Raw genomic sequence first — 72,089 nt, 5'->3', positions numbered from 1 at the left:
TTTGACTCTGTTTCTGAAAGACAGCTAGTGAGAAAATAAACGAAGCATTTTCCAAAATTTTAAGAAGGTGGACATCAGAAAGCTCAGTAGAAAGATAGCTAAGTTTTTAAGGCTGCTGCTATATTCAAAACGTTGAAGAGTATGGGAAGATCAAAACTAGTCATGCCAGGCTCAGTTTTCAAAAGTTCTGGAACAGCTTCCAGTTCCAATCCGACTGTTGGCCTACATTTAGTATCAAGCAAAAGCTAAACGACCATTTTTCAAAGATTTTGAGGAGACCTGGGTATTTGGTGTGTCATTCAGGAAGTGTGGCCAAGGCACTTGCCTTCTCCTTTACTCAAAATAAATTCCGAAGTTAAAGCAGAGCTTTGAGTCAGACTTTCCAAAATGAAGAGGTGACACTGGAAAAGCAAACAAACAAATTCACCCCCACATGGGGCAAGAAAATCCACTGCAGCTAACAATACCGATTCGTTTAGGCCTTTCTTTGTACAAAATAAATGTGTGAAGGTTTGCTATCTGAAGAAAACCCACAGCACAAATGAGAATTGCTGTAATGACCGAAAGAACAGACACAGGAAAGAGCCAAACACAGATGAAAGGAAATTTAAAATAAAATATTTAAATTCATACTATCAGCAAGATGAGGATTTTAGAAGTTAAAATATAGATGAATTAAAAAATCAAAAATAAGTCCCAGAAAATAAAATTGAGACAGCTTCCAGATTATAGATTAATAAGAAAAGAAATTGAAAAATATGAGAAGTGGCAGTTTAGAGGCATAGAGGGTAAATTCAGAAAGTCTAACATCTTTCAAAAGAGTATAACAAGAAGACAGTGGATCTAATAGTGGTTTAGCAATAATCAAGGATTTATAATAAGAAAAACTTTCAAGAGCTGTGCAGAAAAACTAGTATTGAAATTACATGGGCTCTCAAATTCTAAGCAGGATTTCTTTCTGCTTTTATTCAACAAAATTTATATTACATGAACTATGTCAAAGTTTTCTAGGAACTGGGGATATTATCCATACATGAAATAGACCCTAACCTAAGAAAAGTCGTTTTGAAATTTCAGAACAAGAAAAATAAGTTCTTTAAAATGTCTGGTGGGGAAAAGCAGTCATCTACGAAGACACAAGCATCCATAGTGACATTAGACTTTTCATCGGCACAGTGGGTGTCAGAAAAAATATATCAGTGAAGATTTTAGAGTTCTGAGAACACAAGGAGATCTGGGAATCCAGAGATGGAGATGCCAGAAGCCAGAGCTGACAGTAAGAGCTCATTTCACATCTGATAATAAAACAAGTAGGTAGAAGCCAAACATTTGTCACACTGATTTGAATTCTGCCAGGTTGTGTATTAGCTTTGTCTGGGCTAAGTGCATGAAGATTCTCACTGTGTTTTCCTTCATAAGGGGCTAACAAGTAAGACTTCCAAAACACATTAAAGTCCTTTTTTCAGTATATGAGAAGCAAAAAGACTCTATAGCTGAAATACAGAGTCCGCCATGATTTAACCTCTATTTATCATTCCAAACTGTTAAGTTTTTAAAACAATATTCAGTTTCCAAAGTGTGTCACACACTCTCACTCCTCCATATCCTTGGGCATTATATTCCCTTTCCTTTCTACTCCTTGACCACTTCTCATAGTTTAACATTCATTTAAAATGCCATCTACCCTAAAAAGACTTCTGTGATGAGGCTGGTTTAAGTTAGATGCTCTCCTCTCTGCTTCCACTGATGTGTATTTCCAACCCAGGGCACGAAACACTGTTTTGGGTCATTTGAGGGCAGTATGTGCCTTACACATCTCTGCAATTATATTCATTATCAAATTCGTTGGACCTAGAAGGTTCTAAATAAGTGCTTAGTGAGTAAATGGATAAGGAAGGGGCTGAACCAGTATTTGGTGCTGATGGATACTTGAGAAAATGTATGGAAACATCAGATCATGAGCTAGTTTGCTTCAGGTTCATATTTTTCTATATTCTACGATGTTTGAAAGGAGTTTTAAACTGGGGGAGGGGAAGATAAAAAACAGATTTTTAAAAAGAGTGATTGAGCCCACTTTACATAACTTAAGCATAAAAGTGTAAGATGACTAATGGGCACTATTCTTTGGGTTCTGATACTAACACCCTGGTTTGCCACAACCAGGAACTACTGAGGACACTTAGTTGGTGTCTCTGTTCTATTGGATTTGGACTCTCCTTTCAGGTTTGATTGATCCTTTACTATCTGAAGTGCATTTTTTTTCTGTTCCACCAGATCATCACTGGTAGTTTCAAGGCTCTTATTTTTTATCTGCAGACCATTCTCCCCCTTTAACAACCCAATTGCTTGAAGTTTGCTTTAATTATTTGGCTTAAAATTAATTGAGTTCTACAAAGGTTAGCATCTTCCAATAATGCAAATTTATAACTGGGAATCTAGGCTTAATTGCAGCAATTTGCATCTCTGTGTTTTCTGTGTTCTGAGGTCTTTCCAGGACAGGTGAGCCATTTGGCCCAGGTCTTACATTCACTGGGCCTCCAAATTAAACACTCAATTTTATCTTTAATACAAACCTTCTAATTATCTAGTGGATAACAAAATTCCATTGCACTCTGTCTTGTTTGTATATATTAAATGCATGATTACATTAAATGTAAACATTTAAAATAGTCTATGCATTTTACATTCTTGTTTTGTTATTTATTTTTTAAGCTACCAGGACATTCTAAAAATTGAGCATGTTCATGTTTTCTCTACTGCAAAGAGGCTTTCCATGGTCCTATATTTTGTGCTTTCTGCCCAAAGCTATGTGATCTGCTACTTTGAAAAGAAGGAGAAAGTTATATTCTGCTCATTTGATTGGGAAAGATGACTTCCCATTGGGATTTGACTTGAAAAAGCTTTGTTGTTGGATAATGTTGCTATATGTTCTGTATAATTTCCTGAAACTATCTCATTTCAGGAATAATGAAGATATGTTGCTTAATGAATTTATACTCACAACATATGGGCATCAAAAGTAGAATTGTTCATAGCCCTTTTGGTTTATTTCTTGTCTGTCATAGAAAATTAACTGTAGCCCAGCCAGAGTTGCTCAGTGGTTGAGCGTTGACCTATGAACCAGGAGGTCACAGTTCAATTCCTTGTCAGGGCACATGCCCGAGTTGTGGGCTCCATCCCCAATAGGGGGCATACAGGAGGCAACAGATCGATGACACTCTCTCATCATTGATGTTTCAATCTCTCTCTCCCTCTCCTTTCTTCTCTCTGAAATAAATAAAAACATAAAATAAAAAAATAAAAAAGATTTAATGGCATCTTTTAAAAAAATAAAATTAACTGTATGTTGAAAAACAGAAGATAAATATTGATATAGAATTAATGGAGCTAAACATAGAGATGGTTTAATTGTTCCATTTGGAGTTTATAATATATAATATAAATTATATATACAATATAAATTATATAACATATAATTTAATACAGAAAATTCAGAATATGAACTAAGTGAAAAGAAAACTCACACCTATACCCCCAATTTTAATCCAGTACCACTGGATTCATTCTAGTCTTCCCCTTTCCATAGTGTACCTTTCTTCTCTGCTCCATCCTGTATAACCAAGGTCCTGACCACAGGTCCTTCTCTTTGGTTTTGCCACCATTTGGGTCAAGTTCTTTCCAGCCCCCAACTCACTTCTGCTTGAAAATGCTTGATTGTTGCCTTTTAATCAAAGGAATTTAAATGGGTGGGAATTTTTTATTTTGAGGAAGAAGGTTTTTTGCCTTAAAACTTTTTAAACAGTAGTCTAGTAAATGCATGTTTCTTGCTTTTTACTGTTTCTTGTTGGATTACTCATAGAGTTTCTTATTTCTGAAGTTTAGTTAATTTTACTAATATGTGTTTTAATATTTGATTACTATGTGTATCTTTTTGCCCTCTAAATTTAACTTTTTATTTTAGGAAAATTTTCCTCTATTACATTTTGACTACATATTTTATTGTTTTATTCTTCTTTTTCAGAACACAATTATGCATGTGTTAGAATTTATGAAGAGAAATTAGACTTGTTCTGTCTAGATGTACTCAAAATGCAAACTATTTTGAAAGGGTCAAAACTATCACTTCATATAAACAAAGACTTCCTAAAACTAAGTGCTGTCTGCCCAGGAAGTCTTTTCCTTGGATAAAAATGTTTTTTAAGGTATAGATAAAAATTTACAGAATGTGAGGAAAACAGGATTTTGGTGAACACAAGTGACTGTTTTCTTATGCTAACATGTGCTTTCCTTATTTGTGTTTCAGGTGAGGAAGAGATTTAACATCTCTTTTCTTCTTTATGTTTACAGGCTGCGTGAGGCCTGCCCTGAAGAACTCATGGAAGGCAGTTATAATTTAAGATTCCAGTATAATGAAAAAGGGAGAAATCAGAATTAAGAAAATCACTTCAAGTCACTATAGACCCTATTACTAATGACTATATAACTGGTGTAACCTCTGCATTTCTTGTTCAGTGTTTCAGGTTACTGCAGGAGGTCTGCAGCATCATACAAACCCATACCTGAGTGAAACTGCTGAGTCAGTTATGCTGTTTAATAGCATATCTAGTGACTTTAACAACTGCTAGAACACTTTCGTTCAGAAGAAAACCCATAAATATTCATCTTACAGTTGAGTCTTTGCATGCAAACTAAATTGGAGGACTTGGGTCATTACCTGACATTTCAGACCAGGAAACAAAATAAAATAGATTTTTTCCACCTGAGGCATTCAGATAATATAAAGCAAGAGAAATATTGGCTCTTGAATTAATCTGCTATTGTCTTTCATCCTCTATTTCAGGTTCGGGTCAATTTGACAAATATCTGTCTTGTATAAAAAACATTCAACTAAACATTTTTTAGCTGTGGAGATAAATAAGATTGAATCGTTGCCCGGGAAAATATGGGAGCAAGGATGGAGTGGAAATTTGTTGGGCATATACTATATATCTGTAGCTGAATCAGCCACCTTTTTATCTGCTTTTACCAATTTCTACCACCTCCTTAAAATCTTTATTATTTTCCCTATTATATAGAGCATAAGTCTGAGAACTGAGAATCTATGTAACTGAGCTAAGAAACTGCCATATCTTGTAACTGACTAAGCTTAAATTAAAATTCAGATCATCCAGATTCCAGAACTGCCATTGGACAGTTAATATCCATTGGTGGGCAAGTCAATTGAATGTGGATACATCTTTAAGAATGAACAATCATTGCACAGATTTCAAATAGAATTCATCATATCAACTCTCCTAAATCGTACGTCTTATAAGCAATGTGGGTAATATACAATTATTTTATGATAGTATTGTTATTTATATTTCAATGATATGCTTCCTATACAAGTAAAGTACAGTCCCAGAGTAACTCCCTGGCCATGGTACACATTCTGTCTACATTCCCATTTTATTTACATGCCATATGGACACTAAACCCTGTACAAATGAAATCTGTTATTTCAGTTAAGTAAATTTTAGAGAATTTACTAAATGTGCCAAATGACAAATTCTGGAGACTCCCATCTGAGTTATGCACAAAAATGTTTTGCCTTACTAATGAATACATATGAAGGAGTGGTCCAAATGGATCTAAGCACATCTTATCCTCTGCCATGGTGAAACTGTCTGCAGCTGTTGTGCTAGCAGTTTTAGATCAATTAATTACGGTTGTAGAAGCCAAATGCAAATAACAATCTGATTTTGAACACGTTAAATTTAATTCTCGTTAGATTTTATAATAAAATTAAAGCATTATGAAGAATCACTGCTATAAAGGAATAAAGGTATAAATAAGGCAGCCTTCTGATTTTGATTCATAATGGTCTTACCCCAAGTATGGATAGTTTACTTCACCATGGTTACCAATAAAATTATTCATGCAACCCACACATATAAGAATGCTTCTTCTATGACTCAAAGACTTAGATGTCTCAAACACTGATACATACAACTCCTCAATGTCTTTATTATCTTTCTCATCTCCAAAAAGTTTCAAGTATGTTTTAAGCATGTGTTCATTGTTTGTATGTGTGCATCTTTATTACACTAAAAAAATATCAACCACAAAATGACTTCCTACAAAAGCAACTGTCCTGAGGATGTAAAGCACCTTTGACAGTGATTTTATTCTCAAATACTTCAGTAGGAAGTATTCAGTAGAGAACAAATGACACCAACACAACTATATAGAATATGAGAAAATAATACTGAATCAATACACTGTAAAACATTAGCATTACATGGTTATTCAACATAAAGTGGCATAAATTATGATTCTGGCTGTATAGCTCTTTCATCTTTATTTTCTATGTGGCCCAGTGGGGCATCAAGGTGTTCATCAAAGCCCAGCCTCCCTGTGTGCAGAGCGCTCAAATTGTCTTTAGGTACATAGCTGTCCACCTAGAAGGCATTCTCTGTTCTCACTTGATGTTAGGTGTGACTGAGTAACTAAACTCACCAGTAGACTATGAGTAGATGTGCCATGTGCCTCTTTGATTCTGGGCCTTTAGACACAGCATTTTAGTGACATACTCTCTTTTCCCTGCCTGTTGGTAGGTGTATTTGAGGCAGCACTGAATCTTCCACCATGCAGAAAGTGAAATACTAGAGGAGAAATTGAGGCAACAAGGGCAGGAACCTGGCTCTCTGAAAAAGTGCAACAGCGATTCCCTGACAATCTAGGCTATTCACATTGGGCTTCCACAGAAAAGAGAAAAAGAGCTTTTATATAATTCCCATCTTTATGGATCTCTGTGGCAGCAAATTATCTGTCACCCTTACTAAGGTACATGGAAAAGACCACTTTTTAAGCCCTGGTTGTCTCACTGACAAAATAAGTGTACTAGACTAGATTTCTCTCAAGTCTCATCTAAATCTAATATTCTATGAAACTGGCAGTTTTATTCTATGATAAATTGTTAAGTTAGAAAATAAAACCCGGAAAAGATTCATATTAATGAAGCAATTGCTATATAAATATAATGGGAAGCAATTACAAATTTTAAAAAACCAATGTAGATAAACATTTATATGTTGTTGACAGACTCGAGTCTATTTACATTTCTTTAATGGAACAGAAACAATCCTGTAGAGATTGCAAATGGAGACAGGCTTCAAATTAATATTAATCACCAGCTTTCTTCTTAGTACTACAGGAAATGGGACATGTGATCCTGGGTAGACTGATCAGAGAGAGGCACAGAAATAAGAAGGAAGAGTTTATGCAGTAATTTAAGAATAAGACACTCTGAGTCTTAGGAAGATAAAAGTGGATCAGAAGGAATGCTCTCAGGCCAAACAACCCCTACAAGTACACCAATGACGACACTTACTGGTAATTCTATGACCTTGAGCAGATTTGTGATTACTCCACATTTCTAAATCTCAGTTTTCTCCTTGGTAAATGGATGTGAAAATAGAATTCACCTCAGAGTATTGTAAAAATGAAAAAATACAATGCATGTTAAGCACTAAAGTGCCTGGCAATAGTAAGAGCTTAGTAAATGCTAGGTATTTTTGTTATGATGATAAATATTATTTGTCATCACAGAAATATTATAATTCATCAAGTACATTTTGTGCCCAAATATTGTAGAATTCCAACACCAAGTAAAGCAAACTGGTAATCTTCAAGGGGTTTGCAACAGCCTTAATAAAACAAGACTAAAATAGAGAAAATTAGTTCATGATTAAGTAACAGAATATATGCTACTTTACAGAAATTCCGTAAGTATTCTAAAGAAGGTGGGGATAGTGTGAAATGGTATAGACTTGGTGAGGGGAAAAATTGAAAGCCAGTGCTAGGGATAATAAAGGCTTGAGCTTACTATGTGTCAAATATTATTCTAAGTGTATTGGCGACTTGGCTTGCTTAATCCTCACAAAAATCTTAAGAATGCATACTTTTATTACCTTTACTTTAGAGATAAGCACATTGAGAGATAGAGAACTCAAGTGACTTACTTGTCCAAAGTTACAGGCACCACATGATGGAGGATGCATTGTAACTGGTGAATTGAAACCGGGGCCAGGTCACCAAAGGGCCTGTGACACTGAGGTCTTAGAAAGCATACATTCATGAGTGAAAAGGACATGTCATTTCAAGCAGGGAGAAAATAAAGAAAATCAAGAAAGAAGAGATTGAGTATGACTTATATCTTAATCAAAGAGGAAACAGATCTTATTGAAGTAGTGGCTGAAGAAATTACAGGTATCCACTTCTTAAACCTCATGAATTTAAGAATAGAAAATAGTATTTTAATATAAAGAAATGTAATTTTATACCAGTCTCAATGTTTTATTGTATCAAAGGAGTGTTGCTTATTAGTTTATGTAATCACATTAACTTAAGACTAATTTTTGTCAGGGCTGATGATAAGGAAAATGTAAAACTCTCTTCAGAATTCTGAGATTTTCTCAATGTGTAAAGAATCAGGCCAGAAAACTGATATGCAAGCTTTCCACACTTTAATGAAAATGACATTAAATTAAAATATTTCCCTCTTTTCAGCCCATTTTAAAAGAAATTTTCTATGTGAATATCATAAACTGGATAATGCAAGAATTTTATTTGAAGAATTGGTAAGCACACAAAAACGTTGTACAAGTTTGATGTGAAATATATGCTTGTATAGTGAAATCCAGGCCAAAAAAAAAAAAAAAGCCTTACTTTTAACTCAAGTTAATTTTATAAATCAAACACATTCTCAAGAGAAGGAAAATAGCAACTGTATAAATTTTTGGCAATAGTTTTGCAGATAAATATTTAAAGAGTGATTCTTGGCACCCATAAAAGCATTTAAACATCAACACTCTTCTTTAAAAAGCTGCCCAAATGACAGGTGAGCTATGGCAATTCTGCTGACTTTCCATATAAGAAATACCCCAACTGAAAAGAGTTTGTGTTGCTTCATGTCCTTTATATGCTACATTAATAATTTGAAAATTATGTCTTGTTTAAAAGCTTTCTCAAAGAATGAATCTCTTTAATGGAAAAATGTAAATTGGTACTTGGTAACAAGATTAAAAATATAGTCATTTGAAAAGTAATTTTAGTTAGTCTTCCTTTATTTTACAAACAAACCAGATTACTCAATCATACTTTCAGAGAACTTATTACATATTAGCAAACCTCTATTAAAATAAAATATTGAAGATGTCAAAACTAACCATTCATTTTTTTTTTTAAATCCTCACCAAGGATATGTGGGGCTATTTTTATTATTGATTTTTAGAAAGGAAGGGAGAGAGGAGCAGAAACATCTATGTGAGAGAGAAACATCAATCGGTTGACTTCAGTACCCGCCCAGATGGGAGATCAAACCAGCAACCTAGTTATGTGACTTAATCAGGAATTGAACTTGCAACCTTTTGTGTACAGGATGACACTCCAACCAATTGAGCCACCTGGCCAGGGCCAATGTTCCTATTCTTGCTGAATTAGTTTTCATCACTCTTAAACTGAGACATCAGCATTCATCAGTTTCTCGTGATTCAAATGAATGAAATATCTTTAGTTTATCTTTACTCTTGGTAATGTGTTTAAATCATCATACAAACCTTGTTACTGTTATTCTGTTATTTGCAAATACACCTGTATTTTCAGTGGAAATAGATATGTTCATTCAGAAGTTGGTTAGGCTGTAAGCCATGGAGCTGAACAAGACAGCTACGATCCCCCTCCCAGAAATGAAGCTTCCAATCTACTGTGAGGGTTCTTTTAACAATAGTAATTTTAAAAATCAGTAATTAAAGGACTGAATATGACATAATAGTGTATTTTTAAAAGACCTTCACAGAAATTTCCTAAGTTAGTTTTATATCTATACTTTCAAAGGTTTAATAAGGAGCTATGATTAGGATATCTATGTCCTTATAGTTATTTATTATTTTAATTTTTGGATCAGAAAATTAAGATTTGAATCTCCTATTTTGATTTCCTCTTATGTAAAATACCTGAATACGAAGTTTCCTAGAGAGACAGATGTGTTTGGAGGAGGCTCTATCTGAGTTTAGAGCAGAATCATTTAGTCTTATTGAGATATGTGAATGTCCACATGCATGCTGAATTCCCATAACTTAGAATAAGAGCTGAAAAGTCCTGAGCACTTGCAGAAGACATCAGGCATGTGTTTCACTGCTTCTAGGAGTGCTTCTATTACATTTTCCCAAGTAATGGAGACACATAGACAAACTACACTTGAGCGGTGAGTAAAGCTCAATAACACTAAGTTGTTCTATTCTGAACTGTATGTGCCTTTCTTTAACAAGTTTTTAAAATTTAATCCAGATGTTTGGTATTTCAAAAAATACTCTATTTTTCTCTCCCAGATACTATTTAAGAGGATTTACTTTATTCATGGAAAAATTTGATTGACTTGTTTGTTGTCTGCAGAAAAGAGGAGACAGTCGATGACACACACAACACATACAAATGTAGAGAAGGTTTCAAGAGTGGGGATGAAAAGTACTCGCCTTGGGCTCCCCTTGCTTACTTACACAGTATTGGCATCCTTCTTTCCTTTTCCCAAGCAAATTACTGTTTCACCTTTTCTTGTTGCCCTGAATTTCTATCACTCTGTTATCCCTATAGCCATCCAGAAATTTAATGACCTTTATCATTCTCCAATTAAGTTATGTGAGGTGAGACTCTAACTCAATTAACATATATCATGTGGAGAGCACTTTATGTATTTCAAACACTTCTAACACTCTCCTGTTCCAAGTTGATTCATAGCAGAGCAGTCAGCCAGTCTTAAAAAACTATTCTCCTGAGATCTATCTTTTTCTTTTTATCCAAGATGCTACAGTTTTTTCACTCACCTACTCAAAACATGAAAACTATAATATATTTACTTCTAAAGAATGATTTCCTATAAAGAAACAGGGGTTTAGTGGCTATTAGATAGTCTTTCTGAATTTGGGTAAGATGTGTAAATTTTTTAAAAATTTAATAAAATTTTCTCCTTAACCTGGCTATAAACTTTCTTAATTGCTAGAATGAGTAAATGTACTTCATATATAAGTCAAAATGTCAAATTTCAAATACCCTCAAATGAATGATACAGTGAAAATAAATACTAAATAATAAGACAAATACTAAGCATGTACTTAAAGATAAAAATATAGAGACAAAAGCCCAATTCTAGTAGCATTGGATTCCTCAGTTGTTAGATAATCATGACAAAAAGTCACTCTCATCAAAGGGTTTATGTTCTATAGTCACACACAAAAAATTAAATGTCCTACAGCACAGGCACACCTCAAAGATATTGCAGGTTCAATTCCAGGCCACCACAATAAGTAATTAACACAATAATGTGACTCACATTTTTTTTGGTTTCCCTGTACATATAAAAGTTATGTTGACACTATTCTGTAGTCTTACTAAGTGTTCAATAACATTATGTCTAAAAAAAATGCATATACTTTAATTAAATTATACTTTACTGCTAAAAATGCTAAGCATCATCTGAAGCTTCAGCAAGTTGTAATCTTTTTGCTGGTGGAGAGTCTTGCCTCAATGTGATGACTGTTGACTGATCAGGGTGATGGTTGCTGAAGGTTGAGGTAGCTATGGAAAATTTTCAAAAACAGACAACAGTGAAGTGTGAAACACCTATTGACTCTTTGTTTCATGAATGATTTCTCTACAGCATGTGATGCTCTTTAATAACATTTTATCCACAGCAGAACTTCTTTCAAAATTAGAGTCAATCTTCTCAAACCCTGATGCTGCTTTATCACATAAGCTTATGCAATATTCTAAATCTTTTGTTGGCATTGCAACAATCTTTACAACATCTTCACCAGGTGTCAATTCCATCTCAAAACACCAGTTTCTTTGTGTACCCATAAGAAGCAACTCTGCATCCATAAAAGTTTTATCATATTATTGCAGCAACTCAGTCACATCTTCAGGCTCTACTTTTAATTCTAGTTTTCTTGCTATTTCCACAGCAACTGCAGTTACTTCCTCTACTGAAGTAATGAACCTCTCAAAGTCATCCATGAGGGTTGGAATCAACTTCTTCCTAAAGCCTGTTAATGTCAATATTTTTACCTCATCCCACAAATCAAGAATATTCTTAATGACCTATAAAATTGTCAGTATTTTCCAGAAGGATTTTTAAAAAATATATCTTTATTGATTTCAGAGAGAGAAGGGAGAGGGAGAGAGCTAGAAACATCAATGATGAGAGAGTCATTGATCGGCTGCTTCCCGCACGCCCCCGACTGGGGACTGAGCCCACAACCTGGGCATGTGCTCTGACCTGGAATTGAACCGCATCCTCCTGGATCCTGGGTCAATGCTCAACCACTGAGCCACGCCTGGCCAGGCAAGAGGCCTAGCTTTTGAACATGCCTTTCTCACTAAGCATAATCATTTTTAGCTTTTGATTTAAAGTGAGAGACATGAGACTCTTCCTTTTATTTGAGCACTTAGGAGTCATTGTGGGGTAATTAATTGGTTTAATTTCAGTATTGTTGTGTCTTAGGAAATAGGAAGACACAAAGAGAGGGAGAGAAATAGGGGAGCCACTGGTGGGTGGAGCAGTCAGAACACACACATTTATGGATTAAGTTTGCTATCTCATACTGGCATGGTTTGTGGTGACCCAAACAACTACAATAGTAACATCAAGGATCACTAATTATATATCATCATAGAAAATATGATAATAATAATAATGAAGTTTGAAATAGTCAAGAATTACTATAATGTGACAAAGATGTAAAGTAAGCAAATGCTGGAAAAATGTCACCAAAAGATTTACTTCATGCACAGCTGTCACAGACCTTCAATTTGTAAAAAACACAGTCTCTGCCTAAAAGAAATTTGTTAATCAAGTAAAACCAAATGCAGCACTCACTTATTAAAAGAATCTTGAAATGGACATATGTGAGAGCAAAAAAATTTTTTTTATATTTAGAACTATTATTCCAAAGTTGTTTTTATTGGTAAGGATCCTTTCCTGTAACTGGATCTTAGTACTGTGCATTATACGACTCTAGGGCGTGCCATTCAAGTGCCATTCATACAAAGTATTACGTGAAATGTAACCTCATGGTTGAACACCATGAAGGCCCTGCTATCTATGCCTGGTCCTTGTGAAATTGATGGACGCTATATCACACAGGATGACTTTTGGTGTTTATTAGATAATGACCACCAGGGTCAGCTACATAATTTCTAGAATTCACTACAAAATGAAAATGTAGTTCTTCTTGTTCAAAGAACAAGAAAAAAGTTTTTCCTTAGTTTCATGGTTTCTCTATTTACCTTTCATGGTGTTTTTAAATTTTTCTATTTAATGTCACTCCACCCCCACCTCCCTTGGCACAGAGAAACTCACAACAGTGCAGACCCACATAGACCCTTCGGGCTCAGCCATGACATTTGTTGCACCAGACTTGAACTCATCCTGTCTCTGCACCCAATCCTCTGCCAGGAGTGGAAGGTGGCAATGACTGCTGGGTGCGAGCAAGGAAAAGTGCCCAAGGACCCACCCTGGGGAAGTGGTCAGAGGTGCAAATGCACGTGAGCTCCAAGTCCCTGACTCATGCTCCATTATATCACTGGGCTTCACATGAAAACCACAAATTCAAAGATAAAATTATGAAGAATGTTAAGATGCAAACTCTAAGCATTAAACTTCAAAAAGAGAGCCCTCTGAGTGCAAGCGCCTGTGCTATCATATGGGTTGGACACCCATGAAGCATGCCCTGGTGACTACATAATTTATCATCCAAATCTGGACAACTTTGATAATAAAGGGGCACAATTGTAATCTCACTGAGACAAGAGGCATAAACCATCCTGATTTTAGACAAATTGTGATGAATAGTCACCTGACAGAAAATAGAACTCAAATTGACCTTTAAAAATTATAAATTCCTAAGCACCCATGAGTGAAGGTCCAGAGGTGGAGTTGGGTTGAATCCTGTTGCAGTCTGTATCATTCGCTTCTCTCTGCTCCTCTTCATGTCCTTTTGTCTGAGGCAGTTACAGTTAATGATAGTTATAGTAGTTCTAGATCTTATATCTGGTTAAAATATAAACCAAGAAGAATAACAAAGCTCTCTACTCCCCCCACCCTAGGTGCTTATGAACAGAAAGGCCTTTCGAGAAGCCTCAGAAAATCTCTCCTTGAGTTTCATTGACCTCAATTGAATTGCATGCCCATTTCTGAACCAATTACTGTCAAAAGAGACTAAATTAATTTCAACATATCAGAACCACTCTGGAGATGAGTCAGGCCAGTACCTGGTCTTCAATGAAGAGTGTGCATCTCAAAGAAAATCAGGTTTCATTTAAAAAAATTTATACTAGGAAACTGGAAATAATGCAGATGTAGAATTGTCAGCTAAGAAAGCTGAATATATGTAAATTTTTTCCTGGGTGAACAGAAGATGCTCAGTGATATGAGCCTGATCACATCTGCACTGACAAATATATAGGCTTAGCCAGAACAGACAGACACAGTGTTCAGACTATTTTGTTGGCCTTCTTAAGGCTCTAAGGGCCCCTTATACTTTTTATTTCTGCTAATATCTCTCATTACTGTAAGGGAGACAAACTTTACCCTTACTCTCAGTGGTTTTGTTTTTGTTTTTGGTTTTATGTGTGTGTGTGTTTTCTTTTGGTGGGGCTTGAAAATTAGGAACTTCTATTTACTACTGAAAACCTCCATAAAGAAAATAGGAATATGTTTTCAATAAAGAATTATTACCTAGAATGGATAAAAGAGTTTTACAAACATGAAGAAGACAATAGGAAAAGAGGGGTAATACATCAATATACATTTTTGCCAAAAAGTAAACATAAATGGCAAATAAGCATAAAAATAATGTTCAACCTCACAAAATAAAAATTGAAATGAGATAAGACATTATTTTTCAACCATTAGACTGAAAGACTGGCAACGCCAACATTCGGAGAGGATGTTGATCAACATATATTACTGATTAGAGTGAACACTGGATTAACCACATATAGAAGATATTTAATATTAATAAAACACTAATATTTTATAGTATCCTATAAATTAGTATATCTGGATGTCGTATGAGAAATGGTTCCATATGTATGACATATAAGAATGCTCACCCTCACTAGGATATAAACTCCATGAAGACTGGAACATTTTTTATGTGTGTGGTTCTTTTTTTCCATTAAAACAGAGTTCAGAAGCTAGTAGATTTTAATATTATATTAAATTATATAATAATGTGCACAATAAAATACTAAATATCTGGTAAATGAAAGAATGAGAAAAATCACCATAGTATAAGTTCTCTGAATAAAGTATATGTTCAAAATTGGAATAATTATCAAAATAAAATTTAATAGATTATAGCTAAAAAGTGTGGTGCTCAAAAAACTTTTTGAGTAACATAAGTCCCAGAAAATTACAAATAGTATGTTACTTTTATGGAACAAAAAAAGCAACAAGAAATAACTTATCTTTTAGGGATATAAACATATATAATACAATTATTTTAAAACCTCAACAGAATGATAAACATGGAGAAGGTAGGGCAAAGGGAGGAAGATAAACATGTGTAAATGTACAATCTCTAGAAATGATCTAGCTATTAAGTTGGGGGTATTCAAGGTAATTATTATTATTATGAATTTTAATTTTTACATGTTATATATTCCTCTGCATTAATTATAACATAATTATCAATACAATTTTTAAAAGCAAATTAAGAAAACACTAAAAATATATAGATAATTCTGCACTTGGAACATTTAGTTAAAACCTATAAAATGTGTTTGAAATTGTATAGCGAGCCAAATATAGATCTGGCACAGTGGCAAAGTTTCCCACTAGCTAATTTGATACATTTTCCAAAAGAATATACCTTCCAATTGGCTGGATTAATAATTAGAACTTTGCAGATTTATTAGTTTTTAAACTAGAATTAAGTACTTTAAGAACTTAGAGCCCACTAATTTGGATTTGGCAATAATTCAGAGCGAATTAAGCTAACATTTACCTTTGCACTGTTTAAAATGAATCCGTACTTTAAGAAAATTAATTGTGTTAAGATCGAAAGTTTAAAAAAGACTTTTTAATTGTTCAAAATTTTCATGGATTAAAAAAACTACTGACTTAACTAAACAATCACTCTTCTAATCACACATTAAGTGTATCCATTTGTTTGAGCTGTACCTAAGAACTTGGTCTTCAGGACATTTAAATGTATGAAACCCTAATTGTTATAAAATAATCGCAAGCCTTATTTTCTAATAATTCTAGTAACTTTTCCTCAGAGTTGGAAAATGAGTGCTCTTTATGTGCAATTTCTCTTTTAAGAGATTAATTTAGGATTAAAAAAAATATATTGGTTACTCAGAAGACAAGCATGAAACATTCCCTTATCTTAAATTCTACCAACCAGAATGATTGGGATTCAAGATGGTGTGTATTGACCTAATCCAAAAATAGCCACAGAAAAGATGCTGGAAATGTTCCAGAAGAATAAAGTGATAGTAAAGAGGAGAGTAATTAGGCTAATATGTTTAATGTTCTGAGAAGAAAACACATGGAGAAGGATTCCTCCCTTTACCAGGAACATAAGTAGTCTCAATGTTAAAAAATTACTCATAGAAATGTGGGATCATCTAACTCAGTGGGGGGAAAAATAATTTAACTAACTTAAGGGACAGAGTGCTTAACAAAGTATATTTAAAATTTATATTAATTACATAAATTTATATACATAAACTTATATGCTTCTTGTGTACATAAATATGTTACCATGATCCTTTCAAAATTACCATTTTAGATGGTATTTCTCTGTATAGAATGCTGGCAAACTAGAGTGAAGCTGATTTTAAGAGAATTATTCATTTAATTTCCACCATTTAGTATTTATGTTCCCTTTCCATTCATTTATTCATTTCATTTTTATTCATTTATTCATTTATCAAATATTCATTTAAATGAGTTTCATTATAAGTACAGGAAGGAACTACTGGGCAAGATTTGCAGGAAATTTATTCTTTTAATAGGTTTATTCTTGCAAAAATCCTCTGAGCAGATAAAGGCTGCTTGACCCATTATGTTCACGTCTCTTTACAATTTTTACAACTTTTTCTCTCTCCATTTCCTTTCTTAATTTAGATGCTCTCCTTGAATCACTGAATTGCCTGTAATCAACCTTAGTAATTATTTAATATCTGACATACCAAATATATATTTATGCAATGAATGTATTATATGGGATGTTGTAGATTTTATATAGTAGTCATTGAGGAAAATTTACCATTCAACAGTCAAACAAGTTATTTCACACTGGACAATAAAATAATTTCAGGTTTTTTGTTTGTTTAAAACTATTCACACATCACTCACATTATCTATGGTTATTTGAGATTGATCAGCTTTATGATAATTTTTCTTTGCTTGTTATTTCACTAAAATCAACTTACTTACAAAACCTTAAATTAATTAAATTTTAGATTGCTAGTAGAATTGTTATTATTATTGTTTATTTATTGATGATTGTGTATCTACTCTTGCTAGTCCCATAGAGCCTGAAATCTTGCTTTCCTCTGAGCTGTGGGTAAGCCATTCTGACCTTCCTTTTCTGAAAATGAGTATTTTCTCGCCTATAGCAGCACAGGGACAGAGACAAAAACAGAGACACACAGAGAATGGAGCAATTTTTCTTAACTTCTTATATTTTGAATTTGATGTTCAGGTTTTTTTTTAAGATAGTTGCTTAATAGATAACTCCTTTGCCTTGTTTTACCTACCCCCAGCCTTATCATTCTTGTGCTCCCATTTTGTGAAGCAAAAAATGAATTTTATGTGCTTAGGTATTTTAGATACACAAATACTAAACGTGTTACAACTGCCTACAGCATTCAGTACAGTAACATGCTACGGGTTTGTAGCTTAGGAGTGACAGGCTACCATATAGCCTAGGTTGGAGTAAGCTATACCATTTAGGTTTGTCTAAGTGACAATGATGAAATCACCGAACAACTCGTTTTTCAGAATGTAGTATTCCATCTTTAAGTGATGCTTGACTGTATTTTTAAATATTAGGCTCCCTGTTAAAGGGTGAAAGAAAAAAGATTCAAGACCCAGAAATGGCAAGAAATTGTCTTTGTCTTCCCTTTGAGTTTCAATGTTTGATGAGGTCAGCATGAATGGATATATAGATAAACTAAATAATGCTAATAGCAATGAAAGCATGAAAATTGTGGAGAAAAATGAGTGTCAGTATAGAAGTAAGCTGATAAAGAACTGAACACAAAATTTCATTTGCCATATATTGTTCTGCAGCACTGTAGTCTGGAAGAACATTGCTGAGCTGTGCACAAACAGTGCCAAAACTTACAGAATTTAGAGAAAAAGGTAAGAATAGATTTCACCTTACATACATCATCACAGTGATTATCCAAAGTCACATTGAAAATAGGTGTGCTGGGTGAAAGAAATTGTGTTATAAGTGTATTGGCTATTGTTTGTTTAAATTGCTTTTCCTAAAATTATGACTATGTTCAATAATTTTTCACAGAAATAGTTTTGAGGTTATGGTACTTGTTATTTTTTAATTACAAACGTAGTTTTAGTAAAAGGACTTGTTTTCATATAAATAATAATAATGATGATTATGTATGTAATAAACAATAGCTTTATGATGAGTTTAAATCTCTGTGATGTCAGTAGTGAAAACAGAGAAAACTTCTCGTGAAGACCGTCTACCCTAGGTGCTGTGTACTGATGAAAACCTTGAATAACAGAGAACGTGCAGAGGTTTCAATCACCCTCTTGAGAGGTTGTGTTTTACTATTTTTGTTGTGTCCACAGGGAATCAAACATTACATAAAAACTCTCCTGTTGGTAAACAAACACATATCCCTCATATTTTATTCTTGCTTCAGTTAAAGTCTCTTAAAAAGTTCTTGCTACCAATTACCCACCTACTATGGGTCATCTTTCTAATGCATCCTTCCTCACTTTAAAAGGCTCAATTCATTCTTTGTCAATTATAAATTCCATGCACAGTTCTTAGGATAGCACTTCACAAGGCACAGGGCCTGTGTTCAGACTTATCAGTGTCTTGAATGTATATGCTTTATTTCAACAACTAAATCTGAACAGATAACCTTTTAATGTCTCTATCCTTGACTCCTGTTATCTCTGCTTAGAAGTCCTCACCCTCCTTTGCCTGGTAAACCCCTCATTCTCTGCACCAGTCTACATGTGACCCCTTTCATGCGGCTTCCCTTATGTAGTTCCTGAAGTTAACCATTCCCTTTTGTTAGTCCATTATAACTTTATCATATATTTAACTGTATTACATGATACAATATTGAGGAGTACACCATAGTGGTTAAAACAGTGACTACCAGAATCAGACTGATTTCAGTCCATGACTCAGCAATTCCCAGAGCATAACCTTGGGCAATTTATGTGACCTCTCTGGCCTACAATTTTACCATCCAAAAAAAAGGGGTAATAACAGTAGGTCAAAGGTGGTTATGTTCTGTTTCAGTTTTGACATGTAAAGAGCTAGAAGGCTACATTTCTGTCCTCAAAACAAGAAAAAGTTAGATAAATTGAAAATCGACTATTTTCTTGGATCCACCAGAGAACAGAAGTTGCTGGGCAAACCACTGTCCTAAAATCTGGAGAGACAGCCCACCCAGAATTAGAAACCAGAGCCATTTACCTGGGCCAGAAGTCACTTAAACAATAAACTGTTGGGAGCACTTAAATGGTACTTTGGATAAGTCGTGAGAGGCTGAGTGTGTACTAGTATGAGAATGAGAAACTCCTAAGGTTACCAATCAGAGGTGGAAGCCCTTTCTTTTGTAGGCTTTACCCCCAGGTAAAGAACAAAAAAGTCAACTTTAAGAGTGGCAAATCCCCAGAGCTGGATCAATTCAAGCAACAAAATAAAGCAGTATTGTATTACTATCCCAAGTATAAAATAAATACACTGAGTCCATAAATGATATAAATAAATGATTGAATAAATAAATAAATGGTGAAGAACAGACTAATTTCCCATGCAGAAGAATTCCAAATAATTTATGTAACTACTTTGACGCCAAAGAGGTACAAAATAACTCACCATTAATTAATTGTTGGCTGTGCAAACCAACTTTCTTCAAAAAGAAATCTGAAAAACACCATCTCAGCCAGGAGATCAAGGTTAATGTCAACAGTAATAAATCATTTTCATATTATGTACCTTGATATAATATAATTAAAATGGCCATTTTCTCTGAGATCTTTCTTTCAACAGCCCATAACCCCAGTCTTATTATGAGAAAAACATTAGATAAATTCTAATAGTAGGGCAAAAACAAAATACCTGACCAGTACTCCTCAAACCTGTCAAGTTCTCAAAAGCTAGGTAAGTCTGAGAAAAATGTCAAAGCCACAAGGAACCTAAAGAGATATGATAACTAAATACAATGTATTATCCTGATTAGGATTTGGAACTGAAAAAGAACATTAAGTTAAAACTAAAAAATAATAATAATAATAGAAATCGAAGTATACACTTTAATAATAATGTATTAATATTGGTTCATTAAGTGTGACAAATGTATCAACTTGACTGGGACACAGGGTGCTTAGATATATGTTTAAACATTATTCTGGGTGTGTTTGTGAGGGTGTGTCTAGATGGGATTAACATACCCAAAAGGTATGAATAAACCAAAAGGCCCTTCCCAATTCCAGGGCTCCCCATCCAGTCCATTGGAGGCCTAAATAGAACAAAAGGCAGGGTAAGAGGAATCTGCTTCCTCTGAATGACTGTTTCTGAAATGGACTTGGCTCTTCTGCAATGGGAATGGAACTGGCACCATCAGCTTGCAGAAGGCAGACAATGCAACTGCTTAGCCTCCATAATCACATGAACTGATTCCTTATAATAAATGTCTTCATAGGTATATTTCTGTCTCTATCTCCTATTGGTTTGTTTCTCTGGAGAAACCTGTCTAAGATGTAAATAATAAGACAAACTTAGGGTAGGATGTATGAGAACTTTATCTATCTTCGCCATTTTCCCATAAATCTAAGATTATTCTAAAATTAACTTTTTTTTAAAATTTGAATGCTGGTAATTTAGTAATGGTTAGCCTAATTCTTCACAGGATTGTAATTCAAAATAAAAGGTGTTAATCTGTGTAAAGTTCTTAGAACAATGCCTGACACAAAGTAAATGTCAATAAATGCTACATGTTATTATTAAGGCATCATGTGTTTATTTTATCAGATTTTCACTATTGTTCAATTCCTTGGGTCTTATTGTTTATTTTTGTAATTCTGGAGATAAATTTTATTAATTCTTCTTTGGAAGGCTTTGGAAATTTAACAAGAATGACCAGAGTGATTTATTCAATGAGTACTTACAGAGGATATCTGCTGCGTTTTATACTAATCTGTCTATTATAGAAAATGAATACGCAATGGAGTAAAAAATGTTTTTAAGGAACTTAAAGTTTATCTGGAGGATTTATTTTTTTATATGTTTATCAGTTATCTTGCTATTATCCACAGTCAAACCTGTAGAGAATTTTTGTGAGTTTATTTGAGCCAAACTAGCAACAATTGCTGGGAAGCAAAACCTCAATGGATTGAGGAAATGCTCCAGAAAATGGCAGTTTTGCACCTTATTTTATACATTACAATCAAAAGAGAGGCATAAGTGGGTTACATGAAATCTATTGGTGATAGATTAGGGAAGCGGGAGAAAATAAAGAGGGTAGACCTCTGGGATTGGATAAAAAGTAAAATGACAGACATACTTTTTTTACCTAGGTGGGCACATAGGCTAGTTAGCAGTCAACAATTAACATGACAACAATAACAATGAGAGGTTTGTGTTCTCAGCTCCAGTGCAATGGTTGTGCTAGGAGGAGTCCAGAAAAAAGGAATTACTTTATTATTTCAAAGGCATGTTATCAGGTATGTTGTCCTAGATGCAAAAAGATGACAGGCGCAGTTAAGGTGAAGACTGACCTTTGTTAGGGAGAAATACTCCCCTAGAAGGTGACTAATGGCCATGAACTGCTTTTAGTTAGAAAGTTTTTATTTCAGACCATCCTATGTGGTTACTTGGGTCTCTGAGTTTGTAAGGCTGCCACGCAGGCCTCCCCTGAGCTTGTCAGGTTTTGTATTTAGCCCCCTTTCGTCCACACTACTGTGAACTTTTTTTTACTCTGTCTTCCTTGGAGCTAAAGTAATTAATATATGAGTTAACTAGCCAATAAATAGAGATAGGGAAGTAATAATGTGGCATCTATCATGTAAATAACTCTCCTAATTATACATATAAACTCCCTCCAGCCAGCCCTGTTTAATGACTGAGTGATCTGAAGTCACACAGATATAGATTTAATTTCCAACCCTTGTAAGCTGTGTTCATTTAGCAATTTTCTTTACCTTTCTGTTTCAGTCTATCCTAGCTATAGGTAAGTGTGTGGTTGTTTTAGGGAACAGATTAAATGGATGAAGGTGCTAAAGTAAGTAATGCGTGCTCAATAAACAATCATTAACGATTACACAGCAATTTCAGCAAGGAAGATTCCATTATCCTTGAATCTTGAATCTTGAGTGTTAAAGAAAAGTGTATCACTGAACAGTGGGAACCTTGAGAACATTCTGTAGAACCTGATTCTGATAGTATATCCAAAAAGTAATGCCAAATTGCTTTCTCATTAATGGATTTTCAGTTGTCTTTTTTCTCCATCTCCCTATTTGAAGTAGAACTAAAGTTTAATTTTGCACCTAGAACAATTCTGACATCCCTTAGATTACTCTTTTTTTAACTGTATTTGATGCCTGAGATTAAAAATAAAAATGCTCTGAAAATAATACTAATGCCAGAGGAATAAATGGGCCAGATTTCCCAGACAAGAGTGAGAGTGAAGCTCTTGCAGTATCTCAGAAAATGAATTTTCTAAGACTCTCAAGGGAGGATGGGATGTGAAAAAAGTTTTAGTGGTGTGGAGCTACATTCCTCAGTTTCCAAATGTCCCATTTCCCCCAAGCCAGTCCTGAAAGAGGGGCAGCTTGGAGTTCAGCAAAGCCAGAAACAGGGCCAGTGTCCAGAGCTTCTGTTCCATGCTGCAGCGGGCGTGGGTCAGCCAAGCTAATGCAAGTCCATTAGTCCATGTGTGGAGTCCAACATGGCCCTGTGCCATGTGGGCTCAGCACAGCCCCCCGAAGCAGGAGTCCCAAGACAGCCAGCATGCGAGAGAGAGGAAGAAACTTCCTTTGTTTGGAAGTTTATATATTTAGATTTCACACCCTTGCAGTGGCCATGCCCATCCTGGCCAATTACCTGTCTCCAGGTGTGATTGACGGGCCAGCATTTTCCTATGTCACTCAGACCTTACTAAGCTTGTATCTAAACTGTCTTTCTCCAATCTCTTCCCCCATCAGTCAGTGGGGAGCAGACTTGGAAAATGTTAAATGCAACTTTTTGGCAAAGCTATACAAATTGGCATGTCTATAATATCTGGTCTCCCCTGTCACTCCTTTCCTGTTAAATAATAACCAGGTTATTACAACAGCATCAATACTAGTACATTTATTTATGAACTTTTTTCACCTTCAATAGTAATTTAATTTCTCATTGATGGGTACTTTTTTTGTCATTAATTTTCTTAGTCCTGTTACCATAGTTAGCTAAATAATAAGAAGGAAGGCAAAGGAATTGGACATTGTTGAGCTTAATGGGCTGAGGAGCACAAGTCTGTTTGCTTCAATAGGAAGCTACAGCTTCACACACACACACATACACAAACACACACACACACACACACACACACACACACACACACACACCCTGAGGAATCACAGCATTGCCCTGCCAAAGATTAACAGTCCTCCTTTCCCTCCTAGTATAGGATGGTAGGGTAGGGGATGCTTGGGGGTGGAGCAGAAGGCAGTAATCACATGGGCAATAGAAGTCAAAATGTAGCAGGGAGAGGTTCTTGATCATAGAGGCTTGTTAGTCTAACCTGGGAAAGAGATCATTGTTCAGGGATGGACCCAGCACAAGCCCACAAAAACATGGGAAGTTGACTGGTTATTTTGAAAAAGCTCCTGGTCTTTCCAAGCCAAAAATGATGAAAATCCAGGGGAACAAAGAAGCATTCTCTCTCTCTCTCTCTCTCTCTCTCTCTCTCTCTCTCTCCAACCTCCTCTCCATGGGAAATGTGTAGCCATGTGGGTCTAGCAGCAACTGAGGCCCACAGCAGGCCATGCAAGCTCCAAAGGAGTAAGCTTTAATATTAAGCAGAAACTCTTGACACTGACCATTGTTCTGGCCTTGCTGAAGACATGGTTGAACTTCTTCCATGGCAGGATGGACAGAGATGGGACACTGGAAATCCAGGAAGGGCACTCTTTTGATTTTACATCAGGAGCTCAAATAAATCTTGCCACATCACAGTCTCACATGCATGGGTCCTTGGAATGCTTTCCTCACAATCCCATGGAAGAACAGGATTTCCACCACCAACAATCCCATTTTTAATGACTCATTTTCACTGTCATTCATTTCTTTTTATTTATGACTGTATTTGTTAGACCAGCAAATTTCAACCTTTTTCATCTCATGGTACACATAAACTAACAAAATTCTGTGGCACACCAAAAAATATGTTATATTTTTTGCCCATCTCACAAAGAAATATAGTTATAATTTTGGTTCATTCACACTGATGGCTATTGTTGTGTTGGCTGTTATCTTTTTTTCTTTTCTTTTTTTTTTTCTTTTTTTAAATGTGGCAGTCTAAGGGAAAAGAGGTTAGTACTCCTGACTAAACAGTCAGGTATTGCATGTCATAGAATTCTTGCAGCAGACTGGTTGAAAATCTCAGTGTTAGACCATCATCTTTCTTTGCCAATTTTGGTTATGAAGTATTGGCTACCCATTCATATTTTCTCTCACAAATTACTTCTTTTTTATTTTTGTTTTCAGAAATTATATATTCTTTCCTCCACAGGTTTAATGACGCTCTTAGGTATACAAGTGATTTTCTATCTCTGTTGGCTGCATTCCCGAAAGCATACAACTTTCACATGTATCTGTTTTTACTGAACCTCTTGTGCATCATTTTCTTTTCTCTTATTTCAATACTGATGATAAAAATAGTGTCCCTTAAAATCTTAGTTGTCACTGCACTTGTACTATATTTTATTCTGACCTATAACATTTTTCAGGAAATTGTCATTTAAAAAAAGCATGTTCAGTGATAGTATACTGTCATTCAAAAAATAACCAAAATTACTCGGTAACTTCTTTATGAAAGAGTTCTGATATTACACTGGAAGTACTGACAGAAAATGTATATGCTCATCAAAAAGGCAACACTATTTTATTGTGTGAATCAGTGTCAAGAAATGTTTAGTCCCCAATAGCCCCATTTCTCAGTTCAAAAATGATAGACTATCAGGTGCAATATGTGTAATAAATGGAAGTCTGTCATTCTTTGGATGAAGACGAAATATGAATCAAAATAATTATTATTTGCTCTGCCTCCAGAGAGGATTAGAGTGTTAACACTTTGTTTCACCATACACTGCTCAGCAGCAGTTATTGGTAGAGCCTTTGCTGTGGATTCTCCAGTAGCTCAAGTAACAACAGAACTTAACAAAAAAATTCCTCCAGCTCACTTCTAAGTGGAAGGGAAGTGGATGCTCTTTCATGGGCTGGAAAGGCACTTATCATATTGAAAAGACCAATTTAGCACTGAAGATTGCTAATGGGTGCTATGAGATGAGTCACAATGTATAAGCATTCCTGGCAGAGGTTTGAAGGTTTTATAGCTCAGAGAACTTGGGACTGCAAGGGCTGTGTCTTAATTTAAGAGGAACTGGCTAAGATTTAACATCATTCCTCTTGTCTTGTAAAAGAGCAAACTTTTACTTTTTTCTCCATGGAGTGTTGTGTGTGTGTATCTAGCTCAGCTTGGTGACATCAAAAATTCCAGAAGCCTCATGAATATCCCCAAAGTGGGTGCCTTCTCTGAGGGAGCCAGCACTGATCTGATGTGTGTCATGGAGTTGAACCCATCCTGACACGGCAGTTCTAGGTTCTAGTTCACTGCTGGTCTCACATGGCTACCCAGACTTCCAGGAAAATAAACCCAGTCTTCAGTTTAAAAAAAAAAAAAAATCTGAGAAGCTTTGGAATTCTAAACTGAGGTCTTTTATTTTCTGTTCTCTCTCTTTTATTTAGAACTTTAAAAAGGATTATATTAGCACCTGTCTTTATAGAATAAAATAAAAAAAGCTGCTATTGATTAAGTGTCTGCTGTGAATGAGGGACTCTTTTTGATGTTTTGCATACATTATTCCATTTGTCTCAGGAGGACATATTGTGATGCTCATTTTACGAATGGTGTGAGAGAGGCTTTTGGAAGTTAAACAATGCACTTGAGATCACTCAACTCGTAAGCAGTGGAGATTGGATTTAAACCCAGGTTTGTCTCTGAAGTTTGTATCCTTAAACAGCTTTTCACTTTATTATTAAATTCTAAATTCAGAACACTTAGTTCTGCTTACAAGGTGCATGGCCCTTAAACCCTAACGCCTACAGCATACAGCTTTGTTACTCTCATTGTATACCAAACTGTGCTCTATTAAGACATAAAGGGGAGACTCTTTCCTCCTCTGACTCTTTCTGTCTGGCAGAAATTCCTGCACATTGTAAGTAATCAACATGGTCGCTCCCTCACACAGAGGTGTTCAGAGAAGACCAGAGATCATCAGGCTCCCGTCTCTCATTACTGCTTTCAGAACTTGTGTCAGTGACCTCTGGGGACACTGCTTTGGGAACTTTGGCTTTACATGAGCAATACCTGAAATGTATAACTTATGTCTAGTCTCTTTCTTGGATATGTTATCATTCTGTGTCCACTCTGAGGTAGACATTGAAGATCCTAGAGCAAACACAATGTCGTAATTGTTTCTAAGAAATGAAAGCCACTTCATACTTTCACCTTTATAAGGTAAATTTGCTTAAGATCCAATGGAATACTTGAAAATTGTCACTAATATTAAAATCCCAAATTACTTATCTTTTGAGATCCCACCCCAGACTTCGAATTGTATTCCTTGACCCTAGTCAAGTCAGTTGCCCTCTGGCCGAAATGCCACTCCTCCACTTGTCTTCTTCCCGCCCCCGAGCAGATTTTCTCCAGCTGCTCTCCTAGTGATTCCTGCCATCACGGACTGGAGGTTTCCTCAAGCAGTGGGAAGAGAGCTGGGCCGCTGAAACGCAGCGAAAATACTGGAGGGAGGAGGCAAGCTCCTCGTCGGATGATCAGCAGCAGCTCACGAGAACGAAGAGAGCTAAGTTCCATGAAGTAACTCCAGAGAGTAAGTACAGAGGGGGAAACGCAGAAGAGCCAGTGTGAGCAACGTGTTGAAGGGGTGCTACAGCCCCGCCTCGGAGAGGCTCGCCTTGGGGTCAGGCAGGCCAGGCTCCACGCCAGCTCTGCTCTTTCTCTCTTTGTGACCTTAGGCATGTTATTCGACTTCCATAAGCTTTGGTTTTCTCATTGATAAAATTAGAGTCATATCAATGTCCCCATCCACAGGTTGTTATGAGCATGAGCTGTGTTAATTTTCATACATTAAGACAGTGTGAAGTGCTCAATAAGCAGTAGCTGTATGGAGTTAATGAAGAATCCCTTTGAGGTCAGATGTGCTTCACTTCACTTTACTTATCTGTGTGCCTGGCACACAGTAGGCATTCAGTAAATGTTGGCTTAATAAAGGAATCATGTATTCAGCAGACTGGTTTTAAGAGTATACACAGGACAGAAGAAACCAAAAACTACCTGGGTGTGAAAGACATATTAAAAGCAAAATCTATTTCTTGGATATTTTTATGGCAGATATGAAAATGAGATAGTCTGTCCATTAATTGGGCGTAGTAGGTGTTGCTGTCCCACACAACCTGCCTGTTCTTTGGGATCCTTCTCTGAGTTCCTAGGAATGATTTAGTGTCAGAGTAAACTTTATTTTAGGTTTAAGGGGTGTCAATGGGATTTCTCTAATTCATGATACTATTTATGATATCTCCTAAATGAGCTTGCCCTATGAAAATGAATATTTTTAAACTGTGACTAATTTTAAAGCTGCCTCATTACATGTTTGGGGTGTTCTGCAGTAGAAAGTATTGCAGTTAATGGGTGGAAGAAAAAGGCCAATTTTTTTACTGTTAGCTCAGTTGCTGATATGTGGGAGCTAAAACTCTTTGTTTTGAAAATGTGCTCTTATCCAGGGCATTTCACACTCAGTGCTGCCTCTGAGGGAAGAAGATGTGTGTAAGTACTTGTCTTGCTCAGAAAAACAGTGAACATTTGAAGAACTGTATCATTTCTACCAATAGCTCCAGCATTTCACTGCAGGGTATTCATACATAATTTCAGGTATGAGTTACTGCTCTCTAATTATGACTCTAATTATGTTTTTATACTCTGGGTCAGTTCATTAAAATCATGCTACTCGGTGACTACTCTTTTATCTTCTTCAGTACATACATTGTCACACCTTTTTTTTTTTTTCCCAAATGCTCATCTTCACATACTAAATTGAGGTTTGCCTATATTCTTCAACTGTCTCTTTTATATATTTAGATGTGTTTTAAGCCTAAGTGCATTTGCTGTGCTTTGAGAAATCTTTAAAGACTTTAAGAAAATAATTGAAGCTATTACTAGAGATACTAAAGTGCATTTTAACACTATTGAAAAATGTAAATCTTTTCGTCAAGGCTTAAAAGCTTTTCTCTTTTTTTTTCCCCCCCAAGAAAACTACATGGCTTAGGAAATTTATCTATCCTAAAGTAATTTGGGAGGTAAGACATATCGTAGTGAGAATAGCTGTTTGGTCTTGACATATACTTAAAAGGAGAAGTTGAAGGAGAAAGTGTAAATCAATAAAATAATTTGGAGGAAAGAATTTATAATTGTATTATTGCTGGTGGGGTTGAATTGCGGCTCCCAAAAGGATATGTTCGGATTCTAACCTCTAGAAGTGTGAATATGACCTTGTTTGAAATGGTATTCTTCCTGGCCATATATCTTTCTTGGGGGATAAATCTCTTATTCTGCGTAAGATCATTAAAAATATGATTTTTAATATTTGAAAGTAAAGAGTGTTTGGAAAAATCTTTGAAGAAATAAGTTATTAATTTCAGTCTTTTGCACTACATTTCTGATATATTTTTTGGTCTAATGGAAAAACAATCAATACGTTACTTTAAAGGATTAAATTAAGAGTTACTGAGAAATATGCTAGTATTACTTCATTTGTACAACACTCTGCATTTTTTAAAAAAGCATTTATTTAATCTGGAAAGAAAGCTGAAGCATACATAAATTATCTCTAATTATTGTGGATGCAGCTGAGACATTTTCATTCATTCATTGATCCAATAAATATTTATTGAGCACCTACTCTGTATCATTCTATGTGGTAGAGATACAACAATAAATAAACAGACATCCCTGTCCTCATGAGTTTTATATTCTATTATAGGTAGAAGAGGAACATTCAATAAGTGAAAAATAATAAATTATATATTTTGTTAGAGCATATACGTTCAGTTAAGAAGCCAAAAGTGTTGTGTTATAAGGGTTGCAAATTTAAACAGTGTGGTCAGATCTCTGACAAATATTTGAGGAAGGTGAGAAAATGAGTCATGAAGATACGTGGGGAAATTAAGAAGCATTTTATCACTTATGATTTGGATGAAAACAGAATTTTAAAATATTATAATCCTTTTGAAAACAATGAAAAGTGGTATATGTCTTCCATAATTTTGGGAGACAGCAAAATCTGTACTTATAAGAAAATATATCGCCCGGCTGGGCATGGCTCAGCGGTTGAGCATCGACCTAGGATCCAGTGATCGGGGTTCGATTCCCAGTCAGGGCACATGCCCGGGTTGTGGGCTTGATCAATGGCTCTCTCATCATTGATGTTTCTATCTCTCTCTCTCCCTCTCCTGTCCTCTCTCTGAAATCAATAAAGATACATTAAAAAAAAGAAAAAAAAGAAAATGTATCATGAAAATTATTTCATTTCTAAGTACTATGACTAAAGTAAAATTATGCTAAGTGAAATAAGCTGGTCAGAGAAAGATAAATATCACAGGATCTCACTTATTTGTGGAATCTAATGAACAAAATAAACTGACAAAGAAAATAGTTCCAAAGATGTGGAAGCCTGGAACAGACTGATAGGTTTCAGAGGAAGGGGGAAGGGGTGTGGGAAGAGATTAACCAAATAATTTATATGCATATATGTACAGCCCATGGACACAGACAATAGTGAGGTGAAGGCCTGGGATGGGGTGGGAGCCAGGTGGTAGGGGACCAAGGGGAGCAATGGGAGACATCTGTAAAACTCTGAGCAATAAAAATAAATTTTAAAAATTTTTTACTAAATTAAAGAGGAAAGCAAAAAATTAGTAAGCATATAGACGAAATTAATAAAGCAGGAAAAAACAAACTATACAACTTTTGGGTGAATAAATATTCTAAACTATGCTTAACTCTTTAAACACAAATTTTAAAAGTCTAGAGAAAAATTAGTGGTTTTCTAACTAAATTTAAATTACTAAAATAAACCTAAGAAGCTGTAAAAAAAACTTGCAAAGATCTTAAAAAATGGGGAGATAATTAAAGATAAACCTTAAAACACTCATAGGAAGCTGACTGCTTCACAACTGAATTATACCTCATACATAATGGATTTGTAGACCTTAAAACACATTTTAAGCTCTATTTAACAATGGAAAAGATGGAAATCTCCTAATTAATTTTATGAAGCTAAAAAGGAGATAATATTATATTATAATCACACATAAATATAAAAATGTAAATTTTAAGTATGATTTTTGCAAGTAGAAATCCCCAAAACCTTTAACAAAATAATAAGGTTATGTTGTAATATGGGTTAATTCATAATTAATATTAAAAATACATTTTTCTTTTATGTTAGTAATAACCTCCAGGAATAGAATTTGGAAAAGAAGATATCTTACTCAAAAGAGTGAATAAAATAATAATTAGTAATACATTTCAGAGCAAAACATATTCAATAAAAAGAAAACTAAAAGTATCTTATTGAAGAATATAAAATAATATTTGAATGTGGGAAGCAAATTATTTTCTTGGGTGAGAATAATATACAATAAAAATATCAATATTTTTCAAAGGTAATATATAAATTTAATATGATTTCAATGAAAAGATCAACACTTTTTCCCTGGTTGGTGTGGCTCAGTTGATTGAGCATTGTCCAGTGCACCAAAATGTGGCACGTTTAATTCCCAGTCAGGGCACATACCCAGGTTGTGGGTTCAATTCCCCAGTTGGGGCCTGTGCAGGAGGCAGTCAGTGTTTCTCTCTCACATTAATGGATCTCTCTCCCTTCCACTCTCCAAAATCAATCAACCAATCAATCAATAAAAGATCAACATTCTTTTTCATATCTTGGAATTCAGTTAAATGCTACTAAGTTTTATCTAGAAGAATCAAGTAGGTACAGGACAATGAGGACAAGTGGCATGCCTTTTAAAATATTTAGGAATGAGAAAAGTGAGGAAAAATGTATATTTACACACATAACTAAGTCATATATTTCAGGTCTTTTCAGAATTATTTTTAACCGATTTTAAATTAAACATTTATGTCTTAATAATTTATCAGGAACCAATAAAAGGACTTTTTGCCAGTGGAAATACATCTCTGGTCACAGTCTACACTGCAGTAGATCTCAGCCCAAACAACTTCCTCTGGAATAGCAAAATTACATCTTCATTTCTACTTGCCTTTGTGTTACTTTGTTCTCTCTGATATTGGATTGCTATCTAGACCCTGGTTCACTTTTTTGTACTTTCTCAGACTTGATAATTTGCTTCGGTCTTGATTAGTTTCTGTCTGCTTTTGGTAGGGGAGAGGCAGATAATAGAAATAGAATCACAGTTGTTTAATACCTGCTCACTATAAAGAGTTTTTCTTACAGACCCTGGGAAAGTGAAGGACATGTTACAAGAACAGGCCCTGGAGATAAGGCAGCCCAGAGCCTAGATCAAGGACTGAACCTATCTGAAGAGAGACAGAGCTCAGGGTTAATCTTTGCAAGGACAATGAAAAAAAGGCAGACCCTGGGAACTCACTAACTTTAAATTTTCCCCCACCCACTAACCCTATATAAAAGTCTGTTTAAAGTGAAATGTCAGAGCAGTTTTCAGGATGCCATACCTGCTACTCTCTTCTATTGCCAGTGATATGAATAAACGCTCAGAAATTATTCAACCTTGTCTCTGCTTTTAGGCTTAGTAGTGACAGGCATCAAGGGATCTCTTGTGTCCAGCATCACTTTCAGGCTATCCCAGTCTTTGGAGACTTGCTATTTAGCTCTTTTGGTATAAAGAAACTTCCATGTGCAGCAACACTTACTTAGGAGACATCAAAACAATATTTTTCTAAGCAAGACCACTAAGTACTTGGAGAAACTCAACTAGGAGAGTCTTATCCACCCTAATGGAAGGCTCTTTACTACTTGTTTTAAGAGGAATAAACTTAAATGTTTGTTCTTCCCAATCCAAGGTGCAAGACATACCTTGCATAACCCAGGAAAACACAACACATTTCTTCTTTTTATCAAGTAAAAAGCTTGATTTTTCTCTCCCCTCAAAGAATTGCTTAGTGAATTTCTTTATTGGCATACATCCAGGCCTGGCAAATAAACTCAGGAGTCACTGACTTTCCTGTGATCTTTTCTTATTTCTCTTTAAACACTGATATCTGTGTCAATGCTGACAATTGGAAAGGACCCCAGTATGTTATGGGGCAGAGTTTCAAAGAAACATGAAACCGACCATTTTTTTCTTTTTTTCTTTTTTTTTTTTTTTTTTTGAAACCCACCATTCTGAAAACATTTCTGTCTTTTCAAAAACATATTAACAATGCCATATATTATGTTCCTTAATAATCTAAAACTTAGACTCATTTAATAATTTACCACCTAAATTCAAGTCCTGAGCAGACACTTATTGATTTCTTACACCAAAAAATGAGAAATATATACCTCAAATAGTTTCCCTTTTTATGGCAGCTGTCATGATAGTCTGTGTTAAGTGTATTGTTCATCTATCCTCAAAAATTCCTTTTGGATGGTTGGTAATATTTATTCCTCTATGTCTTTCAAGTATTTGAATATTGTGTTATTACAAGTGTTGCTATCAGTAATGTGTTTAATGTATAGGATTACCTTATAACTTACATTTGTGTATTATATATATATATATATATATATATATACACACACACATTATATATAATAATGTGCAGTAGATAGAGCTTAAATAACGCTTGTAAATAAAGAGTAAATAAGGAAACAAACATATTCCTTTTTTGTTTACTAGCTGACTCTATCATTTTAACTGAAATTACAAGCTGAAACAACTGCCTTGATTGTGAATACACATGACCTTAATGTGAATTACAAAGTAAGATGTATGAATCTGACTAAAAAAGTTGATTCTTCTTCTAGTAAAAAAAAAAAAAAAAAAATGTCGTTTACTCTTATGGCCACTTACAGTGAAGTTGTCCTTTTTTGAAGGTCACATAGGAGCTCATGTGCTATGGCTTGCCATTCAAATGATCATATAAAGTGTTTTTGTTTGGTTTTCTTTAATTAAGAACATATTTTTTAAAACCATCAGAAAATTCTAAGCAGCTTTAAATGTTTAAAATAAAAAACAATTTGGCTAATATTTATTGTGATATTTACACTATTTTAGAAACAGTTTCTACTAGTATGGAAAAAATCTAATTTAACATGAGTGTTTATTTCTTAATATAGGTTCATAAATTCATAAATTGTTACTTAATCTTGGTGTGTTCTGAACATTTTTTTTCTTTTCTAAAAAATCAGATGGTTTTAAATGATATTTAAGGTTCTTTCTTTTCTATTTTGTAATTTGTTAGCTTTTTATCACTTCTAATTATTTTAATATCCAATATCATGGTTTACTATCTTAATTCTTAAGTCTGATCACTAAAACGTGCAGCACTAAATACTGTATTAATGCTATAACTTCAAACCCATTTTCTATTTGACAAATAAAACCTTTTCAAAGTTAGAATTTTATTTCGTAATCGACTTAAAACTTACCTTTCTTTTTCCCTGGCAGTTATTGACCTTTCTTGCAAGAGATTATTAGCTAAAGGTCATTGCTTTTTTATTTTGTTACCTTAAAGCTGAAGAATTTATTATCTCATCCTTATTACTATGGCAGATCATTTTCTTCATGGGCTGTGTAGTACATAAATAATGCAAGATTTAAAGTCTTAGAATTCCTTTATCAGCATATAGCAAAGTGCTTAAAAAAAATCCTTTTCTGGCTTGAGGTAGGAGTCTACTTTTATGCTGAATCCACTAAAGCTTTGGGAACTGCTTACGTATGAGACATCGGCCACAGATAGTGGGCAGATCTGAGGGTAGACCTGCCACCGACTGAATTTCAATCCCCATTAAATCCACCAGAAAAGAAACTGATGGAAATACAATTTTAATTTTTAAGATTATAATTTGGATGATGCTACCTTGCTTTATTCTGTTACTAGGTTTCTAGCATGACTACTGAAATAAGAAAGAAAGAAATTGAAAAATGAAAACGGAAATATGCACTAAGAATGGAAAAAGAAACTGCATAAATGTGAGGCCCAGGAGAAATATTTTTGCGACTGAAAACAGAATGGCCATATTTACTTTCCTTAGTAGAGTTTAAATAAAAAGAAGACATGAAGGTCCTGACTGACAATAATGTAATATATTTATCAAATATTACAAGATCTATTACCACCCAGAGAAGGAGACATAAAAGTCAATAATACACTTTTCCAAAATGCATGTACTGGAACACTGCCAAATAATTACGTAGCAAATTTTGACCTGCTTCAAGATGCTTATCAACAGAAGGTTCAAAAGATCAGCAATTCTGCCTATAGAAATTTAGAAGCCTAGCTAACTTATTTATATATTCTAAAAATGACTTTTATTTTTAAAGTACTATTAAAGACTGGCTCATGCATTTCATTCCTAAGTCTTCCTAATTGTGACAGAAGTTAAACTTCCATAACCCAGAAAAATAAACCCATAAAAATCTTCAATTGACCTGAATTATTTTCTGCATTAAATATTTGAATGTCAAAATAATTCCATTAGCTGGTATTGAATAATAATAGGAAGAACAAAGTTTTAGTGTGGAATAGTATAAACGAAATCTCCTACATATACAGTATAATGATAATAGATATTCAAACACAAAATTTTTAATAAAATAAGAAAATTTTTGTCTCACTTCTCTTTATTTTATGTCTCACTAGGGATTCAATTAATAAAGCAATAAAGAGAACTACTATAGATATTTCAAAAATATTCAACAAATATTTTAAAAAATTGGTGAACTGTAATTTAAACAAGAAAAATCAGCCAACAAAATACATGTTGTTGTGTAATATTTTTACCACTTGGTCATTTTCTGAAGTGTTTTAGAGTATAGAGAAAATGGAGTCACCAGAGTTAAAATTGAAGTTAGGAATAGTTCAGGTTTTTTATCCAGTTTAACTAATTGAAAATTCTCATTTAAAAATTAAAGAAAGTAAAACCAGTGTAATTTATCTTTGCACACCTATTTATTACCACAAGGTATGACATTGATATGTAATAATTATTAAATCATTAAATTAATTAATACTTTATTAATTATTTAAATAAAACAACTACTGCTATTTTAAGTGTCATGTGAATATGGTATTTTGAATAATTTAACACAAGAAAAGTACATTGATATAGAAACAAAAATGCTGCAGAGTCTGTCAATAATTAATTTATTGAAAGTCTTTTAATATAACAAAATACCGTATAGCAAATAATTATTTAGCACTATGTATAGGAAGATGAGGCTTAGCAGATAAATAAGATAGGGGTTGGGTGAAAAAAAACAGTACAATGGTGACAGACAAAAAATATTTATAATACAAGCCATGATTAAATAGGAGATGCAAAGATATAAATAATGTCCCAAAAGGATTTCTGAGCAAGACATAATTTCATGGACATACAAATGTTTAAGCTGTTTTGTGACTATTGATTAGCTGGTAGTTGTTTATTTGTTTGTTTGTTGTTTTTATTAGCTGGGTAGTTTAAATACGTAGGTAAAGGAGTAGTATGCTATAGTGAAATACACTATGAGACAAAAAGGTAGACCCAAATACAAGATTTATGGTTTGTCAGATAATATAAATATGCATTTATGTTTATTTGAACATGAAAATATTTTCCTACTAGTGTAATAATATCTCCACTGGGCCAATTAAAACGTATTGTGTCAATATTTGTTTCACACATTACTGAAAATATAGGACATAACGTTTCTGCTCTAAAGGAAATACATACTGAGAGCTGCTTAAAAAATCAAAACCAAAAAAAAAACACACAGAAAAAACATGATCTTTCATGTGGATATGCTCAAGTATTTTGAAGAAACAGATCATTTACTTGGTGCAAAAGCTTTTCCAGCCTATCATGTAAATGAGTATTTAACAACTTTGTAAATTTCAGGTCAATGGTCCAATAGACCAAAAAGTCTGGGAGCTGTTATAGTGTATCCTTTAAATGCACATTTAAGGAATTTAAAAACTCCAGATTATTGACTTGATTATTGACGCAGAGTAGGCATTACAGTTTATCAGGGAATTAAATAGCCTACTATGAGAAGTACATTTATAGGATGCAGTCATAATTTATGAACAGAATTAAATTAATATTACTTTCAAAATCATTTGGTTAATTTTGAATTTTATTTTATTTTTTGCACCTATTCTCTTCTTCCCCATAATACACGTTTTTTCCATGTGGAAGGTACCTGGTTGGGTCTGAAAATTTAACTGACAAAAACAAATTAACAGGAGAAAAACATGAATTTATTTAATATAAGTTTTACATGATAATGGGAAACTTACTAAGGAAACGAAGACCCTAAGAAACACTTAGACCTGCGTATTTTTAAGCTAGCTTTGCTGAAGGCGGGGCGGCTGTGTAAATATGATAGGCTAAGGAGTGTGAGGTAAGTGCAGTAAACTGGGGGAAACTTAGCAGTCCTGTGTGGGTTCTTCTGGATGTTCTTTCCTCTAGGTATAGCGAGGGCACCTCTCGCCTGAGAGTTTTATGACCTCTTTAAGAGAAAAAGGGCAAGGTGGGGAGGTCAGAGTGACCTTCTTGCTTCTGCCATTTTCTCAAACTCCTGATTCAACTTAAATTCAATATGCTGAGGTGTCATACTGAGTTTGAGGTAGTGTGTTCCGAACCCCATAACTTGTATAAATATGTTTGACTCTAATAACTTTATACATTTTTGCAAATTTTTGTAAAATTTTCAATAACTACATAAATGAATACTGTCAAAATTTTTCATTACACTGTGACTTTGTCAATTATAATCCAGATAATGATCTTGGAAGTATTTTTCTAATGAGAAATAGTTTAAAATATTTTCTTTTACATTTTTCTTCTAAAGATATTTACATTTTAAAGTTAATAAAGAACTTTACTCTTGTGTCCTCTGTTTTGGTTGAGAGTTTGGTATGCTTTCCAGCATGGCACTCATTTAACTTACTGGTTATTTATTTAAATCTGCCTATTTATTTGGACAAAACTCAATCATTTAACTAAAAAACATTATTTACCAGAAAGCCTATACTCATAAAAGTATAATTAAGGAATGGTGCCCTTCAAATTGTCCTTTTAGGATAACATTCACTATCTGTGTCAATTTTTTTTTTTTAATCCACATTTAATTTGGGGGCTATGTGTATAAGTTCTGAATCAGACATTTAACATATTAGTTTTTCAAACAACTATATCAACAAAAGAACAATTTCAGTCAAAATATTTAGCTTACATGTGATACTTGGAAATGCATCATATCATTTAAATTATTACGCAAAAGGATATTGGCATTTCCAAGAGAAGGAAAAATTCAAACATACTTATTAAATGCTTTCCTGAGCTTTATAAATCAATAGTCAAAGAACATATATGCATGGACATGGACAATAGAATGGTGAAAGCCAAGGGAAGGAGAGGCAGGGGTCAACAGAGGTGGGCAAAGCCCAGGGTGGTGGGGGGCACCTGCAATAATGTCAACATTAAAAATTTTTGATAAAAAACAACAACCACCCATAGTCAAAATGTCCATCTTCTACCTGCATCAATACCCCTTGATAGAAACTCACCCATCTTTATTCCTTTGTTTTTCCACATTTGAACTATAAAATACTTCTTTCAAGGGAGATATCTGAATGTTTTGGCTCCTTTTGTAACTTTCAGGAAGAACTCCAAACCTCCCACAGGTCAAAGTTACTTGAGTTCATTCAATACTTGGTTTCCAACTTGCCTTTTCCGCCTTATCTTCTCACAGGCCCCAGAAAACCTGCGCAGAATCAGCAGCTCCCTGAAGCTCCCCTGCTCTCTCACAGCAGTGTTCATCTGCCTGAAATAGTCTTTATTCCAGTTTTTTTTTCAGGTGAAAAGCTGTTCTCAGATGTGCTAAACACTAATAATTCAAAATGAATGAGACACCGTTCCTTTCTCAAAGGGCTTCACAGCTTCTTAGGGCTCTGTTCAGTCATCTTTTGAAATTGTTCTTCACATCTCAAAATAGACTTAAGTGCATCTTCTGATCCTGCAACTCCTTTCCCTGTACCTCCATGGTAACGGTAAACTGTTATTCTACTATGTCGTAATCTATTTATAGCTTCCTGATTTTGTGAATTTCTTAAGGAAAAAGGTTGTCATATTCTCTGGTATATATAATCTGGCTCATTCTACTTATTTTAATAAATTTTGGTGAAAGCATTATAAATGAATGTTAAATTTAAAGCTTGGGGAAGTACTAAAATGAAAATATATAGCAGGTCTGTGTAAAGCACTGTTTTATTTTTTTCCTATATTTACGTTTGTTGAGATCTGACTGTTAAAAACTCCTCAATTTGTGTATTTGTCAATTTTTTTGTTTCAATTAATTGTTGCATTATATATTTGGGGGTTATGATATTAGTTTCATACAAATTTTCAGAATAGTTAAATATTCTTATTGGATTGATAATATTGTCACTATAAAATTTTCTCTTTATCTCTAGTAATACTTTCTGCTTTAAAGTTTACTTTACCTGATATCACTACAGCTAAACCACTTATGTCTTGGTTAGTGTTGGCTGGTATATCTGTCTATTTTCAACCTTCATGTTTCCTTAAATTTAAGAAGTTTCTTTTATAAGCAGGATATGGGTGGTTTTGTTTTTGTATTTAGCTGTACAATCTTTGCCTTTCAATTGGAATAGTTAACCTACTTATAGTTAATACAATTACTGATATAGTTGGCTTTAACTCTACAAACTTGCTACTGATTTTAAGTTTGTCCCAAATATTCAGCCTTATTTTTTGATCCCTTTTTCTTTCTTTTGCATTTATTATTATTAAGATTACATGTGCTTTCTATTTTATTACCTTCTTAGTGAAATACTATTTTACCTTTATTATAGTGAAAACCCTGGATATTAAAAAATGTTAAACTTATAAAGACTAATAAAATTGTATCTTTACCATTTTCCAGATAATATAAAGACCTTTGAATATTTTAACTGCAACCACCCACCTTTATGCTAATGTTGACATGACATATATATATACACACATATATATAATACTTTTTTAAACCTAAAAGATCATTAATATTATTTTTGATAGTTATTATTTATTTGTTCTACCTATACATTCTATTTGACTTTTGTTTATTTTTAAACACATCTTTCTGCTTTTAATCTGTGATGATTTTACTTCTGGTTAAAGGATTATCTGTAGTGTTTTCTTTCATTCAAATCCGCTGGTAACAAGTTATCTCCATTTTTATTTGTCTTAAAGTCCAAAATGTCATTATTTAACTATATATAGATAAATGTAAAAGACTATACATATATACAATGTTATATAAATACTGTATTTATAAATTTTAATAACTATAATTTCTGATTTGTTTATTACAATGTTATACCCTGTATGAGTAACGATTTATATTAATACCACAATCCCAAGGGCATTATCACTCTCTTGGCTTCTTAATTATTAAGAACAATTTATTTGCTTCAATATCAACCTTCTTCTCCAGCAAATTTATTTTTTTAATGGTAAATAATTTTATCTTAAATATTAAGAATTTTAACTGAATTTGCAGTATTATTTACAGTATTGTCAAATATTACATTTAAAAAATATTTACCAAAACTTTTATCGTGAATTTTTTAATTAGATGAAAAAATTAAACCATTCTTAGAATTAACTTGGCTGATTTTGTATTTAAAACCCCTAATGACACAAATAAAAACAAAACTGATATAATTTGATTGTTTGAAAGTTCTCCTGCTAATGGAACCAAATTGTTATTACTATTGTTTCAATTTTCTAGGCTCAAAAGAAAGCTAAGATGACAAGGTCATCAAATGTATTTCCAGAAAAACAAAAACAATTGTTTAATTAAGTGAGAAGTTATGCTTCATAAAGAAATACATTTTCTGAAACCACAAGCAGTAAATTATTGCCTTCAGTCATCATTTTTAACAGCAATTATTTAGTATAGCATATGATGACGTTTTAAAACCCACAGATTTTCTAGTTTTCATATAGTCAGTAGTAAAATGAAATCATGCTAATAAATGGAAAATTCAGACATCAAGTTTGTGCAAGTTACACATTCATCATCAAATTGGACAAGTGAAAAGCTGGTAGCTTTTTCACAAAACTGTTCTTTTTTTTTAACAAGCTGTTAATAAAAGGGTTTAATTTTTTTAAAAGTATTACTAAAAAATAAGTTATAAAATAATTGCCTAAGATTTACATGTGGAAGGACTGAGAATAATTGTGTTTCAGGGTGGATCGTGGTAGATTGCAAAAAATTCGCAATTCATCTTTCCCTGTTTTCATGAATTCTGTCATGTAACTTGGTAGTGAGCACCCATGTGACTTAGGCGGGTAAAGCACTGGTCGTGCACTCTTGCTCTTTCCTACCTGCTTTCACCAGAAGATGCTTTAGCTAGCCTGCCAGAGACAAAAGGGAGGAGTGTGGAGCAGAGCCCAGTCACCTCAGCCTAAAGCCAACTCATCCACAGCTGACTCTCAAACACGTGAGCACGCCCAGTTGAGACCAGAACCACCCAGCCTACATCTCTGAACTTCAAACTCCTGAGCTGAATAAGTTGCTGTTGTATACCAATAAGGTATTGGGGCCGTTTGTCACACAGAATTGTTGTGGCAGTAGATCCTGATACCGAAATAAGAAATGACAGAATTTTTCAGATCAGAAAGCAGGTACAAAATTCTTCAAACTGTCTAAAGGCAGAATTAGAACTAAATCAAAATGTTTTCACCCCCAGAATAGTGCTTTTATCACTACAAATGTAAGCAATCTTCTTAAATCTTTTCTGTTTCTGAAATGGCTTTAACATAATATTTCTTAGATATTCTAAAGGACAATATTTTAGAGGGACCTAAGAAGCATAGTTTTCATTTTCCTTTCAAATGTGAGTCTCCTTTAACTTCTTTCAATTTTCACATCATTTCTGACCTTCTTCTTTCATCTCTTAGCATCACATAAGAAAAAAAGCTTTAGAAAATTTCAATAGAAGTGTTATCCACCACCCTCCTTAGAAATGATGCATGTTGATTTTATGTTTAAAGATTCTAAAAAGATATTTGAACTTATTATAAATGTTGTGATTTCTCGTGTTTTATGTAAGAAACAAATATTTCTTTGAATCCCAAGGAGGCCTATCTTTGTATAGAATATTTTGGATTTTATTTTTAAAAATCAAGGGGTAGCCCTGGCTGCTGTGGCTCAGTTGTTTGGAGTGTCGTCCCATGCACCGAAAGGTTGCTCGTTCAATCCCTGGTCAGGGCATTCTGGTGGCAGCTGATTGATGTTTCTCTCTCACAAAAGCACATATATTATCTCATAAATTATAAGTGCTTAATTAATAGTTATTGAGTTTTAAAAGTGTATGAATAAATGAATGAATGAACAAAGAATGAATGAATGAAGGAGTCACACTTACACTCAAGCTATAGCTGTAGTAATTATTCTAGTAAATGACAACATCTCATAAAACTATTAATAGAACTATCATTTCATGAGTATGTTTATCATGCTTTTTATGTTCTTTCTTTACTTTAACTTAATGATTCTTAATGTTTACTGCATACCATAATTATTTGGAGGCTTGTTCAAACACAGACTGCTGGGTTCCAACCCCAAAGTTTCCCAGAGGACACCTGGGAGCTTGCTGCCTGTCTGGGGGACACTGTAAGAAACGCTGCTCTAACTCATATGTAAACCCTCCTTTAGAAGTCTGTGCAGCTTATCCCAAGAGCTTCACACGGGTCTAACATACGCCACCTGCCTGATATGCTGGCATCACTTGGCCCTCAGCATATTGCCCTGTGGAAGGAGGAGTGGCAAGACCTCACACTGACACTCTTGCCCCCGCTATGCTGTGACTAACGCCATCTTTTGTCTCTGACCCAGGGGTTTAACGTCTTCTGCCAGGATTCGCTAAAATGAGAGTTTGCAAGGAGAATAAAATTTCTAATCAGTTACAATTCTCGGCAGCACATATAAAAATATAACATCAATTTCACAACTTCTTTACAGTGTAGTGAGCAGCAGTTTTCCTGGCATGTTGTAACATTGACATTGAAAAGTTCTACTTATAGTTGCAAGTCCTGAATAGCTACTGCTCTTCAGGTTCTCAGCTTTCAGTTTAAGTGGGATTCTTAGAGTTTATAAGTCATAAAAAAAGAAAAAGAAGAAAAAAGAAAGAAAAGGAAAGAAAAAAAACGTATATATTTTGTTCCAATCGAGCCAGAAGAAACTTTCAGTGTCTGACTTTTCTTCTAGGCTAGTCATTCATTCATCCACTTTAAACCCAATTCTACAAACAAACAGCAACAATAAAACTACCAAAATAGTTTAAGTAATCTCACCAAACAAACTGGCATCCCTGGAGAATTTATGACTGACCTTTGAGATAAACTCAACATAGAATGTGTGGATTAGTCTGTTATCATTTAGAGGAGGTCTGGTGTAATTTTCCTGCATATAATTTTTTCCCATTTTATTGAGATATACTTGACATACATCACTTTATAAGTTTAAGACGCACAGCATAATAGCCTGACTTACATATATTGTGAAATGATTACCACAAGTCCACCATAATTTTAATAGACTTTATTTTTTAGAACAATTTTAAGTTCATAGCAGTACTGAACTAAGGGTACAGATATTTCCCATATACTCTCTGCCCCCACACATGCATAGTTCCCCTGCCACAGTGGTATATTTGTTACAATTAATAAACTTACATGATCATATCACTATCACCCAGAGACCATTGTTTACCTTTGGTCTTACTCTTGCTGTTGTACATTCTATGGGTTTTGAAAAACTTATAATGACATGTAGATGTTCTCCTACATTATTATCTTCTAAGAATTTTATAGTTTTACATTTATGTCCATAATCCATTTTGAGTTTATTTTTATGCAGGATTTAAGGTCTGTGATTAACTTTTTTGCCTGTGACTCTTCAGTTCTTCCAGTACCATTGGTTGAGGAAACAATTTTTGTTCCATGATGTTACCTTTGCTCCTTTTTCAAAGGTTAATCAATTATACTTATAGGGATCTATTTCTGGTCTCTCTATTCTGTTCCATTGATCTATTTGTCTTTGTTTTGTCAATATGACACTGTATTGATTACTATAGCTCTATAGTTAGTTTTGATGTCAAAAGTGCCAGACCTTGAATTTGCTTTTGTGCTTCAATATCATGCTGGCTATTCAGCATCTTTTGTCTCCCTGTATAAACTCTAGAATAGGCATGTCAATATTCACAAAGTAATTTGCTGTGATTTAAATGTGATTGCACTAAAACTAGCAATCAAGTTGGGAAGAACTGCTATCTTGACAACTGACAATTGACATCTTATCTATGAACATAGGCTATCTTTCCACTTACGGAATTCTTCTTTGATTTTGTTTCTTAGAGTTTTGTAATTCTGTTCATATAGATCGAATATGGATAGAGTTATGTGTAGATATTTCCTTTGGGGGTGCTAATGCAAATTATATTTTTAAATTCAAATTTTACTTGTTATATAAGAAAGCAATTGACTTCTGTATATTAACCATGTATTCTGGAAACTTGCTATAATAACGTATTAGTTCCAGGAGCTTTTTTGTCAGTTCTTTCAGAATTTTTATGTAGACCATCATGCCATCTGCAAACAGAAGACTTTTATTTCTTTTCTTCCTAATTTGTGTGTGTGTATATATATATATATATATATATATATACATATATATATTTCTTTCTCTTGCCTTAGTGCATTAGCTAGAACTTTTATTATAATTTGAAAAAGAAATCATAAAAAGGAACATCCTTGACTTGCTCCTTACCTTAGAGGAATAGTTTCAAGTTTCTCACCATTATTATGTAATTAGCTGTAGATATTTTTTGTGAGTATTCTTTATCAAGATGTGGAAGTTCTTACAATTAAATTTTGTCTCCTTTCTTAGCATATCACTTATAATTCATTTTTTTACTTGTTTGATAGTTGTCCTAAAGTTTACAATATACATTTACAACTAATCCATATCCACTTTTAAATAACACCATGCAGCATAAATACCTTATGATAACAAAATAGTCCTAATTTCTTTCCTCCCATCCCTTGTATTATTGTGATCATTTCACTTATATATAAATACACATGAGCATATATGTATGCACATAATATATACATACAAAATATATACATAGCATACATAATTGTATATATTGTGGATATTTTGAACAAACTGTTATCTGTTAGATCAATTAAGAATTTTAAAAACTAATTTTTTTAATTTCAATTTCACTTATTTCTTTTCCAGTACTATTTCTTTCTTTCTTTATGTAGATCCAAGTTTCCAACCTTTACCATTTTCTCTCTCTAAATAACTTTTTTTAGCATTCTTTGCAAGGCAGGTCTATTAGCAACAAAATCATTCAATTTTTGTTTGTCTGAGAAAGTATTTCTTCTTGACTTTTCAAGGATAATTTTGCAGGGTACAAAATTCTAAGTTTTTTTTTTTCCTCTCAGCACTGTATTTTACTCCACTCTCTTCTTATTTGAATAGCTTCTGAGGAGAAGTTGAATGTAATTTTTATCTTTATTTTTCTGTAGTTAAGGTATTTCTCCTTCTGCCATGCCCGATTCCTGTAGAATTTTTTTTTTTTATCTTTGATTTTCTGTAGCTTGAAAATTATATTCTTAGTAGTAAGTGTTTTGGGCATTTATCCTGCTTTGTGTTCTCTGAGCTTCCTTGGTTTATGAATTGGTGTCATTAATGTGGAAAAATTCTTAATCATTTTTATTTCAAATGATTTTTCTGTTCCTTTTTCTCTTTTTTATCCTTCTAGTATTTCCATTACATGAATGTTGCATGAATACACTTTTTGTAGTTTTCCCACATTTCTTGGCTATTCTCTTCTGTGTTTTCAATTTTTTTTTTCTGTTTGCTTATCTGTTTTGGAAATTTCTGTTGTGATATTCTCAAGCTCAGAGATTCTTTTCTGTCTACATACTAAGAGGATCGTGACAGTCATTTTTCATATCAATTAAAGTGTTTTTGATCTCTAGCATTTATTTTTGGTTCTTTTGTAGAATTTTCATCTTTATGCTTACATTGCCCATCTGGTCTTGAATGCTGTCTACTCTACCCATAAGAGCCCACAGCACATTACTCTTTTGTTGTTGTTGTTGTTGTTTTAGATTCTGAATCTAATAATTCCAACATCCTTGTCATTTGAGTCTGGTGCCGATGCTTGCTTTGTCTCTTTGAACTGTGTTTTTGGCCTTCTAGTATGTCTTGTACTTTTTTTCTTGATAACTAGACATGATTTACTGAATAAAACGAAATATAAACATGCCTTTAGTAGTGTTAAGGAAGGCCTTTAGTAATATGTGAGGAAGGGGAGGCATTCTATATATAGTTCTATAATAAGGTCTCAGTCTTTTAGTGAGCCTGTATCTCTAGACTGTGAACTTCTATGTGCTTCTCGTCTCTCGTCTTCCTCCTTTCCTCTTAGGATGGTTAGAATGAGCTGGAATAGGATCTTTTCCTTCCTCCATGTGGAAAGCTAGAGCTGGCTGGGTTTGGGTACTTCAATTTTCCCAGATCAGTGAGGCTCTGATAAAACAACAGTAGGTTATACTCTGTTTTCCCTAAGAGCAGACCTTGTTAAGAAAAAAAAATAACATTCTGGAGTACTTCAAAATGGTTTCTCCCCATGCTGGAAGTACAAGGGCATTTTATTTGATATTTACTATGAGGACCTGGTAGACTTCAGGAGGTAAAACTCACAAAAGTGTGTGGTGTCCCCAATGACTAGGTATCTTTGAAGCTTTTAACTCTCCAAGTTATCCACAAGAGCCTTCAGCAATTTGTCAGTCAACTGCAGTTCAGTTTTCCTTACCCCAGCATAGAGGTTTAAGCTCATGGGTTTCTTCTCTTCAAACTTGTGACTTTTTGATACTTGCCTGTCGCTCTCCTCAGTTTTGGTGGCAGCAGTTTGCCCTCTGACTCAATTTTCTTACAGATCTAACAAGAGTTGTTGATTTTTTAGTTTGTACAGCTTTTATTTGTTGGGAAATTGTGGCAATTTCCAACCTTATGACATGCCAGACCCCATACTATTTATTTTTTAAGTAAACAAGCCATTTGAAGCTAAAAAGGTGCCTTTTTCTCCTCTATTTTTATACTCCTATGGTACAGTCTAATGAAAAGAAGACAAACCTTTAACAAATATTTTTCTTGCACTTTAATCTTCATTTTCTTCTCATTAGCCATTCATAACAGCCTGCTTGATCAGCAGGAAATGTTGTAGCTGAGAAATGAAAATGGTTAGAAATATTTTCTTCATTATTTCCTTACTGATCCAACCCACTTTTCTTTCCCTCATGATGAGTGATCACCAGAGAAGTAAGTTGTTAACATATGTTTAAGTATCCTTCTTGTGCTGTCTTGCTGATATTAAAAAATTTTGACTTTGCTGATGTTGTTTTTTTATTTCACAATTATTCTAATATTTTTTATACAAAAGTATAAACTTTTTATTTTAGGAGTTTTGGATATATCAAGTGCCTTGCCCTTTAGATAAAAAATAAGTTTAGAAATCTGAATTTATAGCACCTATTACCAAATGAATCTTACAAAACCTCTTCCTTCACTAAGAACTTTGATTCTCTCATACGAAGCAGGAAATAAAAACATGCAATTATATGCTGTGTTAAAAAATAAATTTCTTTGTTCACCAGCCTAACCTATAATTTCAAAGTCCACTTTCACCTTTAATTTAACTTGATGTTTTACAGATATGGACTTTTTAAAAATTCAAAATTTAATTGCATTTTTTTCTTCAGTGGTCTCTCTCTTTATTCATAAGTTAAATAGAAATTCAGATTTTCTCTTCCCCTTTAAAATATATAATAGTTTAGTTAAAACTGTAATTACAGCTGATGATATATTTAAAGGTGCTACAAAATTTTGTACATATTTTCTTGTTTTTAGGTGATCATTAGGTAAAAAGATAATCAAAACCTCCTTAGCCCATATTTTTATTTTCAGAAATAGGATGTGAACAGATGTTATATGGCCAAACCATCAACTCATTTTCACCTCAAATCCATCTTCCCCTTTCAATACCAAATTCTTTTTTTCCCTAAAACTCTGCATATGTCTTTCTTCTTATTATTAGCACATTATTTCCAAGACTTGTTATTCAGTATTATCAATATTTTAATTGAGTTATCTAGACTCATGTTTAAAAACCTTTCCTGAAATATTTTCCGCATTTTGAGCAAGAAGTACATAGAATGGGGATTGGCACACAAGCTTCTATCAATAATGAGTGTGGTTGGAGAAAATCCTAGACTTTATTTGTTGCCATTAATGCCATGATGCAGACCGTTACAACATGTCTACCAATATGGTTATGCAAATTTGCATCCTTAATGATTCTGTTGCTACAGGTTGATTTATATTCCACAGTAAAAAGTTTGTTTGCTTTATAACAAAATTATAACCAGGCAGGAGAAGAGCCTCTAGGGCAATAATTGCTTCACAGTAGGGGGCATCTACATCTCAAATTGCTGTGCATCTGGCCTCTAAATCATCTGTACAGAAGATGGTATTGCCAGCCAAAAAAGCAGGAAAAGAAAGGCTTATTTATCAACATACAGAATACAATGTATTTGGAGTGTCTATAATTTAGTCCTATTTTTTCAAACAGAAAACTAAGAGACACTAAGCCAGGCTTGATAGTTTAAAAATAAGATAAAATTTATGAATCTGGGACTGTGCTAGAAAATCAAGTTGCTATTGTTACTACAAGTAAGTATTTCTGTCCTAAAATTTTTCTAGATTAAAGTAGAAGCATAACAAAAATGTATAAAAATAAGAAGTAACCTATATGGGGGTTGACAAAAATAGGTTTACAGTTGTGAGTACACAAAACAGGGTTTATTCTTGTATCATTATTTATTAATTATTGTATTATTTTCCACACGAACAACTATAAATCTACTTTTGCCCACCCTGATTTCGCCTATCATATACTAAGGGCTAAGTTATGTGTTATAGGTTAGATGTATATTGTATCCTCATTCTAAATCTATGACATACTGAGGATTGCTCAGTATCATTGAGGAAATTAAGGCTTCAAGAATTAAGGAAATTTGCATAAACCCACAAATAACATGTAGCCACTTGAGATCAAAACTGTTTTTTCTGATACCTAAGTTTGCTTTCATAATGATTGGGATATTTGCCTACATTTCTAGGTTTGTAGGAATTTTATATCTATTATAAAAATCTGAAATAGCTCTCAGGAGCAGTAAACAAATAAACATATAAGAGATTCAGATCCAATTTGAAGTTATTTGCTGCTATCCAAGATGTGTCTGTTCCAGAATAAGGCACACTATTGGCTAACATGTTGGCATGTTTGCAGAGGTCATCAGAAAGACAGAACTGGCCAAGTTATATTCAAGGCAGCATTCCCAAGCCTCCAGGGACCCTGCCACTTTTCTACCACACATCACCCTATTTCATTTTCTACATAGCTGTCATTACTGTGTAAAATTATTGCATGTATTTCATTCTCTTACCCTCTGTCTGCCTCTTACACTAAACACCCAGAGAACAGAGTCCCTGTCATACAGTTCTCAGCAAAATCCTCAAAACTGAGAACAGTGATGAAAACATAGTAACCACTCTACAAATATGTGTAGAATGAATGGATGAAAGAAAGAATGAGTCAAAGTAAGAACTGCTTCTTGGAGGAGCTGTGAAGAACGGGGGTGAAGAGAAGTAAGGAACTGTAACTGCAGAAGCTCCATTTCATTAAGATGACCCTTTCTCCTTTCTGTCTGTCCACTCCCTTCCCTAAACATTAAGCCTCTACAATATCAGATTCTGGTCAAGATCAAACTGTCTTAAGAATAAAGCCTCAGGTCTGTTGACCATGAAAACAGTGTGGTCAAACTAAAGATATCATATAGATCTCAGTTGTGTTTTAGCCCCAGGATCATCAAAGTGGGAAGAACCATGGTTGATAGCAGGACAATATACAAAGATTAGCTACTTCCCACCCTGGTCACAACCAATCAGCGGAGCCCAGGACCCCAACTCCTTTGATCACCATGAGTAATATTTTTCCCCACATATAGTCTGTCTCTATACGTGCCATCAGAGACCCAAGTATTTGAGCCTACCCATGACTCTGAGTATGATACCATTACCTTTATTAATAAACCTTTATTTTCTGCTGCAAACACCTGTTGGGCTTCGATATGCACAGGCAAATTAACCCCTTCAGTTTGGTAACAAAATCATCTCTAAACACCTGTTGGCTATATGCTAATTTTTTCTTACGGTGTGAGAAACTCTCCAATAGAAAGGGTTGCAAATGTAAATTATAAACTACAAAAGTTAACACTGTTAAATTTAGGGTTAGTTTATTCTGAGAGGATAGGGAAATAATCCAAGGAGCCATACTTTGGGGAAAAAAGCTATTCAATAGGTACAAGAAGACCAAAGAGTGTCAAAATATTGACAAAGTAAAAAAAAAAATTGACAGAGGATATCTCCCTCTCAATCAGTGAAACTCCATAGCACCTGAAGATATTTCTACCCAAAGTAAATCTGGCTTTTCTGAATACATAATGTTCCATATTTCACATAACAATACAAAAATTTGGCCAGGTTTGAAGGATACTTGTGAGCAGAGATCAAATATTGAGATTGGTAATTCTCCTTCAGGGGCAAAGGACTCTTGGCTAATCAGTTGATCAGGGGATGGGTTATTTTCTTGGAAAGTATGATTAAGATATATGCAGGAGATTTCCGCCAGGATTAGGAAGAAACTCATTAACCTTTCACCCAGTTGAGCTAAAACACCTGAGGCTAATACTGAAGCTTAAAAAAAACTAGAGTCTGTCACTACTGGTTTTCAAGTATTATGTAGGAAACTGAAAGGCATGGAGTCCAGGTAGTGTTTTTATCTTTTATCCCCATTTGAAGGTCATACCTTTGGAAGAGAAAAGAAGATATGAGAAATGAACAGCTAACTGATTGCATAAATGGCATCAAAGAACAGGATTTGGGGTTTTTTGGACCATGACTATTCTAACAAAATCACTAGCTATTGAACCACAAACTATATCTCAAGGGCCTGGGGAGAGCATACTTTTCAAGATATTAGTGATATGATCAAGTGATTTAACTTTTTTAAAGAAATCAAACAATTAATTGGGACAAAACTAGAATCAATTTTTGATTTGTTGAGCTAAAATCTGATGTCCAAGTAATGTCATTGTAATAACCTGATTTTTATTTGACAGGAAAAGAGTGAAAAGGAAGAGCAGATAATATAAACATGCCATTTATACAGCTTTGCCAAAAGCTGCATTTAACACTTTCCAAGTCTGTTCCCCCGCTGATCAATGGGGAACAGGACTGGAGAGAGGCAGCGTAGACATGTACCCAGTAAAGGTCTGAGTAACATGGGAGGGTGCCTACCTGTCTGCCAGTCACCTGGGAACAAATTAGTGGCCAGGATGGGCATGGCTACTGCAAGCATATGAAATCTAAATACATAAACTTTTAAACAAAGATCCACTCTCCCTTGGCTCCAGGTTCCCAGGCTCCTGTGACTCTTGTTGCAGGGGCACACTCCCCTGTGACCACATGGCACACGGCCGTGTTGGACTCCACACATGGACTAATGGACTTTAATTAGCTTGAGTGCTGAGCAACACCCGGCTAAAACATGGAATGGAAGCTCTGGACACTGGCCTTGCTTTTGACTCTGCTGGAACCCCAACTGCACCTTTTCCAGGACTGGCTTGGGGGAATGGGACTTTAGAACCCAAGAAATATAACTTCACACAAATGAAGGCTTCTTCTACATCCCATCCTTCAGTGCAAATCTTAGAAAATTCATTTTCTAAAGATATTGAGAGAACCTCACTCCCACAGGGGAGTTTGATTCTCTGGTAACACAAGGATATTGAAAACCAACATAGAAGATGAGACACTAGGCAAGAACCAGACTCTTTTCAAAAGCCTTGTCTCCAGCCCTAAGTACTACTTCAGAAGTACTCATAGTGCAATTTTGAAAAAACCTAAAATAGAAGAACTGAAAAATATCATCCTGATATTTCTAAAAGAAGAAATAACTAAATAAATTTTAGAAACGTAGACTATTTCCCAACTGTCAGTCCACTGCATAACTGTCAGGACTTCAGCTATTTCTGCAGATGTTAGTATTTGTTTTAAAAAGAAAGAGTTGATTAATTCTATAAACAGAAATCAAGTGTCATGTACTACTAGTAGAAATATTATGAATATAATAAACACAAAACCATGTTTTAAAAGTCTATCTAGATTCTTCTGCTTGCCAGAACTCTGGGTCTGAAATCTTCTCTTTTTTCTTTGAAAATAGGTCTATTAGCAAGTGTTACTAAAAAGTGTTAAATAAATGCTAATACCAAACTGAGGCACCCTACTTGATGGAATATAATTTTATAATTGAAAAGATAATGATTCAATAACATTTAATTAATATCATTTAATTATTCAATTAATAATCATTTAAAGCAGTGTACCATATAATTTGAAATTCAGCTAAAGTCAACTTGAACAACCAGAGTATTATGCCTTCCTTTGGGCAAATGGGCCTTAGAAACCACAAGAATTGCCTGGAGAGTTTTTAAAATATACTAATGCTGCCCGGCCAGGAGTGGCTCAGCAGTTGAGCGTCGACCTAGGATCCAGGCGATCAGGGTTCGATTCCCGGTCAGGGCACATGCCCGGTTGCGGTTTGATCAATGACTCTCATCATTGATGTTTCTATTTCTCTCTCTCCCTCTCCTTTCCTCTCTGTGAAATCAATAAAGATATATTTTTAAAAAATAAAAATAAAAAAATAAAATAAAATAAAATATACTAATGCTCAGAGCCCCCTGGCAGAGATTCAGATTCAGTTGATCTGGGTGGGGCCTGGGTATCAGGATATTTTCCACACTCCTAGGTGATTTTAATGCACTGCCAAGTTTGAGAACCCTGCTCCAAGGACCATACACTTAATAGAGAAGGTTATTTAGCAAATTGTTTGAGGGCACTTGGAAAATCAATTATTTAATACTAAGATCCAATTTTATTTTATTTTCTGATAAAGTTTGTAGACTAATAATCAAGGCAAGATCACAGATTTTAGCAAGGCATTCAACAAATCTTGATGATATTGCAGAAAGATTAAAAAAATGAGAAAGAAAAGTGCTACATAATAATAAGAGCAATTTGATTTCTACCTGGTTAAACTAATAACTAATAACCAAAGTATATCTAGAGGTATTTGTGTGTGTGATATGCATGTGTACGTGATGTGTCCTATATAATCTAACCCCCTATTTTGACACACTGTTCATCTCGACAGTTGAAGAATCTTAAAGATGTTACTAGGAGGCTGACATAAAATTACGGTGACATGATATTAGGAACTAGGAACAATGTATAATGCTATGTATAGTACTTAGTATGCCAAAAGTCTACTTTTAAAATACCCTTATACTAGAATGATGATGGTGATGTTTAATAGAGAAAAATTAACGAACTCCTTGATTTTAAATAAAAAATTTGTCTATGAAAGTATAGAATAATGGTCTTGTGGCTCACCAGTATATGTGTTAAAAGATGTAGGAATTTAGCAGTTTGCATGTTCAATGTGAACCACTGGAGTGTTGTGGTTATTAAAACAAAACAGCCCTCCCTAAAGGAATTTTAGCTGCATTAAAAAGAGTAGTCACCATATCAGAATATGCATTACTCTCACTTTGTTCCAATCATACTGGACTTGGAATTCTGGATGCCGATTTTTTTTAAGGTATTGTTAAACAAGTGTTTATCAAAAGAGGAATGAAGAGGACAAGGAAAGATTTTGAAGTGTGGTGATATAAAAAAAAAAATAATTTAATGAGCCAGAAAATTTTAACTTGGAAAAGAAATTGTGTGAGAATTCCATGACAGTCATCTATGACAATCATTTCCAGTACTTCCAGGGCTGTCATGACAGAGGATGTCTGAAGGATTTTTATGTGAATGCAGTGAACGTAACTAGAAGAAATTTTTTGTTAGACTGGGGTCTAACCTTAAATCACGCTTCAAATTTCACATGCAGTGAGTAACCTGTCCTAAGGTAGCCTGTCCATTATAGCTGGAAGTTTTCAACCAAAAAAAAAACAGTGACTTCATTTGAAAAACAGTTAAGGTTGGTTGCTGGCCGTGTGGTGGCCTTTTGAACGATGTTTCCTGCTAATTTCCTTAACAGCTCTAACGTTTATTTAACACACTGTTCAAAGGAGTAAGCAATTTGTTCAGGATTATAAAACTACTTAATATCAGAAATGAAATTACAAGTAGGGGTTTCTGATTGTCTAATATGGCAGTGGTTTTCCTTGAAGAAAATAGTTGTCAATTTATATGTTTATCACCATTCTCCTTCTATATTTTATTTCAAATGGTCACAGAGAGTGTAAAATTGTAGAAGTGTACTTTCTGGTTTGAAATAAAAATTTAATATATATTGTCAATTTTCAAATTATAAGCAATTAAATCCTAACTACTGAACTTCAACTGGGAGTAATGGATGCGTGTATATAAAAGGTAAAAAGTACATTTTGTGCAATCTTATAAGTTTATATTTGACAGCTGGGAGAGCGCTTTAAATTCTATTAGAATATATTAGTCTGACACAAGACTAGCTTCAAAAATTATGGCCTTAAGCAAGTTCTTCTTTCTTTGAATGAATGAAATATAAGATTGTTGACTATAACTTCTTAATGACTTCCATTTATCTTTGAAGTCTGTAAACATGCTGTAAAAGAGAAATAAGCTGTAGAATTTCCCTTTTAAAATCTTTCAAATTGTAGAAAACTATGTATAAATATTGCCTTAGTAAACTAGCAGGAAATAGATGTTTTTTCCATGGCTCAGGACCTCCTGACCATAATCAAATTGAATGACTGAAAGATCTATATCCCACGTCAGATTTTAAGACATCCAGCGCTCATAAAATGCCTGAGATGTGATTATAAAATGAATTAACCATAATCTTTACAGCAATGTCAGTTGCACATATTTAATTCTGCATATTTTTAAAGGCTAATAAATCAGGTGAACAGAAATATATGACAAAAGCCATAACAATTTTTACACTCAGTTATATGAGATGTTTTTTTCTTGTTACTTTAATAAATACTCAGCGAAAGTTTTGGCCGGTAAAATTCTATAGCTATACAAACACCCTAAACAGAAGAGTAATATTTAAGTATTTAAAATGTATTTGTACCTCTCAGTAGATTTTCACTATGTATTACTTAAGTAAATGAATGAGAAAGCATAAACACTGAAATAAGATATTTTTCATATATACACAAAAATAAAACCCTTCTGTGGCTTTCTACATTATTAGCACCTTGATCTCTTTCCTGCAGTTACTTCTCTATTATGTGAAATCCTGGTGGAATTGTAAATAAAAAAAGCCCTATTTATATAAAAGGGGTACATATGTAGCTCAAATTACCCAAATGAAATCAATATCCAATGGGTTAACCTGAATAAACCAAGGGCTCAAACAATTAACCTAAAGACAGTTGGAGCTCATGAATTTCATGGTGGTTCTCTGACAGAATTTTCAATAAATTCTTATTACCAGATCTTCACGTCTGTATTTTCCAAGTCTTTTCTCCATCCTTGTCAATCCTGTGAGCTATAGGATATACTTCAATTATATTCCAACTCTGCTTAATTTAGGCAATGTATTTCACTAGCTTGCAATGAACGTAATCTAACTGATAAACACAAACAAAATAAACAAACAAGCAAACACAAATACACACACAACCTGCCAACTAACCAGGAAGGAAATATGTGTGTGTACATCTATCTATATCTATCTATCTATCATCTATCTATCTATCTATCTATCTATCTATCTATCTATCTATCTATCTACCTATCATCCATCTATCTATCTATCTATCTATCTATCTATCTATCTATCATCTATCTATCTATCTATCTATCTATCTATCTATCTATCTATCTATCTATCTATCTATCTATCATCTATCTATCTATCATCTATCTATCATCTATCTATCTATCTATCATCTATCTATCTATCTATCTATCTATCTATCTATCTATCTATCATCTATCTATCTATCATCTATCTATCTATCATCTATCTATCTATCTATCTATCTATCTATCTATCTATCTATCTATCTATCTATCTATCATCTATCTATCTATCATCTATCTATCATCTATCTATCTATCTATCTATCTATCTATCTATCTATCTATCTATCTATCTATCATCTATCATCTATCTATCTATCTATCTATCTATCTATCTATCTATCTATCTATCATCTATCTATCATCTATCTATCTATCATCTATCTATCTATCTATCTATCTATCTATCTATCTATCTATCTATCATCTATCTATCTATCTATCATCTATCTATCTATCTATCTATCTATCTATCTATCTATCTATCTATCTATCTATCATCTATCTATCTATCTATCTATCATCTATCTATCTATCATCTATCTATCTATCTATCTATCTATCTATCTATCTATCTATCTATCTATCTATCATCTATCTATCTATCATCTATCTATCATCTATCTATCTATCTATCTATCTATCATCTATCATCTATCTATCTATCTATCTATCTATCTATCTATCTATCTATCTATCTATCTATCATCTATCTATCATCTATCTATCTATCATCTATCTATCTATCTATCTATCTATCTATCTATCTATCTATCTATCATCTATCTATCTATCATCTATCTATCTATCTATCTATCTATCTATCTATCTATCTATCATCTATCTATCTATCTATCTATCATCTATCTATCATCTATCTATCTATCTATCTATCTATCTATCTATCTATCATCTATCTATCTATCTATCTATCATCTATCTATCTATCATCTATCTATCTATCTATCTATCTATCTATCTATCTATCATCTATCTATCTATCATCTATCTATCATCTATCTATCTATCTATCTATCTATCTATCTATCTATCTATCATCTATCATCTATCTATCTATCTATCTATCTATCTATCTATCTATCTATCTATCATCTATCTATCATCTATCTATCTATCATCTATCTATCTATCTATCTATCTATCTATCTATCTATCTATCTATCATCTATCTATCTATCTATCATCTATCTATCTATCTATCTATCTATCTATCTATCTATCATCTATCTATCTATCATCTATCTATCTATCATCTATCTATCTATCTATCTATCTATCTATCTATCATCTATCTATCTATCATCTATCTATCATCTATCTATCTATCTATCTATCTATCTATCTATCTATCTATCTATCTATCTATCATCTATCATCTATCTATCTATCTATCTATCTATCTATCTATCTATCTATCTATCATCTATCTATCATCTATCTATCTATCATCTATCTATCTATCTATCTATCTATCTATCTATCTATCTATCTATCTATCATCTATCTATCTATCCATCTATCTATCTATCATCTATCTATCATCTATCTATCATCTATCTATATCTATTATCTATCTCTATCTATCATCTATCTAATCTATCATCTATCATCTATCTGCCTATCATCTATCATCTATCTTTATCTATCTATCTACCATCTATCTCTCTCTCTCTGTTTTACAAATATTTTGTAACCTGATTCGACCAAAACCCTCTTCCTCCCCTACCTTGCCCTCTTGTCCCCTGAGCACCTCCAGCTCACATGCTTTGAGCTTTATTTGTGATGCGTTACCTGTATCCATGAGGAAGGTGTTGAATCTGGAGCGTGGCGTCTGGAACTCCGCAGTCCATGGCTGCTTCCATTGCATTCATTTCCTCCACCTGTGTAAATCACCTCCATTACAGCTAAGAAGTACATCACATTTCTCAAGTATTGAAAAATCCACACTTACACAAGAAAGCTCATTTTGAATTGTGTCACCTGTACTTTTGCATAGGAATGTAAAGAAGTGCCATCGTTCATTAGGTTAAAAAATGAGATCAGAAACCTACCTAGGTCACTGGATTTTCCCCACCCCCACTTTCATCTATACTGGCTTAAGGCAATTAATCAATAAGCAAGGACAAGGGGTGAAAACACATGGTCTTTGATATTTAATAAATGAATTAGTGGTGTGCCTTGCTTAAGCATATAAATTAATAAGTATTAAGTCCTTTACTTAATGAGGAATTTCCCTTTTAAAACCTGAATGAATTATCGAAAAGACCATGGCATAAATTCAAAGGCATTTTCTGACCTTCCTGTATGCTGGCTGGCATGAATTTTTAACAAGATGCTGAATATTTGGAAGGTCTATTAGAAATTGTTCATATAAAAACTTTATTTAAAAAAAAACAATAAAAAACTAAACTTGTAGAGCAAAGAAAGTACCTAACATAGCAAGAGAATATTTAACTTATAGGATATTAAAGTTTTGAAAAAAGTTTTTATGAGCTCACATTTTGCTCTATAATATTGATAATTTTATCACATATTACATAGGGTATCTCCCCAAAATATATACACACACTTTGAATAATTATAAAGGCAGTGTTTATTAAAATACATTTCATTTTTAAAATTGAGCTATCAGTTATTAAAATGTGAATACAGTTTTGGGGGACACCTTGTATTTTAAAACATTCAGCTCTGTAGGAAATAGTAGAAATATAAGTTAATGTGTATTTTAAGGTTAAAAATCACAGGTAAAAATAAAAGTTTCTTATGTTCTTGTATTATATATTGCTTTACAAAATATATTGTATAAAATGTTTTCCAAAAGTTTTAAGTCAAAAGAAAATTTCTGAAATAGAAATGTTATAAAATGTCATATTTTAAAATTAAAATATATTTTAATGAAGAAAATTTCAAAAGGCATGGCATGGTCTCCTAATACTTACCCTAAACTCTGTTGTTTATATCCTAGGAAAGACATTATAGGCCTTTTATTAATGCTGGGAGAAAAGTGCTCAACAAACCGATCTTTTGAGGAAGTAACTAGAAATGGAGCGACTAGAATGTATGGAAGGTGTGTATTTAACTTTATATTCTAACCAATAACTTGACCAAAGGGATTTTACCATTTTGCCTTCCCACCAGTGTGCATGAGAGTTCCTGTTACTACACATCTTCACCAACAATTCTTGTCAGTTTTTTTCAATTTAGATATTCTAATGGGTATGTAGACATACTTACTGTGGTTTAAATTTGCATTTTCCTGATGACTAATGGTGCTGAACGTCTTTTCAAGTGCTCATTTGTCATCCATATATCTTCTTTTGTGAAGTGTCTGTTTAAACATTCTAATTTTATGTGGCACTATTTGTATTAAGTTGTAAGAATTCTTTACATATTCTGGATGCAAGTATTTGACAGATACTTGTAATGCAATTATTTTTTCACATTTCTTTTTGTTGTTAACATATTCAAAGAGCAAATGTTTTTAATTCTGATAAACTCCAATTCATCAATTATGTTTGATTTTTGTTTCTTATATAAGAAATATTTACCTTCTCTAAGGTTTCAAAGAAATGTTATTGTTTTAGCTTTCACAATTAGGTCAACAATACATCTCAAATTAATTTTCATTTATGATGTCAAGAAAAAGTCAAAGTTGATTTTTTAATATAAATATATCTTTTTCTAAGTACAAAATATGTCTATTTCTGAATTACTAATTTGCTTCCATTGATCTGCGTATCTAATTATTTGATAATACCATACTCTGTTGATTACAGTGCTTTAGAGTGATTCTTGAAATCAGTTAATGTCCTCTAACTTAGGCCTTTTTAAAAACTATTTTGGTTATTCTAGATCATTAAAATTTTCAATTTGGCGAGACTTGCCACCTTAACAATTTTGAATCTTTCAAATCATGAATATAACATCTATCTTTATTTATTTATATCTTTTTAATTTTCCTGTGTAGTGATTTATAGTTTGCAGTATTAAGGTGTTGCAGATATTTGTTACTTTTCCATTTGTTATTTTTGACAATTTCTATTTATTTTCTGAGAATTTCTATCTTACCTTTCTTTTAAGGGCATATTTTTACCTCATAGAGTATGGTTATAACAGTTGTTAAAAGTTTTGTCTGTTATTTCCAACATCTGGAACATCTCAGCATTGACATCTGTTAATAATCTTTTCCTTTAAGAATTTTCCTGGTTCTTTGTATGTTGGTGAATTTTGGATTGTGTCTCATATATTTTTAGTATGTTGTAGAGAGCCTGGGCCTTGTTAAAAATCTTCTGAGAATGGTGAGTCTTTTGTTTTTACTGACAATCTACCCGGTTAGGTATAGATTAAGAGTTCTGTTTCATCTTCTTGGGCAGGGATCCTGATGTCAGTTTATGTTCCAAAGTTTTAGCCGGGCTGCTGTGGGTCTGACTTATACATGCACAGCTCAGGGGTAAAGTGCACTTGTTTTGGTTTATGCAATGATTTAGAAGATCTGCTTTGCACACACTCTCTGATTCCCAGAGACTGCTTTTCCTGCTCCCTGGTTTAAAAAATGGGTTTCTCTCGGAGTTTTAGTCATCTGTTCTTCAGTATAGTGCCATATGACTGGCGGCATCCTCCGGGCCAGCACAAAGAAAAATGAGAGACAAAGAGAACTGGGGTTTCATACACAGATATCATAGGGTCTCTTCTTTTCAACTCTTCTGTCCAGAGAGATGTTTTTTCCTCTGGGTTTTGTGATCTAAATTCAGGTGACTTGAGTCTTCTGGAAACCCTTCAGCTGAGAATGCCTTTTCAGCTGAGAATTCCTAGCGGGATCACTGTGCTCCCGCTGCAGGGTGTCTCCATAATGAGTGTCACTGTAGGCTGGACTAGTGGTTTTTGGTTGACAGTTTCGAGGTAGAGTATGTGGTGAAATGGCTGTAACCACTAAGGGCTACAGGAGCTGTCAAGGAAATAGTAGGACCAAATCCAATCATTTATGGCTTTAAACCAGTGGAGACGAGCTCAGTCCAACATAATGACTAATTTCACCTTATGGCAACCCGTAGCCTTATTTTTACACCCATTGTAATACATTAGCATGCTAAACAACACACCCCAGCCACCATGGCGGACGCCAGAAGGCCCAGATAAGGACACCAGTGGCTGACAGGGCTCTTCCAAGAGATCTTCAACCCTTTCACAGAAAATGCGGAACATTCCTCCCGTTACTGACGCCCTGGCCCTCTATTATGGGAGACTCTATAGAAGAAGTGAACCCCACTGGGGAGGGGCTGCTCTGCCTGTGGAGCAGCCTTCTCTCAGTCCCATTGCTTTACTAATAAGCTCTTCTTCACTTTAAACTCTATGCTGCCTAGCATTTGATTTATTTCCTGCCAGAAGTCAAGAATCCACAGTGAGTTGTGGACCCCCGGGTCCCTGGACCCCCAGAACACCTGCATCAATTTGCCTAGTCATACTTTATAGTGCAAGCCTTAATTTCTCTATCAATGTCACTTCTAACTCTGTTAATACATAAGCATTTATTTTATTTTCTGTATTTGATAATGCTATTATTTTAAGTATTTGTATATCTCATTCTATCATTTTTGTTTCTTTTCTTGATATGCAATGCTTATTTTTAATGACACACCATATATTTTCTGATTTCAATTTTTTTTTTCCTGAGGAATTCTTTTAGATTTTGGGGGATGATATATGTTTGTTTTTCTCAAGTGCCCGAGGGCACTACCAATCTAGGAATTCTCAACTGAAAAGATATTCTCAGCTGACGTGTTTCTAGAAGACTCAAGTGACTTGAATTTAGATCACAAACTTATGAGAAGAAAGACGTAAAAAAATAAAATAAAACTTGCTAAATCTTGCTTATGGAGAAGTCTTTTACTATTTTATTCTTTCACTAGGGATTGCCTTCCAGAGCCTTGTTTATTTTTTCCTTTCTAGATTGATTGGATTATTTGTTTCAGTATCTCCATTCAGATACCCCAACTTGTGAGGGGTCCATGAAAACATTAAAACCAAAGCTTTATGTCACTAGTGATCTCCAGATGGCCTCAGGGTTGCTGGTAGCTTCAATCCTTCCATACCTTTCTAGATTTTGAGGTTCTTTGCTTACATTGCACTGCCTGCACAGACCAAATTCTTGAATTTAATATGGAAATTATTACATTCCATGAGATATTCTAGTTTTTAGAAACTTGTCAGTAGGCACAACCCATGAATACCATGAATTCTCTACTTGCTCTTAAATTACTATTTTTTTAATCTTTTAGAATATCATTTTGTCTTTCAAGAAAAAATGTCATCACATTCTCTAAGCTAGAAAATATATCCTTCCAAGAACAGCCCAGAAGACTCAGTGTGTGATTAGTATCTTCCTCGATGTCATTTACAAAATGGTCATGGCCAAATCTGTATATTTCTTAGAGATCTACTCTGGAAAGAGGAGAACAAAAAGAAAGAAGAAACAGAATATTTGTGTCTCTGAATTTGTACAACTTTCTGTGAAGTGTGATTATAATTTCATATGATCATATTTAGAGCACTTTCATGTCCATGCTAAATGTTTAAGAAATATACACATAGTTTAATAAGTATCCCAAGATCAAAGGACATGAGATGAATGCTTTAAGGAACAGAGAATGAAATGCAGTCAGAGCTAAACTTTGATTTAGAGAGAGAGTAAGGAAATCAAATATAATGATTTTCAAGTGTATTTCAAGGAGTTTCTTGAAAGAGAATTCAAGGTACGCATGTTGACTTTCTGCTTTCCTTCTCTTTGATATTCTGCTACTGTACCAGGGCTTGCAATTTATTATATGAATATACATATTAATACGTACAAATATAAATATGCATGGGCAAGATATATACTTATTTTGAAAAGTATAGCTTAAACCTCTTCAAGAATATTATAGGAAAGTACAGTAAAGACGGGTGGTATTAAACATGGTTTGGGATAAATTTAAAAAATTATGTGCTCCTTGGTTTTTCTCATAAAAGTTTGGAAATTCATAATACTCATATTTAAATAATGCCTTTTCCATAATCTAGTGAAGTAGACAATTAAGTAATTAAGTCCTGTGAAGTTTAAGTTATCTGTTACAATTTCACTGCTTCTGAAAAGATTTAAAATACTCCCAATATTTTTATATAAATTTGAAAATCCTCAAATAGCTTAAAATGTCCTTTATGACCTGGTTCTTACTTAATGCTCCAACCTCATCTTTGGCCAATTCTCAGCATACTCCAGTAATACTGAATTTATTTTTTAATTTAAATTTTGAACATGACACACTGTCTCCTCTGGATGCACATGCTGTTTCCTCTTGTCTTATGTGTTATTACTTTTTCTCTCACTCAATCTTGTTCAGTTGTCTCTTATCATCTTAGAGGTCCCATGCTTCTCACTGATTCCCTAGGTATAGACTACATGCTTTTCCAGTTTGCTCACATAACACCCCGGTGCTTCTCTTCACTTTGTATTTTTTAAAGTTATCCATTTATTTATATTCCTCTAATAACCTGTTTACTAGTCTGTATTTTCTCCCTACTACTTACTGTTTGAAATGTAAAAATTACTACTTTGACATTTTCTGCCACAAGCTCCTTGGCACCACCAGGTATATTACTAACTATATAAATGAGGCAATATGTCCCAAGTCTATTAGTAGACTGTGATTTATTTGTGACATGGAACTAAAAATTCAATATGTGAATAAGTATTAGTATGTGGATGTTTGATAACAGTGTCAGAGAAATTTGAACTTAGAACCTACGTGATCATTTTGGAGCCATGAACATAACTTCTGATGTTCAAATATGCTAATTGTGTCTTGTTCAAATTGACACCCATAAAGCTTTTATGATTTTTAGTAATATCTGATGAATAAGTATAGTCAATAAGTACAACCCCTGTTCCTCTGTGTCTATATTGTGTAATTTTCTTAACCAATAAGCGTATTTCATAAATTGAGTTACAAATTACATTATACAATGCCTAAAGCAGCCATGGTTGATAGCATTTAATTTTTTAAGGCTAGAGTTTTTCTTTGGGCCTTGTTAAACTATCATAAGAGATCAATTATAAATAAAATGTCAGAACTCTAAAAATATTCTGTAAGGGAGTTGGCCAATAATTCTCTCATCTTTACTCCTCTTCTTTGACAACCATCTAGTGGGTCACCACACATGGACAAGCTCAATTTTCAGCAGAGGTCTGTTGTTGCACCCATAAATCATGAGTGACTCTTTTTATGGGCTTGCCCTTTACCAGGAAACTTTAGGATGAATAGCAGTAAACCCACGTGTTTTAAAAAATTAGAAAAGCAGAGGATTCTTTTAGGGTACTCCTCCTATCTTCTTTTCCATGTAAAAAATTATTTTTAAATAGCCTTTGACTACACTAAGCTAATACAAAAATAACACACTAGCAAACAATAAGATACAAGTGATAACAGAAAAAAATCCATTTGTAGATGTTGCCATTATTGATCAGAAAATGAAAATCAATATTTTAAAATAATTTTAAGAGTTTTCTCCCAGACAAGAAAAAGCTAATGGAATTCATCACCAATAAACCAGAGTTAGAAGGAACGTTATTAAAGAAATTTTTTAAGAAGAGAAAATATGGATAATAAAATGGCAATAGCTACATTTCTATAAATAATTACTTTAAATGTAAATGGATTAAATGCTTCAATCAAAAAACATAGGACTGCTCAATGGATAAGAAAACAAGGTCCCATACATATGCTGCCTATAAGAGACTCACTTTAGATAAAACACACACACAGCCCCGGCCAGGGTGGCTCAGTTGACTGGAGGGTTGTTTCACACACTGGCAGGTTATGAGTTTGATTCCAAGTCAGGGCACATACCTAGGTTGTGGGTTTGATCCCCAGTTGGAATGCATATGGGAGGCAACTGATTGATGTATCTCTCTCACATTAATGTTTCTCTCCTTCTCTCACTCTCTCTCCCCACCTTCCTTCCTCTCTGGAATCAATAAAATAAAATTCATAGATTTAAAATATTAATGCATACACACAGACTAAAAGTAAAGGGATGGAAAAAGATATTTCATAAATATGGAACCAAACAAAAAAACCTGGTGTATCAATACTTATATTGAACAAAACAGACTAAAGCAAAGGCTATTAAAAGAGACACAGAAGGACCCAGCAATTCCACTTCTGAGTATTTATCCCAAGAAATTCAAAACACTAGCTCAAAAAGATATACGCATCCCTATGTTCATTGCAGCATTATTTACAATAGTCAAGATATGGAAGCAACCTACATGTCGAGCATTAGACAAATGGATAAAGAAGAGACAGCATATAATGGAATATTACTAAACAATGAAAAAGAATGAAATCTTGCCCTCTGCAACAATGTAGATAGAGTATATTGTTCTGAGTTTAAAAAGTCAAATAGAGAAATAATGAAATAATTATTTATGGTGTCAGGTGTGTACTAGATTTCACAGGGTGATCACTTCATAAGTTATACAAAGTTATAATCACAATGTTATACACCAAAATCTAATATAATATTGTATGTCAACTGTATTTGAAAAATTAAAAAATATTTTAAAAAATAAATAGAAATAGAAAATGAATTTTCTTGAGGTATAATAGGCTTACAATAAACTTTACATGTTTAAAGTATACAATTTGATATTTTGACATATAGACACCCACAAAACAATCACTATAATCAAGACAATGAATATATTCATCATGCCAAATGTTTCTTTTTCCTTTGTAATCTCTCCTTTCACTCTCTCCTATTTCCTGCCTTCTCAGCATCCAATGATTTGGTTTTTGTCACCATAGATTAGTTTTATTTTCTAGAATTTCACATACATGGAATCATATATGGTTTCTGACATGGGAGATAAACAAATTTTGTATCCTGTATTAAAAGTTTCAGCTCACTGACATACTAATATATGCAAATAATTTTCATAAAGCATTTTGCTGGGAGAATAAATGAAACAGGTTCTCCCTTGTGGCCAGCCAGGGGTGAATGTGCTAATGGTATTATCCAATTGCTGGTATTACATGACTTGACTTGCATGGTGCTCGTGACCTGGCCAGGTAGGTATTTGAAATGTGTTCTTTGCACAGACTACTATGACACGTAGCTTTCTTATCTTCCTCACACATGAGAAATACTTCACTTAGCCAAATACAGTGAATATTGAAAATGAGCTTATGGTTTGGTCAAGGCCCTCAGAAAGTAATAAGACAATTGAGTCACTGAGCATTACAAACACACATAATAGAATCACACTTATCAAACAAACAAACAAACACGCCAGAGTCTGTTGACGAGTGGAGGTTAAATGCTTGCAACACTTAGCAATACAGGTTCTATGTTTGGCATCTGAACTTCTTAAAACTTTCTGGAATAGCACCAAGACTGTCTCATCAGAATTCATTTTCCCTGCCAAAGTATTCCATAAGTGTGGAAGAGATAAAACTGCAACACAGAAACATATGGGCAGAAGATAAAAGGAGATCAGTGAACAAGAAAATATGTTTCTTAAAATCTGTGCTGCAGTAATTTTTCTTCTCAGCTTTGTTGTTTTGCCATTTAATGCCCATACCCAACATTAAGAATGTTTCTACCCAACAGCAAAATAATAAATTGATTCAGACCAAAAAGAGTCAATTCAGTTAATAAAATAACAACATAGGCAAATGGAAATCAAGTTGTTTTATTATTTTATATTAAATTGGTTGATTTGCTTGGGTGCGTAGTATAGGGGCAGCCTGAATGACTAGTAACAATGTTGTTGTTTTTAAAATAGGATTTGCTTTACCTGCAACCACGAGTATTTTTACTATTCATGTTCCGTTGTGCTTTATGCAATGTTTATCATGAATTTATTGCTTCCTTCAAAGTTTTATATCTGAAAATGGGTAAAAGATAATATTGGGCAGTGGGGTTTTGCACATTTTTGAGCAGGATATTTAAAATTCCAAGATTTTATTTTATATTATTATTTTTTATTAAACATTTTTAATGGTGACATAATTGCAGGTGTCCCCCTTTCTCCCACCCCTTTTCCCACCTCTCTGCCCAGAAAAAAAAAAATTCTTATGAATCAAAAAGCATTTTCAGAAATTTGAATGTCCATTTATTGCTAATTGATTCATTTATTTTTATGTAAGATCAAATAAGTAAAATAAATGTCAGTCATATTTTAATTTAATTTTAAAGTTTTACTGATTGGGAAAATTGATTATTTGAGGTAATATAAAGGGAGACAAGATAGTGTATTCAATTGTTTAGGTGAATTGTTTAGAAGATTATCTAATTTAGACATACCAAATGGATTTGGTCTAGTAAAAGTATTTTAAAATTTAGGCTGATTTTTTTAAAAGTAACTCATATGTTCAAATTATCTGAGTAGGAAAAAATGAAATAATATTATGACCAATTTTATATAACCTATTAATTTTTAATTAAAATATATTTGGGACTTACTGAGTATTCTCTGCTGATAACATTTTTAAATCACTTGTGAGTGGAACCATGAGATATATCTTTATCTGTCTACTGCAATGGGATTGCCATATCACCCAAATATTCTAAGTATATTTTCCCTATGTCCAGTGGCTTAGTATAATTTAGGAATCATCTTGATATTCAAAACATATTTTCATTTTATACAAAGGAATGGTCTAATTTAAAAATAAACAATAATACCTGAGCATGTACTTCATACCAGTTTGGTCATATTTGGTTCTAATGGTGAGTAAGTACATTGGGTATTGTGCAATTAGAAACAAAATAGATAGAATATGAGAAGACTGATTAAGCATGCGGTATTTAAATACATATTCTATGTAAGCAAGCTTAGACCTTTTGATGTTAAAGTCTGCCATGGAATGTAAGAGTCGTAAGAGAACTTTCAAGTCATCTAAGCTTACTTCTCAAAGCTTACGGACTTCTGTTCTGCATCATCATTGTTGCAGGTCTGCACATAGTTGTCCGGAATTGAGTGTTAGCAAGTGGCAAAACCTTTCTTGGTAGATCGGCCCATCCTGTTGTTCAGTAACTGGACATGGGTTGTGGTGACTGCACCCTTATCCTGTTAATTTGATTGTACAAGATTTCAGCTTGTTTTAACTTTCCTTGTTTTATTTTTCACACGTTAGAATTCTCTTCTTCTGATCTTAGAATGTCAACTTTAGGTTACAACTCTACCAAAATAGGAAGTATATCATTTTAGTTTAATCATAATCTTAAAAATATAAAGAAGTACACAGATATTTTTAAATATTTTTGTGGTTTTAATTTTGTGTATAATTTCAATTTTTTTTTTTTTACTTTCCATATTTGTGGAAGGTGAGTATCATATTATGTTTATATTCTACACATATATATATTTTTAATTAAATATATCTTTATTGATTTTAGAGAGAGGAAAGGAGAGGGAGAGAGAGAGATAAAAGCATCAATGAGGAGAGAGTCATTGATCGGCTGCCTAGCCCACAACCCGGGCATGTGCCCTGACTGGGAGTCAAACCCTGATCGCCTGGATCCTAGGTTGATGCTCAATCGCTGAGCTATGCCGGGTCAGGCTACACATATTTGTATCTTTATATTTGTATCATTGTCTGGAAAGCGGCTAAATATTTAACTCTAAGGACTTGCAAACTAATTATTTAAATAATGTTAAACTTTAAACAAAGCTAGACTTGGTTCAAACTTAAAAATTAGGGTTTTTTAAATCCTCACCTGAGGATATTCTTTCCATTGCTTTTCAGAGAGAGTGGAAGGGAGAGAGAGAGAGAGAAACATCGATGTGAGAGAGACACATCGATTGGTTGCCTCCCTCACACGCCCCCACCCTGCCGGGGATCAAGCCTGCAACCGAGGTCCATGCCTTTGGGCGGAGTCGAATCCAGGACCCTTCAGTCCTCAGGCCGATGCTCTAGCCACTGAGCCAAGCCATCTAGGGCCAAACTTAGGTTTTTTTAAACCACTCTTGCATTATATTTCTGGCACTTACACTTTGCAAATGTTGGAGTCATGCTGACTTTCCTCTTTTTAATGAGGAAGCTGTACTCCCTAATATATTGGCTATATCATTAAAGAATAGATGAGTTTGCATGTTAAACAGATTATTTTTTATTCTTAATTTTTAAATGTTAAGAATGAGACCAGATTTTTAAGCTTCCAGGGGTTTATGTAGTCATATATTGATAGCCATGAAAAATAGAGCTCTTGTAACTATACATAAACGGGTTTATTTTCTTGTTTAGCATTCAGAGAATATGGGGTTTTGGTGTGTGTCTCTCCTTGCTGACTACTGTAACTGGTGTGAGAAAAATAGCAGACCTAACTTCAGCCTGTGTACACAGGGAGACATTCTTCCATAGAGTTACATTGAATGAGGTTTGAATCTGGCATTTTTATTGTCATGGTAATATGAAGAAATGTTCATATTTCTGCCACATGAGATTAGCAAAAAGTGAGAGGAAGAGCATTTTGATGTATATCCACCTGTCAATCTGTCAAGTGGCTTAGAGAAGAAACAAACATGTATGACTCAGATATTACAACAGCTTTCCTACCATCTATACTTGACACATCTTTGGTGAAGGGCAGGAAGGGGAAATTAATGAAATAATATAATACAGTTAACCCTTGAACAACATGGGTCTGAACTGCATGTGTTCATTTATATGTGGATTTTTTTCAATAAACGCCTGTACTTCTTTGTATCCACAGTTCGGAGTCCCCCAGACCCAGACAGCTAACTGCGCACAATGATTCACACCATATTAAATGAGGTCCCATGGATTTCGATATCTGGCAGGATCCTGGAAGCAATCCTGAGGACAGCTAAGTTCTGAAAGAGTCAAAAGTTATATATGGAGTTTCAACGGAGCAAGGGCCGGCACCTTAACCCTTGTGTTGTTCAAGGGTCAACTGCATTTTAAATTGAGAGCATCATGATTTATTATCTATATCATGTCTTCAGTATTAAAATTAATGATATAAATAATTTAGAAGTGCTGATATGGATCTGTTACTCCAAGGAAGACACTGGGTAGTTTAGTGGTCTCACCTGTGATTTTCCTGAAGACAAATTCAAGAAATTTTTAAAAGTCAGAAATATCTCAATATGTTTTCTTTAGAGCATACATTTTTTATATAGATAAAATTCATGAGCCTGTTTGATCTAGGGACTTTTAAAAAATGTTTTTTATTGCCTTTTTCTTGGTTTTTTTACTATCTTATTCTATTGTCCAAATTATTTGCATTTGTCAGTGCGATATTCTTTAAATATATTTATTTAATTATTAAGTAGGCTTGGGAAACATTGAAAAAATATTGTTTCATATATTTTTCCAAGAGCCAAATAAAATGTGACAGTTTGTCACAGTAATGAAGAAGGGTTTAAAGCAATGAGAACAATGAAATACTACTCGGCCATAACAAAACAAAAAAAAGGAAATCATATGTATTGTGACAGCATGGATGGACCTAGAAATTATTATGCTAAGTGAAGTTAGCCAGTCAGGGGAAGACAAATGCCATGTCTCACTTATATGTGGAATCTAATGAACAAAATAGAAAGAGGCATGGATACACGGAACAGACTAGCAGCTGTGAGAGAGGAGGGGAGTTGGAAGGCTAGATGAAAGAAGGTGAAGAAATTAAGCAAAAAAAACACACACAAAAAACCATATATATATAAAGCACATAGACACAGACAACAGTGTGGTATTAGCCAGAGGGAAAGAGGGGCAGGAGGTAAATGGAGGTGGGCAAAGGGGGGGGGCGATGGGGATGAATAGAGACTGTTTGGGGCGAGGGCACACAGTATAGTGTGTAGGTGATGTTTTGTTGAGTTGTACCCTTGAAACTGGTATGATTTTGTGAACCAATGTCACCCCAATAAATTAAATTAAAAACAAACAAAACAAAAAAATAAATAAAACATTTCAGTATGAAAAATATATGTATATTTTAAAAAATCATTTGTAAGTGCAATCAGTTCTGTTACTGCCATATTAAGATCCCAAGCATCCGCAGGGGAGATTGCTGCAGACCTTGCCATGTACTGCGGTTACCCATGTGGCCTCTCTGTTTTGTCAAAAGCCTTTTAACTCTTATCTGCTATGGCCTAGAATCCAACATTCTCCCACATTTATCTATCTCTTTAACAACTACGTATTTTCTGGTAGTTGTATGTTGCAACAATGTCCTCATATTCTTAAGTCAAGTATATCCTAGCTAGTGAACTGTGTCCTTTGACTTCTACACTATAAAGATCATTGTTCTCCAATAGAATGTCTATCGAACAATCCATGTTTGAATGTCTGAAATATAATGAAATCAATGATTTTGTGTACTTGCCTATGCCTTTCTAACACCGGGCTTTGCATAAGGCCGATTCTCAGGATGAGACTGATTAAAAGAGAGTTCACACTGTTAGGAATAAAGAACATTTTTAAAAATTGGTACTTACCTACCAATCTCAGTAGTACTATTCTAGCAAATGTTGGAAGAGATCTTATTATCCCTGTAATGTCCATATGAGGACACTGAATGGGAGATTTAGTGAATTTCCATGAGCTTACAGCAAGGAAATAATGGACCTGTGATTCAATCCAGGCTGTGTTAGCTGGAGAAAGCATTCCCTTTTCACTAGGCATGTTGCACTGGGTTTCACTTTCAGCATGTGGAAGCTAGCCTGTCATAGGGGGGGATTCTGAACCCTGACTGGCTCCTTTAGCTTAAGTTTCTATCATCATTCACCTTCTGTTTACATGGTTATTATGTTATAAGAAGCTTATTTTTTTTCTCTTAGGGGAAACAAAAAAGGTGTCAGCATTGGCTATAAAGTTATCAGACTAATTTTAAGGAAAGAACATTTAAGGTAGAGCCTTTGCCAGTGTCCTTTAGTGAAAACACTAGAACCACACCTGTAGTTGAACAAGTTGGGCATATTGCCTTTGCACCAAACAATTCAATTTTATGGAGGCAAAAAGGTTATATATATATATACATATATATATATATATATATATATATATATATATAAAACAGAAAATTATACAAGGAAACATGTTGCCTCAGCTCAGCGCTTTGAAATCAATCAAGGTATTAAAGAATTGGCGACATATTTATTAGAGTCTATATTTTACACACTGAGCTTAGTCCTGGCTAAGT

Source organism: Miniopterus natalensis, chromosome 6, assembly GCF_054644295.1.
Source record: "Miniopterus natalensis isolate mMinNat1 chromosome 6, mMinNat1.hap1, whole genome shotgun sequence".
NCBI lineage: Eukaryota > Metazoa > Chordata > Mammalia > Chiroptera > Miniopteridae > Miniopterus > Miniopterus natalensis.
The sequence above is the reverse complement of the archived record's forward strand: the minus strand, read 5'-3'. Positions refer to the sequence as shown.